Raw genomic sequence first — 72,089 nt, 5'->3', positions numbered from 1 at the left:
GAACAAAATTAGCTTGTTTACTGAATCGGTCAATTACCACCCACATGATAGCTTTCCCTCCAGACAGAGGCAAATCCATGATGAAATCCATGGACACATGAGTCCACGGTCTTTCTGAAATTGGCAATGGAGCTAATTTCCCGGCAGGCTGGTTATGACAGATTTTAGTGTGTGTGTAAACTTTACAAGTTGATACAAAATCTTTAATAGCATTAGTCATGGATGCCCACCAAAAAAAATCTATCTATAGTTTTCTGGGTAGCGGTGACCCCATGATGACCACTAAAGACAGAATCATGAAGCTCTTGCAACAGATGTAATCTTAAGTACACAGGCATAAGTAATTTGGACGCTGGAGTAGCGGAAAGAGCCAATGACTGGACTTTACAGATCTCCTCTTCCAACTCCAAGAATTCCATTTAAGCCACAATACCGTGAGGAAGAATGCAGGACAGAGGTTCTGCAGGAGAAACTGAATTTATTAAATAGCATCTGGCGACCAAACCTTAAGCTCTGCCCCCTTATGTGTGAGGTCAATAAGAAGCTTATCGATCTGCAAAAAACTCCTAAATAATTTTTTAAAGTAATTGGCAAATCCAAGAAATTGTTGCAATGCTTTAAAGTCATGAGGTTGAACCCCATCAATTATGGCCTGAAAAGGAAGGCATAATATTCCAGCAAGACAACGACCAATAGTATACATCGAGATTGGCAAAGAAATGGTTCAATGACAATGAGGTGCTGGATTGGCCCTCACAGTCCCCAGACCTCAACCCAATCGAACACTTGTGAGTAGAGTTGAAGAAAAAGATGTATACATACCCAAGTGAGTTGACCAGTACTCACCAACTTTGGGACCGTGTAGAAGAGACTTAGGAACAGATTTCAGTCGAGACATGCCTGAGTCTGAGAGCATGACCAGAAGAATTCAGTGTTTAAGACTAAAACTGGATTTGCAAAATAGTAACAAAATAATACAAATTTAAATTTAGATTTTTAGGAGTAAAACAGTAACTGTTACGCACGTGGTTGTGCAACCACTGTGAAATTGGAAGGAGGAAGACCGGACTGTGGGTACCTGTGCCAGACCAGATCCAGAACTGCTGAGGATGCGTCCCATGTTGCCCGGGGGAAGGCAAGAAGGCCCGGACAGGTTCCCTGACCTGGAAGCTGGGGGCGTGGTTATAAGTAAAAGTGTGCTCAGTGTCGGGCAGTTTCCCGCTGGCTGTGACAGAGGCAAGATGCATGCGCTGTGACAGCAGCAAGGCTGAGCAGCCAGGCCGCAATGACACACAGCCAATCTGATGCTGGGACGTTGCCGGAACCCACCATAGTAATAAGAAAAGAGCCAGAAGCCCTCTTCAGCTAAGCACCACACACCAGCCTAAGAGCCAGGGCAAAGTTCAGGACTGTTTGTTGCTGTAATCGTCGTCAGACCATGGTCTGCAGGACCTTTTTGGAGAAGCATCATGCCAGCTGTTGTTGGCGCTTCAGTCCTGGTGGGAACAGGCAGCGCGCAGCACAGTGGGAGAAGTGCAGCACACCCGGTGGCAGAAAGAGAGCGAGGTGCCGTGTGCTTCATGACCGTGAGTACATGTGGAAGACAAGGTGGTGGTGGTGGCTAAGTGACGAAGCATTATCCGCTATCCAACCAACAACCGTTTCACACTGCTCTGGCTTCAATAGTGGTGTGCTGCAGTCCCCTAGAAACTGGGACAGGAAGGTCGAGCAAGAAGATGTGGGTCTTTGTTGTTGCCCACTTTCACCTTCCCCACGGCCTTGTCCTCTGGAAGCACCATCAGCATCACGTCCACTTCCCCGTCCCTTGCCCCTTGCCTTAACCATTTTAAATGGACTACTGCATTATTTCAAATGTTCAACACAAATGTTTTTATTAGTAGCGAAACAATATGTGATCAGTATGCCTGCAAATCTACGATTTTTCAACCCAAACACCAGGAAGGCCTCAGCCTGACCTAACAGACTGTATTCAATTTTTGTTTTTTGTTTTTTTTAAAGTTAATTTATGCAAAATAGTGCCAATCAGATGTGTAATATCATTAGATGTGTCTCTGGTCACGGGAGTAAGCAGGCCTGTTTAATTAATTGCATGTTTGTTGCCAGCATTAATAACCTGTGCTGGATATCCCCATTAAGAAATCTCCTTTTTAAGTTAGTCGCTTTTGCCTCAAACTCCCTTAAGGATGAATAGTTTCTCTTGAGCCTCAGGAATTGTCCATTATGGATCCCTTTCCTGAGACTTGGTGGATGGTGGCTGTTTGTTACTATCGGTTTCAGATACATCAAAGTGTTGACGTAGACCTCCTCACCCCTCGAAATGATAATGTCCAGGAACGCGATCCTGTTCCCACCTACTTCACATGTAAATTTCAGGCCAATACTATTCACATTCAAATATGATAAAAATTCTTCAAAGGAATCTTTATCTCCTGACCACAGAACGAGGATGTCATCAATGTACCACCCCCAGAATTGCATCCGGGGGCATCATGTGACATCCCTGTCCCAGAAAACAATGGCTTCCTCCCACCAGTCCAGGAGAAAATTGGCATAAGTGAGGGGCACAGGGGTTCCCCATTGCAGTGCCCCTGAGCTGGTGGTAGAATCTGCCATTGAAAAAAAAAATTAAGGCCAAGGACACGTTATTAAATCCAAAAATGAACCTATTGTGTTTTCCTAAGTGTGTTCCTCTCATACTTAAATAGTATGTAACTGCTTTAATGCCCTAATCATGTGATATACAGTACGGACCAAAAGTTTGGACACACTTTCTCATTTAAAGATGTTTCTGTATTTTCATGACTATGAAAATTGTAAATTCACACTGAAGGCATCAAAACTATGAATTTACACATGTGGAATTATATACTTAAGAAAAAAGTGTGAAACAACTGAAAATATGTCTTATATTCTAGGTTCTTCAAAGTAGCCACCTTCTGCTTTGATGACTGCTTTGCATACTCTTGGCATTCTCTTGATGAGCTTCAAGAGGTAGTCACCGGAAATGGTCTTCCAACAATCTTGAAAGAGTTCCCAGAGATGCTTAACACTTGTTGGCCCTATTGCCTTCACTCTGCGGTCCAGCTCACCCCAAACCATCTCTTTAAAGAGAAGGTGTGTCCAAACTTTTGGTCTGCACTGTACTACTGTACAATGATTCCACATCAATGGACGCAAGGATAGTCCCAGGTTCAAGTTGAATATCCTCCAACTTGATCAACAGGTCGGTGGTGTCCCTAATGTGAGAAGGTAGGGCTGTTACGAAGGGGCGGAGGATTGTGTCCAAATATATGCACAAATTTTGCCTAAGAGAATCTATACGAGACACAATTGGGCCATCTTTTTGCAGATTAAAAACTTTATGCACTTTTGGTAACAAATAGAAAGTATCCAGTGTGTGATGTAATGTAAGCATGAAGTCAAACTCATTTCTAGAGATAAGGCAACAATTGCGAGCTTTAATAAGAATGGTTTCCAGGGTGGTGGTGACTGAATAGTGGGGTGTAGGGTCCACTCTCAAAATCTCATAAATCATTGTATCTGAAAATACAAGAGCACATCTTAAGATATTTTTCTGCATCCAGAATTTCCACATTCTCCCCCTTGTCTGAGGGTTTAATAACAATAATATGGTTGTTCTCTAAAGAGCGCAATGCTTCTAATTGACACATTAGGCTCCGATAACTTATGACTGCGGTTAATCCTTCTAGACTCATTCGTCACTAATTTTGAAAAATATCTATGCTGCTGTAATCGCCAGATGGTGGCAGACGAGTGGTCTTAGCCTTAAAGGGAACCTGTCACCCCGTTTTTTCAGATTGAGATAAAAATACTGTTAAATAGGGCCTGCACTGAGCGTTACAACAGTGTATGTAGTGTACCCTGATTCCCCACCTATGCTGCGAAATACATTACCAAAGTCGCCGTTTTCGCCTGTCAATCAGGCTGGTCAGGTCAGGTGGGCGTGGTGACATCGCTGTTTCTTCCCCAGCTTTCCGTTGGTGGCGTAGTGGTGTGCGCATGTCCAAGTGCCGAATCCACTGCGCGCACGTGAAGAAACAGCGCGCGATCTGCGCTATTACCCTTGTCATCGGTGGGGGCTGCCATCTTCCTGGGGCCGCGCGTGCGCAGATGGAGTGCTCTGCTGCACGGGGCTTCAGGAAAATGGCCGCTGGATGCCGCGCGTGCGCAGATGAAAATGGCTTCAGGAAAATGGCCGCCGCGATCTCCATCTGCGCACGCGCGGCATCCCGCGGCCATTTTCCTGAAGCCCCGTGCAGCAGAGCACTCCATCTGCGCACACACGGCCCCAGGAAGATGGCCGCCACCACCGATGACAAGGGTAATAGCGCAGATCGCGCGCTGTTTCTTCACGTGCGCGCAGTGGATTCGGCACTTGGACATGCGCACACCACTACGCCACCAACGGAAAGCTGGGGAAGAAACAGCGATGTCACCACGCCCACCTGACCTGACCAGCCTGATTGACAGGCAAAAACGGCGACTTTGGTAATGTATTTCGCAGCATAGGTGGGGAATCAGGGTACACTACATACACTATTGTAACGCACAGCGCAGGCCCTATTTAACAGTATTTTTATCTCAATCTGAAAAAACGGGGTGACAGGTTCCCTTTAAGTTCTGAGAAGGGACCCTCACCTAGCCGCCTACTGCCCTCCTCTGAGAGTCCAGCAAGGAGTATAACTTCTGCTAATGAGTCCAGGAGGATGCCAAGCTGTTGTCATTTTTGTTTGTCATTATTTAGAAATAATTTTTTCCATTTCGGTTTCCTCAAAATAGATTGATATCCTTAAACCACACAAAGGAGTCAAATTTTGTCGTCGGTACAAAGGATAGTCCAGATGCCAACACTGAAATGTCATTTTGTGACAAAGCATATGCTCTCAAGTCAATAACTTGGTGGTTTTCCAAGTTACATTGATCATTATTTGTCGATTTGGTTTGTAGGTAGGGAATAAGGGAGCATTTCCCTGTTCTCTAAAAAAGATCCTAAGGATGTAAAGGATGTAGATTAATAAGGTGCGGGTGGTGTGACCCTGCCATTTTCTTGTCGACCTCTTTTTAAGGTATCCTCTACCACTTCCTATCTCTTTTGGTTTTGTCATGGTTGCTTTAGATTCAGTGTCTGATATCTCAATGTGCGATAAGGAGATGTCACCTATATGACTGGGGTTATTCCCTGCAAAGGAGTATGATCTCTTATCCTTAAAGGGACACTGTCACCTGAATTTGGAGGGAACAATCTTCAGCCATGGAGGCGGGGTTTTTGATTCACCCTTTCCTTACCCGCTGGCTGCATGCTGGCTGCAATATTGGATTGAAGTTCATTCTCTGTCCTCCATAGTACACGCCTGCGCAAGGCAAGATTGCACCTTGTGCAGGCATGTACTACGGAGGACAGAGAATGAACTTCAATCCAATATTGCAGCCAGCATGCAGCCAGCGGGTAAGGAAAGGGTGAATCAAAAACACAAAAACCCCGCCTCCATGGCTGAAGATTGTTCCCTCCAAATTCAGGTGACAGTGTCCCTTTAAAGCTAAGCAGATATCTAACAAAATGTTTGTGTTTTCTATCCTTGAACTCAATTTGATATTTCTCAATAGCAGTCTTGAGAGTGGCCTCCCTATTATTGAAATCAGGATTCGTCTTATATTTATGGGCCTCCTCTATAAGTTCTTGTAATCTTTTTAAGTGTTTTCCAAGGTGATCCTCTCCTTCTTCAAAAGAATATTCACAAAGTGAATAGACGATTGGATGGACTCCTTCTCCCACTTCAGTGGCAGGGAGTTGGACCTAGTCCTAAGGGAAGGGGTTATATGAATTCGTAAACCCCTGGGTAAAATGTTTTGTTTGATATAATGTTCAAGAGATTGAACCTCCAATCATGACTTAACGTTGTTCTTATATGCTATAAGTAACTCAGAGAAGATAGATTTCAGTGTTGGTTTATCCGTTATAATGTTATCAATGTTCCTTTTGGAAAAACCTATCTAAGCGGCACTCAGCCACTTATTAGTGTTCACCGGTCTTTACAGAAAACTAGCCATAACAGTCAAGAGAAAAACCAATAGAATAAACAAGGTATGATTAGACTTAAACCAAACAAAAACAAGACCTATAAAAATTAGCTTTTATTTTATAAGTTTAAAAAGCTCACACATTAAAAACATATAGGTGAGTAAATCAGGCCAGGGTCATAAATAGTCCCATGTAAGGACAAAATTAGTAAATCCAGGAAATAATGGTAGGGACCCTACAAGGGGTTCCCTCACCAAGCCAACGCCAACACCAAATTAAAGTGCTTAAGGGCAACAAAAATCTCTGAACCTGATAGGTAACTAACACTGTAGCCTTCATATGCCTATATCTCAGTGGGTGCCAAAATTACACATTTCTCAAACTAAAGTGTACACTGCATAATATAGAAATCCTAAAAGATATATTGAAAAGATAGGATAACTCTTTATTTGTAGCTGAATATAGCAACACAGCCTATCCCAACTAGATAGAAAATAATACCTAGAATAGTATAGAACCAGACATAGGTCATAGTGGGAATGTCTCGACCTGCTGGCTCATCCTTGATCCTTCTGGACAATTTCTCCCAGTAGGTGGCTACCAGTGCCTTGTTGTTCCAGCCAAGTTCAGAAGCCAGGGTGCGGATCCCGACGGTGTATTGACCTACGGACAGACTAGCCTGGCACAGTCTGAGGAGGGATGCAGCAGCAGAGGTAGCTCGGCCCGGGTTGTCAAATACCTTGCGAAACGCCTCCAGAAAAGCCCTCAGATCCGAAATGATAGGATGGGGTTATACACAGCCAGGGACTGGCCATCTGGCAATTCTGGCAAATGTCAGAAGGGCCTGACTGATCGTGGGCCGCCTGTCTGCTACGTTATTAACAGAATTGGTGTTCTCAAGACACCCATACTGTTAAGAGTTGCGTAGGAGCACAAAGTCTCTGACTCCGTGACTTACCCCAGCAGGCCACGGGAATCATTAGAAATATTGGTCATGTAGTAAATCTTGCTTTCCTCCATCCAGGGTAATATTAATAATATATTCCATCTGGTGCTTGGGGGACGGACAGCATGGGCCTGTGTGATTTCAGATGTCAGGGCTGAATATCACTCCAGTCCGTACCTGTACACAGCTCAGCATTACGAGCTCTGCTAGATCTGCGGCAGAGATAACTGTGATTCTGCTGAACCCAGTAAACCAAGTAATACATTGTTGGAATAAGGATCTCTGTCCCTACATCAAGGTGCTATGAAATTACATAGTCAAAATGTGCTGACAGATTGTCTTTCATAAAGTGTTTAAAATTAATGGATATTCCATGTAAGAATAGTGCTTTCACACAAAATTGAAGATTTCTCTATAATAATATTATACCATATAATGTCACCACTGTGTTTGTTCCTAGCCATCGGTACAATTTATTTTCATTGTCAACATACTAATACAATTTTTCCCTTCTGTTTCTAGTTGTTTCTTGAAAAAGAAATCACTGATGCAATCGTGTAAAAAAAACAGATTCACAATGTGTAACAGTACAGACCTAGTAAAAGCATTGTACTGCCAGAATTTTATGTACAGAACTAGGTCAATTAAAACAATGTAACAATAGATGCTAAAGAAAAATGATCAATGAGCGGTTCGTGCTCATTCAGCAAACGCATAAAAGGTAAATCTGCAGTATTTGGAAGAAAACGCAACTTAGAAACAAAATTTATATTACAGTAAGGAATTGAACTGGAAGCTAAGCAGGACCCAACAGACCACTGTGTCCCAGATGCTGGACTGACTAACGCGTCTCTCACAGCTGCCCGCAGATATATTGTCAGATCCTATTGTTTTTACCAGTACAGAGTCTGATGCCCATCCAGGGTCTTCTATGCTGAATTTTTACTGGTGATTTGTATTTTTATTCAGAGCTAAGTATTTCTTCATAACCAGACAAAACAAACAAAAATTACCCAGAGGGAAAGTAATGAATTAGCAAATACTGCCAATTCTACTCACAATCATGGCAGTGTAGAAGTGCAAACCCACAAATCAAGTAATGCTCGCTGGGCCAGAAGGGACATGTGCCATTAGCACTGTTAAATGAAGTGCCACTTTGGAATCATTTCAAGGCTAGGGCTAGTATGTATGTAGTATGTATGTAGCATACATGTAGTATGTAGTATGTATGTAGGGGTTTTTTTGTTTTTTTTTTACATTCAACACATTAGCTGGATGATGGGACTACTACTGTCCCATCATTGGCTAATGTGTCAATCACTACCATTGTAGCAGGCATAGCCTGATGGGACTTGTAGTCCCATCGGACTATGCCTGCACACAAACACAAAGACCTCGGGCAGGCCGAACAGACACCCGAGAGGCCCGTACAGACCCCCGGGACGCCACACAGACCCCCGACAGGCCGCACAGACCCCCGAGAGGCTCGTACAGATTCTCGGCAGGCCCCACAGACCCCCGAGAGGCCCATGCAGACCCCCGGCAGGCCGCACAGACCCCCGGCAGGCTGCATAGATTCCTGGCAGGCCGCACAGGCCCCCGGCAGCCCGCACAGACCCACGAGAGGCCCGTACAGACCCCCGTGAGGCCCACACAGACCCCCGGCAGCCCGCACAGACACGCAGTCTCCACCCACGCACGGCCCACACTCTTCCTCCCTCCGGAACAGGATGTACAAGGACAGAAAGGGCTTATTTTAATTCCAATATTTTTGTCCCATAGACTTGCAATGGTTTCCGGTATCGGTATCGGCGATATCAAATATTTTTTGGATATCGGCCGATACAATCCGATACCAATATTTCCCGATATCGGAAGGTATCGCTCAACACTATTCGTTGCACATCTGTCCCTGGTCCGAGCTGTGCTCCATCTGTCCTGGTCCATTGAACTTTCTTGTGCTCCACATTGGGCTTTGCAGGTGGCCTTGCAATGTGCTTCCATGTGATTAACTGCCTCAGCCTATTTAAGAGCTAAGACACACATCTGGGCCATGGTATTGAATTTGTCGCTAGACTTGCAATTTATCTGTGCACAGTAACCTGGCAGTGGGCTGCAGGTTTTCTTCTGCAGACCAGTGGCTTCCAGTGCCTCTTCCTACTTGTCTGTGGTTTCTAGTAACTCCGAAGTTCTGTCAGCTATGTGTACCCGGTTCTTCTGGACCTCTTCTCTAGGTCCGCCTGTGGTTTTCAGGACATCATCTTGGCTGTGTGCGGCTCCATGGGTGCTCACTTTCCTATTACTCTGGAGTGTTATTTTACTACCTGTCTGCAATTTCCAGCATTGCACTCCACCTGGCTGCTTGCGATTTCCTAACATCCTCCGCCTGCCAGCAGTTTCCTGCACTCCACCTGCCTGCCTACGGTTTCCTGATGTCCTCAGCTTGCCTGCGGTTTCCTGATGTCCGCCGCGTGCTTGCCTGCGGTTTCCAGCATTCCGCGTTTCTACCCACAGTTTCTATTCCCTCTACTCACCAACCTGCTGTAATGATGCCTGTGGCCCATGTCCCCACCTGGACCTTGGCCTTAAAAGATCTACTTCACCCAGTGAGCCCCTTGAACTTCTCGCAACAGACTTTTACTTATGGGTCTCTCCCTATGCACACACAATCTTGGTGAGTGGGGCTAGAAGACGCCAGTAGGGACATACATGGTGACTAGTGATCTGCGTCACATCGTCCCAAGCCAGCATTTCAAGTCTATTTTCTAAGAAATGTTGCAGCATTTCATTAAGTAAGTGCAAGTTTATAATGCATGAACAATGCAAAAAATAAGGTAAATATTACTAATTAATATTAATTATTAATATTAATTATATTAAGTGAGAATTAGGGTACCGTCACACTATACGATTTACCTACGATCACGACCAGCGATACGACCTGGCCGTGATCATTGGTAAGTCGTAGTGTGGTCGCTGGAGAGCTGTCACACAGACAGCTCTCCAGCGACCAACGATGCCGAGGTCCCCGGGTAACCAGGGTAAACATCGGGTTACTAAGCGCAGGGCCGCGCTTAGTAACCCGATGTTTACCCTGGTTACCAGCGTAAAAAAAAACAAACAGCACATACTTACATTCCGGTGTCTGTCCCTTGCCGTCTGCTTCCCGCACTCACTGACTGCCGGCCGTAAAGTGAAAGCACAGTACAGCGGTGACGCGTCACCGCTGTGCTCTGCTTTCAGTTTACGGCCGGCAGTCACAGTGCGGGAAGCAGACGGCAAGGGACCTGACGGACACCGGAATGTAAGTATGTGCTGTTTGTTTTTTTTTACATTTACGCTGGTAACCAGTGTAAACATCGGGTTACTAAGCGCGGTCCTGCGCTTAGTAACCCTATGTTTACCCTGGTTACAAGCGAACGCATCGCTAGATCGCATCGCTAGATCGCTAGATCGGTGTCACACACACCGATCTAGCGATGACAGCGGGAGATCCAGCGACGAAAGAAAGTTCCAAACGATCTGCTACGATGTACGATTCTCAGCAGGATCCCTGATCGCTGCTGCGTGTCAGACACAGCGATATCGTAACGATATCGCTGGAACGTCACGAATCGTACCGTCGTAGCGATCGAAATGGCACTGTGTGACGGTACCCTAAGATGTGAGAATAAAATGTAACCTTCCACCATAAATACCATGCTGATATAACAGATGATACTAAAAGTGTTTCGCCAACATACATTGTTACAATGCAATCACTGAGTGCTGTGAGGAAAGTGGCACTGCCTGCAGCCAGAGGACTTTAGTTTGTTATATCTGAGGCACATGCACCATGCTGATCAATTTCAGAATGGAATAGTAATAAACCTAGTGGAAACACTTTTCAAAATCATATTGAGATCTGATATTTTCCCAACCCCTGTATCACATTCTACTAAATGTACTCTTTGGCATACTACTTTATCTTATATTATGAGATTCAAGCTAAAAACCAAAACTAGAAACCAAAAGCTTAGTCAAAGAATCAGAGAATTAAAGGTTTATACCTAAAAAGAAAGAATATGGCATAACCAGAAAAATTATGGCATAGGGTTGCTCCTCTAAGAACTTCATCAAAAGGCATAGTAAAGGTCCCATGACTACAATCACTAAAGCAACTTGTCCTCCAGAATAAAACGGAAAGATCACTACCACATTTTTTTTAAGTTTATTAAAAACTATAAGAGTGAAGTGGGGTACAGGGATGAGGTGCTGGGGGCCAGAACTGAGTTTTCTTTGTTCTGAAACCCCTCTTCTAAACAGGAGTCAGACATGTGTAGGGTGTTGTTCTGTGGAGTTCGTGCTTTACTTACTTTTCGTTAGGGAGTTCTTGTTAACTCCAAGCCCATGGGACCGGATACGGCTACAGACAAGACAGGAGACCTGTAGTCCGGTTCAACAGGTTCAGCTTTACTGTGCAATTCGGTTACACAAGGCTGCAGAATACAGATTGAGACAGAGTCCCTTTTTTGTTCCCTATGTCCTGTGTACTATCAGTCCTTGTCTTCTTTATGTCCGACCTGCCCCTGACTCAACCTTAACTGATGATACCAGGGACCTTCTATCCGACAGTACAGCTTCCCTGAGGCCCACCATCCTTCCCTTTCGCTGCAACCCAGCTGATGTCTTCCTCTCAGGGGAGATAGAGACATGACAATGCCTCTTCTGGGCCGCCCTAGCCCCAAAACTGCCCCGGCGTCCTCACGACCCTTTAGATGTGCCCTCATACTGTATAAAAGTATCAAAAAACTAACAAAAGGACTCCCAATACTAGTAAACAAAATATATATGTATATACATAAAACAAGGAAATATACTTATATATATATAAAAGGTCACAAAAGGATAAATCAGATAAAAAGCCTTTATTTATAATAGTATGGCAACATTAGCACAAAAGTGCATGTGCTTGGGGAATAAATACACACAGGTGTACAGGTAAAATATACGATAAAAAATATGTATATAGAAACAGTCCCACAATCTGATTATAAGCGCATGTATATAAAAAAATTATTATGTGCATACAAGGGAGATAGTGTTGCACGTGCAAAAAAGTGCTGAATCTTAGTATAATAAAAAATAAATAAATAAATGGTGTGCAAATGTGTCCTCAATAAAACAGTGTACAAGTAAGTGTAACCATAAGTTTATGTGCAAAGTTGCGTATGAAGAGATAAAAAATATATAATAGAACACATCATAAAACACAATTCACATTAACTCTCCGATGCAACAACTTCTTCAATCACCCCCTCCCCCCACAACAGTAAGCACAGCCACCTCCTAATTTCATTTTATGGGGAAAGCCACAAGTCCAAAGCGACAGGAGTCACAAATCCATGTACTCATTCTAAGCACGAGACCCACACCTACAATGCATTTATGAAATGTCCTGCAAATATGAAATACATTTTTATGATGCAAATACCCCACAATTTAGTTTATGAGAAAAAATACCTCATACCTCATCTAAACCAGGATCACATGTGATTCAAGTTGATATTATCAATCTTTTGAAGTGTTTTACTTTGTTATGAAGTAAGTAGAAAAGGAGGCACCCCTCTACACTGTTTGTCTTCTCAGATATTTACCAACCCCAACATTCTCCTGTCTCCTCAAACATAAACCCACCCACCCCTATACTGTTGTCTCCTCACACATTTAGCCCCTCCCCTCATTCATTTAACGGCTCACACACCCCCAAATAGAGAATTCCGGTGTCTTCTATTTCGATGGAGCGCTTACTTTGCTGCCATCCACCTGCTAGATGATGCAGTTGTGACATCAGAAGCGCGATCAGCTAGCCTGATCATGATCACACTGCTGAAATTGCCCTGTCCCGAAAGTGCCAGCAGTTAGGGCTTCAATTGTACTCAAGCATGAAAGAGACAAGAATATAATTGAAAGCTGGGAGCCATTGTGCTACATTTTCCTAAGTCAGCTTGACAGCCGGCTCAGAAAACAGTCGTCTTTCACTCCAGGGAAGGACGCAAAATTCCGCATCCAGCAACCTGATGGCACTCCCCTGCCTGCTCCACCTGGGACTAATATATCAGTAAAACAGAGTTTTTATTATCCAAGCAGAAACATGAAGCTTGTCCAGATTGTGGTGATAAACTGAACCCTGTGATAGTGAGTTGCCCAGCCAGGGCAATGGGGTACTCGGTACCGGGTCTGTTCTCAAGGGGGATGTCATGATGACCGCGACCCGGTCCATGGCTCTGGGGCTCAACGTTAAAGGGGAACGGTCTTTAAAGTGGAAAATGTTCAAAGTCTGTCGTGACGCCACCTGTGGTGTTCGGTCAGTAGTGGGACCGATGCTGCATTGGAGGGGTCACCCGGGGGATGTTATTGCAGCACTGATGGTATGCTTCCCACAGGTGAAGTGGGGTCCCCAGGGGTCCTAAGGTTTGTGGCAAGGTGGTGAATGCCGATGAATAAGTGGAGGACACAAGTTGTAAGTCTTTACCTGGTTTACTGTAGTTGGCAGGCCACAGTCCAGGGTAAAAGGCATGGGTGATGGTGGTCTGGCTGGCTCAGAGGCAATGGAGGGTTGTTGTGAATTCTGTGGTCAAGCTCCCTCCTGTGGTCATGAGTGGTACTTCGGCTGGTTCTGTGTATGAGCTTCCTCTGGTGGATGTGAGTGGGGGTGCGGCTTCTGAGTTTCCTTCCTCAGGTGACGGGGTTAAGTCGTTAGGTGCTGCTCTATTTAACTCCACCTAGTTCTTTGTTCCTGGCCTCCAGTCAATGTTCCAGTATTGGTCTTGCTTTCTCCTGGATCGTTCTTGTGGCCTGTCTGACCTGCATAAGCTAAGCTCTGCTTGTGTTATTTTTGTTTGCTATTTTTTCTGTCTAGCTTGCTATATTGGTTTGTCTTGCTGGCTGGAAGCTCTGGGACGCAGAGGAAGCACCTCCGTACCGTTAGTCGGTGCGGAGGGTCTTTTTGCACCCTCTGCGTGGTTGTTAATAGGTTTTTGTGCTGACCACAAAGCTATCTTTCCTGTCCTCGGTCTATTTAGTAAGTCGGGCCTCACTTTGCTAAAATCTATTTCATCTCTGTGTTTGTGTTTTCATCTTTGCTCACAGTCATTATATGTGGGGGGCTGCCTTTTCCTTTGGGGAATTTCTCTGAGGCAAGGTAGGCTTATTTTTCTATCTTCAGGGCTAGCTAGGTTCTCAGGCTGTGCCGAGTTGCATAGGGAGCGTTTGGAGCAATCCACGGCTACCTCTAGTGTGGTGTGATAGGATTAAGGATTGCGGTCAGCAACGTTCCCACGTCTCAGAGCTCGTCCTATGTGATTAGCAACTATCAGGTCATTTTCTGTGCTCGTAACCACCAGGTCCATTGTGGTTCTGAATCACCTGTTCATAACAGTACTGGAGGCCCAAAGTACTAATGCTTCTCAATAGAGGGAAAAGAGAAGTTCTGAGACCTTTTTTTTCTTCTTTGCACTGTGTTTGTGTTTTTTTTTCCCCTTTACATCAGGGTGGTTCAGAACACAGGTGTAGACATGGACATTCAAGGTCTGTCCTCTTTGATGGATAATCTTGCTATAAGTGTACAAAACATTCAAGATTTAGTGGTTCAGAATCCTATGTTAGAACCTAAAATTCCTATTCCTGAGTTGTTTTTTGGTGATAGATCTAAGTTTCTAAATTTCAAGAATAATTGTAAACTATTTCTGGCTTTGAAACCTCGCTCCTCTGGTGACCCAGTTCAACAAGTAAAGATCATTATTTCTTTATTATGTGGTGATCCTCAAGACTGGGCATTTTCCCTTGCGCCAGGAGATCCTGCATTATGTGATATTGATGCGTTTTTTCTGGCGCTCGGGTTGCTTTATGATGAACCTAATTCAGTGGATCAGGCAGAGAAAATCTTGCTGGCTCTGTGTCAGGGTCAGGATGAGGTAGAGTTATATTGTCAGAAATTTAGGAAGTGGTCTGTGCTCACTCAATGGAATGAATGTGCTCTGGCAGCAATTTTCAGAAAGGGTCTCTCTGAAGCCCTTAAGGATGTCATGGTGGGATTTCCTATGCCTGCTGGTCTGAATGAGTCTATGTCTTTGGCTATTCAGATCGATCGACGCTTGGCTTGCGTGAGCGTAAAACTGTGCACCATTTGGCGGTATTACCTGAGCATAAACCTGAGCCTATGCAATGTAATAGGACTTTGACCAGAGCTGAACGGCAAGAACACAGACGACGGAATGGGCTGTGTTTTTACTGTGGTGATTCCACTCATGCTATCTCTGATTGTCCTAAGTGCATTAAGCGTTTCGCTAGGTCTGCCACCATTGGTACGGTACAGTCGAAATTTCTTTTGTCCGTCACTTTGATCTGCTCTTTGTCATCCTTTTCTGTCATGGCATTTGTCGATTCAGGCGCTGCCCTGAATTTGATGGACTTGGAGTTTGCTAGGCGCTGTGGGTTTTTCTTGGAGCCCTTGCAGCATCCTATTCCATTGAGAGGAATTGATGCCACGCCTTTCGCCAAGAATAAGCCTCAGTATTGGACCCAACTGACCATGTGCATGGCTCCTGCGCATCAGGAGGATATTCGCTTTTTGGTGTTGCAGAATCTGCATGATGTGGTCATGTTGGGGTTGCCATGGCTACAAGTCCATAACCCAGTATTGGATTGGAAATCAATGTCTGTGTCCAGCTGGGGTTGTCAGGGGGTACATGGTAATGTTCCAATTCTGTCTATTTCATCATCCACCCCTTCTGAGGTCCCAGAGTTCTTGTCAGATTACCGGGATGTATTTGATGAGCCCAAGTCCAGTGCCCTACCTCCGCATAGGGATTGCGATTGTGCTATCGATTTGATTCCTGGTAGTAAGTTTCCTAAAGGTCGACTGTTTAATTTGTCTGTACCTGAGCACGCTGCTATGCGGAGTTACGTAAAGGAATCCTTGGAGAAGGGTCATATTCGCCCCTCGTCGTCGCCATTGGGGGCAGGGTTCTTTTTTGTGGCCAAGGATGGTTCGTTGAGACCTTGTATTGATTACCGCCTTCTAAATAAAATCACGGTCAAATTTCAGTACCCCTTGCCGCTGCTATCTGATTCGTTTGCTCGGATTAAGGGGGCTAGTTGGTTCACCAAGATAGATCTTCGTGGTGCGTATAATCTTGTGCGTATTAAACAGGGCGATGAATGGAAAACAGCATTTAATACGCCCGAGGGCCATTTTGAGTACCTGGTTATGCCATTCGGGCTTTCTAATGCTCCATCAGTGTTTCAGTCCTTTATGCATGACATCTTCCGAGAGTACCTGGATAAATTCCTGATTGTATACTTGGATGATATTTTGGTCTTCTCGGATGATTGGGAGTCTCACGTGAAGCAGGTCAGAATGGTGTTTCAGGTCCTGCGTGCGAATTCTTTGTTTGTGAAGGGGTCAAAGTGTCTCTTTGGTGTTCAGAAGGTTTCATTTTTGGGTTTCATTTTTTTCCCCTTCTACTATCGAGATGGACCCTGTTAAGGTTCGGGCCATTTATGATTGGACTCAGCCGACATCTCTGAAGAGTCTGCAAAAGTTCCTGGGCTTTGCTAATTTTTATCGTCGCTTCATCAATAATTTTTCTAGTATTGCTAAACCGTTGACTGATTTAACCAAGAAGGGTGCTGATGTGGTCAATTGGTCTTCTGCTGCTGTGGAAGCTTTTCAAGAGTTGAAGCGTCGTTTTTCTTCTGCCCCTGTGTTGTGCCAACCAGATGTTTCGCTCCCGTTCCAGGTCGAGGTTGATGCTTCTGAGATTGGAGCAGGGGCTGTTTTGTCGCAAAGAAGTTCTGATGGCTCGGTGATGAAACCATGCGCCTTCTTTTCCAGGAAGTTTTCGCCTGCTGAGCGTAATTATGATGTTGGCAATCGAGAGTTGCTGGCCATGAAGTGGGCATTCGAGGAGTGGCGTCATTGGCTTGAAGGAGCTAAGCATCGTGTGGTGGTCTTGACTGATCACAAGAACTTGACTTATCTCGAGTCTGCCAAACGGTTGAATCCTAGACAGGCTCGTTGGTCGCTGTTTTTCTCCCGTTTTGACTTTGTGGTTTCGTACCTTCCGGGCTCTAAAAATGTGAAGGCGGATGCCGTGTCTAGGAGTTTTGTGCCCGACTCTCCGGGTTTGCCTGAGCCGGCGGGTATTCTCAAAGAGGGGGTAATTTTGTCTGCCATCTCCCCTGATTTGCGGCGGGTGCTGCAAAAATTTCAGGCTAATAGACCTGACCGTTGCCCAGCGGAGAAACTGTTTGTTCCTGATAAATGGACGAGTAGAGTTATCTCCAAGGTTCATCGTTCGGTGTTGGCTGGTCATCCTGGAATCTTTGGTACCAGAGATTTGGTGGCTAGATCCTTTTGGTGGCCGTCTCTGTCACGGGATGTGCGTTCGTTTGTGCAGTCCTGTGGGATTTGTGCTCGGGCTAAGCCCTGCTGTTCTCGTGCCAGTGGGTTGCTTTTGCCCTTGCCAGTCCCGAAGAGGCCCTGGACACATAACTCTATGGATATTATTTCGGATCTCCCCGTCTCTCAAAAAATGTCAGTCATTTGGGTGGTTTGTGATCGCTTCTCTAAGATGGTCCATTTGGTACCCTTGTCTAAATTGCCTTCCTCCTCTGATTTGGTGCCATTGTTCTTCCAGCATGTGGTTCGTTTACATGGCATTCCGGAGAACATCGTTTCTGACAGAGGTTCCCAGTTTGTTTCGAGGTTTTGGCGAGCTTTTTGTGCTAGGATGGGCATTGATTTGTCTTTTTCCTCGGCTTTCCATCCTCAGACAAATGGCCATACTGAACGAACCAATCAGACCATGGAAACATATCTGAGATGTTTTGTTTCTGCTGATCAGGATGATTGGGTGTCCTTTTTGCCTTTGGCTGAGTTCGCCCTTTATAATCGGGCCAGCTCGGCTACTTTGGTTTCGCCATTTTTCTGCAATTCTGGTTTCCATCCTCGTTTCTCGTCAGGGCAGGTTGAGTCTTCTGACTATCCTGGTGTGGATACTGTGGTGGATAGGTTGCAGCAGATTTGGACTTATGTAGTGGACAATTTGACATTGTCTCAGGAGAAGGCTCAACGTTTCGCTAACCGCAGGCGCTGTGTGGGTCCCCGACTTCGTGTTGGGGATTTGGTTTGGTTGTCATCTCGTTATATTCCTATGAACGTTTCCTCTCCTAAGTTTAAGCCTCGTTTCATTGGTCCGTATAGGATTTCTGAGGTTCTTAATCCTGTGTCTTTTCGTTTGACCCTTCCAGCTTCATTTTCCATCCATAACGTATTCCATAGGTCATTGTTGCGGAGATACGTGGCACCTGTGGTTCCATCCGTTGATCCTCCTGCCCCGGTTTTGGTTGAGGGGGAGTTGGAGTATATAGTGGAGAAGATTTTGGATTCTCGTATTTCGAGACGGAAACTCCAGTACCTGGTTAAGTGGAAGGGTTATGGTCAGGAAGATAATTCCTGGGTCTTTGCCTCTGATGTTCATGCTGCCGATCTGGTTCGTGCCTTTCATTTGGCTCATCCTAGTCGACCTGGGGGCTCTGGTGAGGGTTCGGTGACCCCTCCTCAAGGGGGGGGTACAGTTGTGAATTCTGTGGTCAAGCTCCCTCCTGTGGTCATGAGTGGTACTTCGGCTGGTTCTGTCTATGAGCTTCCTCTGGTGGATGTGAGTGGGGGTGCGACTTCTGAGTTTCCTTCCTCAGGTGACGGGGTTAAGTCGTTAGGTGCTGCTCTATTTAACTCCACCTAGTTCTTTGTTCCTGGCCTCCAGTCAATGTTCCAGTATTGGTCTTGCTTTCTCCTGGATCGTTCTTGTGGCCTGTCTGCCCTGCATAAACTAAGTTCTGCTTGTGTTATTTTTGTTTGCTATTTTTTCTGTCTAGCTTGCTATATTGGTTTGTCTTGCTGGCTGGAAGCTCTGGGACGCAGAGGAAGCACCTCCGTACCGTTAGTCGGTGCGGAGGGTCTTTTTGCACCCTCTGCGTGGTTGTTAATAGGTTTTTGTGCTGACCGCAAAGCTATCTTTCCTGTCCTCGGTCTATTTAGTAAGTCGGGCCTCACTTTGCTAAAATCTATTTCATCTCTGTGTTTGTGTTTTCATCTTTGCTCACAGTCATTCTATGTTGGGGGCTGCCTTTTCCTTTGGGGAATTTCTCTGAGGCAAGGTAGGCTTATTTTTCTATCTTCAGGGCTAGCTAGTTTCTCAGGCTGTGCCGAGTTGCATAGGGAGCGTTAGGAGCAATCCACGGCTACCTCTAGTGTGGTGTGATAGGATTAGGGATTGCGGTCAGCAGAGTTCCCACGTCTCAGAGCTCGTCCTATGTGATTAGCAACTATCAGGTCATTTTCTGTGCTCGTAACCACCAGGTCCATTGTGGTTCTGAATCACCTGTTCATAACAGAGGGTTTCCTTGTTCCAGTAGAGGTCCGTGAGCCTTTCCAACTAGCTCTTGATGTATATGAAGTCCCTGCTGCCTGAAGCTTTCTGCACAGCCCTCTTATTCCTCCTGTCCTGAGACAGGTACCTGCATGATTGGCAGTTTGAGCCTTTTTACAGGGACTCTATCATGCCCCGGGCTCCTCAGGTGCTGCTGCGTCTCAGGTGTGGTGTGGGCAATGTCTGCATGATCTTATGCCCTCCGGTTCTGCCAAGTTTCGTACAGTTCCACTAAGGCCCCGGGCTCCTGGTACCTGGCTTCTGCGCTATGGCTCTGAAGGTGCCCGGTCATAGTTTTCCTCTGAGCCCTGTTCCTCTCCTTTGCTCCTTCCCTGCGGCTCCTCCACATGCAACCCCTCAGGTCTTCCTCCTTCCAGAGGCTGCCGCTCCCTCGTCGCTACCAGGCCTCTCTGTCTGCACTCAGTTCCAGACTTCCTTCTACTTCAGTGTCTCTCCCAGACTAAACTAGCTCCTCCTCCAGGTCAGGATACATATAGCTTAGGGAAGCTCCCCTGAATCCGGGTCCTGAGCTCCCCCTCCTGGCCTATATTCAGAATATGTTGCATGTATGTGCCTTACCTGGTGAAGAGAACTCCATTGCCTCTGAGCATGATATCTGTTATGATCTGGTGGTTTAGGAACAACATGAGACAAGCTCTGAAGGAGGTGGTATCTGTACTGACCGCAGACCCTGAACCTAGCAGCGCAACTAGAAATAGCCGTGGGGGTACCTGACGCTCCCTAGACCCCTCGGCACAGCCTAAGATCTAACTTCCCCTAAAGATGGAAACAGGAAACCTATCTTGCCTCAGAGAAAATCCCCAAAGGAAAGATAGCCCCCCACAAATATTGACGGTGAGAGGAGGGGAAAATAACATACGCAGAGATGAAATCAGATTTTAGCATAGGAGGCCAGTCTAGCTTGATAGATAGGACAGGAAAGGATACTGTGCGGTCAGTATAAAAACTACAAAACAATCCACACAGAGTTTACAAAATCTCCACACCTGACTAAAGGTGTGGAGGGTAAATCTGCTTCCCAGAGCTACCAGCTAACAGAAAAAATCCATAATGACAAGCTGGACAAAAATAGAATGCACAGAACAATAAGTCCACAACATGTGGAATGAAAAGAGCAAAGTCAGAACTTATCTTAGCAGAACTGGTCAGGAAACCAGGAGAATCCAAGCAGAGATGTGAATCCAGCCGGAAAACATTGACAAGTGGCATAGGCTGAGGACTAGAGCCAGGTTAAATAGCAGAGCCAGGAGAGACGATTAGTGAAAGCAGCTGCTAAAGCTAAACTCAAGGAGCAGCAGTTCCACTCAAAACCACCAGAGGGGGCCCAAGAACGGAATTCACAACAGATATCACCTTCTCCAAAGGAAAAGCAACATCACTGCAGCAACTGGTCACCTGAGGTGCTGCAATAGCAAAACCAAAACAATTGGAAGATGGACCGGGATCTGAAAACTCATATTTAAAAGGGGATTAGAGCGCAGTTTTGTCTTAGAACTTTTTAAAAACTTTCGGAATCAAAACAATTGGTGAAAAGCTATATGCCAGATTGAAATTCCATTGCAGATTTCAGGCATCCACTGATGTGGGAAAGTCTCTATAATTTAGAAAGAAGGATAAGTACTTGTCACAAAAAGGTCTATTTGAGGGCGATCCCACCTCAATACTAACTGGTGAATGGTCTTTCAACACAGTGACCATTCTCCCAGATCCAGAGGGTTTCGGATTGCTAGCAGGTGCCAGAGGTTAAAGAAATTAAAACTCATGTAATGGGACCATCTTCCTTGCTGAAATAGCTTAGCAGAATGTGGATTCAGAATCTAGAGAACCCACTTTCACAGGTTCCGGGACCATTATATAGAGTACTTTACTTAGGTTGGGAAAATAATCCTCATTTCAAAGGAGGACTGGTTTTTGTTCCAGTTGGAAAGGAGGAAGTTTTTAAGTGGCAATGTATGAATTAGTTCTATGGCAGATATGCAGAACATTAGAAGAATGTAATGCTGTTTGCAGGGAATGCAGGGCAAGAGTTAGAAGAGCTAAAGCCAGTAATGAAGTAAGGCTTGCAAGGGAGACTAAAAGCAGCAAAAAAGGATTTGGGGTATGTCAAAAGCAAAAGAAAAGTCAAAGATGCTATATGATTTTTACAGGATGAAAAGGGTGAAGTGGTCAAAACTGATGTTAAGAAGGCTGGACTTTTAAATTCCTATTTTGCATCTCTTTTCTGTATGAAAGCAAATGCAACATCAACTGATCTTCACAGTGCCATCGAAGGTATAAAAGAATACACTCTATCTATAAACAGAGAGATGGTCAGGGAACACTTAGCTAATTTAAATGAATTTAAGTCTCCTGGTCCAGATGAATTACATTCTAAGGTACTGAAACATGTTCAACAGGGAGGCACGTCACTCCGTGTAAAAATAGGTGCCCAGATAGGATACCACTCCTTATTTGATTAAGAACAAAGATCTGGCACTCTTTTAGATGCGAAGAATTAGTGTTTGTTCAAATGAAGCAATCCCAAAAAATTAGTGTGTAATGTTTTGATCACATAACTTGGACATTCATCAGGCAGATTGCTACAAGTTGTTTAGCTTCAATGTAAGGCAGCGCTGTATGAGCAGTGGGAGTCCTCCCTGTAGAGAGCCAATGTCCCTATCTTCAAAAAAGGTAAGAAGATGGAGCCAGGAAATTACAGGACAGTGAGCCTTACTTCTATACCCGGAAAGACATTTGAACAAATTATTAAACAGCATGTATGTAAGTACTTGGATAAGAATCCAGTAATTAACCAGAACCAGCATGGGTTTGTAGCAAACAAGTTATGCCAGACTAATCTAATTTTCATCTATGAGGAATCACTGACTGTGTACATCGGGGAAGTGCAGTAGATATAGTTTATCTCAACTTCAGCAAAGCATTTGATAAAGTATCTCATACTATCCTTATTGAAAAAATGACCAAGTATGGGATTGACAAGGCTACAGTTAGGTGGATTCATAACTGGCTCAGTGATCGTACTCAAAGAGTGGTAATAAATGGTTTCATTTTCAATAGGAAAAGTATTTCAATTGGGGTATCACAAGGCTCTATCCTGGCCCCAGTGTTGTTCAACATTTTTAAAAATTATCTAGATAAGGGGTCTGAAGATAAACTAATCAAATTTGCAGACGATGCAAAGCTGGGAGAATAGCTAAAGCTTTAGTCACACTAAACGACTTACCAACGATCACGACCAGCGATACGACCTGGCCGTGATCGTTGGTAAGTCGTTCTGTGGTCGCTGGGGAGCTGCCAGACAGCTCTCTCCAGCGACCAACGATCAGGGGAACGACTTCGGCATCGTTGAAACTGTCTTCAACGATGCCGAAGTCCCCCTGCAGCACCCGTGTAACCAGGGTAAACATCGGGTTACTAAGTGCAGGGCCGCGCTTTGTAACCCGATATTTACCCTGGTTACCATTGTAAAAGTAAAAAAAAAAAACACTACATACTCACATTCTGATGTCTGTCACGTCCCCCGCCGGCGTCCACAGGGTTAAAACTGCTTTCGGCAAGAGCGCTGCTAATGCACGCGCTGCTGCCGAGAGTTTCCCTGCACTGACTATGTCAGCGCTGGCAGTAACAGCGGTGCTCTGCTTTACAGCCGGCGCTGACACAGTGGACGGCGGGGGACATGACAGACATCAGAATGTGAGTATGTAGTGTTTTGTTTTTTACTTTTATAATGGTAACCAGGGTAAATATCAGGTTACTAAGCACGGTCCTGCGCTTAGTAACCCGATATTTACCCTGGTTACAAGTGAACACATCGCTGGATCGGCGTCACACACGCCGATCCAGCGATGACAGCAGGTGATCAGCGACCAAAAAATGGTCCTGATCATTCCCCAACGACCAACGATCTCCCAGCAGGGGCCTGATCGTTGGTCGCTGTCACACATAACGAGATCGTTAGCGGGATCGTTGCTACGTCACCAAAAGCGTGACGTTGCAACGATATCATTAACTATATCGTTATGTGTGACGGTACCTTAACACTAGAGAAGACAGAGAAGGGATTTGGAAGGATCTAGATAAGCTTGAACAATGGTCAGCGACTAATAGAATGGTATTTAAAAGGGAGAAATGCAAGATTCTACATCTGGGTAAGAAAACAAAATTTACATCTATAGAATGGGAGGAATAAAATAAAGCAACAGCAAGTGTAAAAAAGACTTGGGTAAATATTAATAGATCACAGAGTGCACATGAGTCAACAGTGTGATGCAGCAGCAAAAAAGGCAAACAGTTCTAGGATGTATTAAGAGAAGCATAGATTTTAGATCACATGAAGTAATTATCTTCCTCTTGGTCAGATCTCATCTGGAATACTGTGTCCAGTTCTGGACACCACATTTTAAAAAATACATTGAAAAACTGGAGGAAATTCAGAGAAGAGCTACCAGGACGGTGAGGGGACTGCAAAGTATGTCATACGAGGAACGGATAAAGGATCTGGGAATGTTTAGCTTGCAAAAAAGAAGGCTAAGAAGAGACTTAATAGCTGTCTACAAATTTCTGAAGGGATGTCACAGTGTAGAGGGATCATCATTATTCTCATTTCCACATGGAAACACGAGAAGAAATGGAATGAAACTGAAAGGGAGAAGATAAACATTAAATTTTAGAAAAAAAAAACTTTTTGACAGTGACGATAATCAATGAATGGGACAGGCTGCCACGCCAGGTGGTGAGTTCTCCTTCAATGGAAGTCTTGAAATAGAGGCTGGACATACATCTGTCTGAGATGGTTTAGTAAACCCTGCATTGAGCAGGGGGTTGAACATAATGACGCTTGAGGTCCCTTCCAACTCTAACATTTTATGACTCTGACATCATGCAGTCCACAAATGACATTGCATTTCAAATTGAAGAGGAGTGAAATAGAAGAAAATTGTCGTCTCATTTTATAGGGACAAAATTTGAGGCTCTGGAAGAAAAGAGGTCAGTTTCTGGGAGCCCAAAAGAGATTTGAAAAAGACATTCTGTCTGGAGAGAGTTCCTGATTTCTCCCATGTGATTACCCAGCTCAAGTTCTTAAGAAGAATGTCTTCCAAACAACTGGTCTCTGGAATGGGTGATGATAAGGATGTTGTCCAAGTTTGGAATAATGATTATAAAGTTTTGCTTCAGTTTGGATACAACTTCCGCAATGACCTTTTCAAGGACCCAATTGGTTTACTGTATCTAAATTGATAATGGCAAGTCTGGCTGTCTACCTGAAGAGCAAACTGAAGAAATTGTTGAGATTGAGAATGAACAGAAAGATATTAGACAACCTTTTAAGTCTAAGGTTGACATCACGAAAACTTTCCTTATTAATTTTACTGCTGATTTGACTGTATCCATCTTGAACTTCCTGTAAAATACACTACAAATTTGTTTAGAATTTTAAAGTTTATAATCTTGAGGAATTTTCCATTTGGTTTCTTTACCAGTATTTTTTTTTATTAATGATACTGACATTTTTCCTGTTTCCTTACCAGTACAGGACATGTGGCAGTCAAATGAATGAAATCTTGAACTCAATCTAGAAGGAAAGTATAATTATTTGAATACTATACTGTGATGACACAAAGTATATATGATCATTTTCTTTTGATGACTTTTATTATTTACTCCCATTGACTCACATTCGCTGGAATAAGTTGACCCCTTAAATCCGTTCTAAGGTAGGTACCCCTTTACATAAGTATGACCTCTTATTTATCTGCCAACTCATTTGTCTGGCTCAGTCAATCTCTGGCTTTAGAAGTCACAGAGAAAGCACACACAAGTAACCACTGAGGCAAGTGGCTTACTGAAGCAGTCAGAATGTCATCATATACATTTTAAAAAGTTGGCAACCCATGGACAACCCCTTTTGTCGCTAATATATCTAGCAAAGAAGAAAAAATGAAAGTACGCTTGCCTCTTGGGCAGGCACAGCTCTTTGGTGATAGGATCCAACAATCATGTGAAATGACAAAAGATTGCAAGAGGAACACAGCACTCTGAGTGGAGCACTTCCACATAAAAGACATTGGAAGTGGTTGTTCACTACTGAACAACTACTGGGCAACCCTGCAGAGCAGACCACTAGAGCAGTGCCTGATTTTGGTGTTTGTTATTTCGCTATCTTAAGACAATCATTCCTGTTGCAGATTTCTAAAACTTTTTAAAATACCTCAAAAAAGGGCATAGGCCACACACTGAAAGATAACTATCACAGAGAAGCATTATTAGGGCCAATAAAGCCTTTCAAATCCAACCAAGGACAGCATCTGCAAGGAGTTAATATGTTCTTCCTATGGGTTTTCTCCTGGCACTCTGGATTCCTCCCACACTACAAAAGACATACTGATAGGGAATTTAGACTGTGAGCCTCAAAATCAATGGGGGGGTTGGGGTAGTGACGTGATGAAGATGTCTATAAAGTGCTGAGGAATTAATGGTGCTACATGGTAAAATATGAATAAATGAATACATAGTTGGTGACAAGGCACCAAACAAGGGTCAGTGTGGCATTCAGAGTGGTGATTGAGGAGGCCCCAAAATTGGTTAGAAAGGGACAACCTTCGTGCCTTATGATCCACCACATGCTGGCCCTCATTGAACTTTTTCCTCACTTAGCAGTCACCAAAAACAGTCAATGAGAACCCGTACTGTATAAGTTGGGTCTGGAGTTATCAAAAAAGCTAATTGAAGGCTAGCTTGTGGTGGGTCACAATGCATTACCAAGAGCAAAGATGGTAATAAAAACCAACAAAGGTTGGGACCATGGGGTGATGGATTAGGGAGTCACTTGGTGGTTGGTGTATTAGGTATATAGTGGTGTCATCTTGTTCCCATTGTGCATGCTCCAATATTATGACATTATTTTGCCATGATGCCAGTGCATTCACGTAACTCCACAGTCCGTGCACATCGTCGAAAGCGCATGGACATGTACCTCATAATACAGTACGCCAATAACACACATGACCTCTGAGATTGCCGAACACCTCAATGCTAGCTGCTATGAGTCAAACGGAGCATATCCTAATGTGAAATTAGCTCTTGTGACCCTTCCTTATACATTGTAAGCTTGTGAGCAGGGCCCTCACTCATTTTGTAACTATTCAACTATGTCTTACATTGTCTTTATTGTTTGTACATGTCCCCACTTAAATGGAAAGTACTGTGGAATATGTTGGCGCTATTTAAATAAAATTCTTATTATTCTTATTATTATTCCTCACATGAAGCTCCACTGGGCCTCTACTGAAGACATCTTCACTGGGAAACACTGCATCTGCAGTGACCCACTTGACAATGAGAGCCCTATCTAGGACTTCCAAACCAGATCACACCACCGCAAGACAAACTTAAAAGCGAGAAAAAAAGAATTCGGCCAGGAGATTCGTATCGGCGCCTCTCTGAGAGGCGGTCTTTAAACCTCTCTGTATTTTCTCCTGTCTAATCAGGAGAAAGTAATCTAAGGTGTGCTGTCAGTAATACAATTCATGCACGAAATACAATGATGAATGTTGGGATTGAAATGGTTTGAAAGAAGGGGGCCATAAACCTAAGACCCATACATTATTTATCTACATTACGGTGGTTTATAATGTGTCATTTTCCTCCTGGTTTTGAAGTTGATTTTGCACAAATCTATCAAATGTCACTTCCTGATGGTGAAATGTATTGTTCCAATCAGCTGTGCACAAAATAAATGGGAATATTATAAAGGTAAAAGTTTTGGGTAAATAAAGGAAGAAGTCAAAGTATCTGGATAGAAAATTAAATGCAATGCATAAGGAAATTAAAACCAATGTGCAGAAACAGGAGTCAGTGTTTATGACAGGACCAGCCAAACCTTTGAACACACCCATTCATGCAATGGTTTTTCTTGTTCTTATGTAAAACAATGAAGATATATGGAAATAAGGAGTAAAGAAACACATGTAAAGTAAACCAGAATATGTGTTAAATCTTCTATTTCTCAAAGTATCTCCCTTTTACTCTGATGACAGCTTTTTACACTATCTTGGAATTCACTCAAACAGCTTAGTCGGGTAGTCACCTGGAACGGCTTCCACTAAACATGTATTCCTCATCAAGAGTTCATTTGTGGAATTAGCAACATTCATAAAGTGTTTGCGACCATCAGGTGTAAATTGCAGAGGCTGTGTTGGTACCCAGTTCAATATAATGCTGAGCCCTAGTCCATAACTGTTCTAAGAAATGACAGTCAATCAATATTTTAAGATATGAAATTTAGTCAATCTGGAAAATTGCTAAAACCTTGAAGGTATCCTAAATGGCAGTCATGAAATCCATGAATCGTTGTGATGAAATTGTCTCTTATGAAGACAAGCCCAGGAAAGGAAGACAAAAAATATCTTCTGTTGCAGATGATCAGTTCATCAGAGCTACCAGACTCAGAAAAAAACAAATTAACAGCAACTCAGATAACAGCCCTTATAAATGATGCACATATAAAGAGAAAGAAAAGTGAGAAGACACACATAGTTAATGCCTAGCAGAGTGTCTGCAAGTGAACACCATCATCTGCTGGGCAAAGATGATAGAGAAAGTGAAAGCAGAGAGAATGACATTAGCAGGAACTCAATGGTGAAGTGCATGTTCCCTCAGGGAAGGGATTAGACAAGATACTAGGTCATGTGATAGCTGTGGCATAGTTAGTAATTATAAAAGGCCCAGGAGGGCAGTGAAGGGGGGGGGGAGCTGGTGCCCGAAACTGTAACAGGACGGACATGCAGTACAGCTACACAAGATCAGAACCAGATAAAGGAATGGAAAGATCAGATTCGAGTGAGGATCTGAGGGAGACCAGACTCAAGTGAACACCAGAGAAAGACCTGACCCGAGTGAAGACCCAAGAGAGACCAAACCTGAGCAAAAACTTAAGAGAGACCAGAGCTCAGAGACCTGAGCCGAGTGAGCAGAGTCATAGCCGAGAGAGATACAACTTTGCCGCAATGGAGGGACTTTTGTGTGAGTCATTGCTTCCAGTGTAGACATATGGTACAAACTGGGGACCAGGACCATGTTTCCGGGAACGAAGGCAGCCAGGGTGACAAGTGGGCCGTGTAATTCACCAACCTGGGACGACCTAGCAGATAGTATCGTTGACCCTCGTTAGGGCCTGTGTGACATTTTGTGTTGCCTAGAGAGTGACGACGGTGACGGGCTCAGTAGTGACCATGATGATTTGTGGATTGGGGTATTAGAACTAACACATCACTGGCAATAACAGTTATTTAATGGTAATAATAGAACGATAGTGTATAAATAGTATTGTGCCAATATTCTGTTCTTCTGAATTACTGTATTCATTCCTCTTGTAACTTAACTTTCACCGTCTGCCCTAACCTCTGTTAAGGTGCAACCCTTTGATTGTGTTAATCATTATAAATAGTTGTTAGTTTAAGTACCACTATCTCCTCATTGTCTGAACTGTTGCATCCACATATCTCAAAGTAGCAGACACATCTCAACATCAACTTTTCAGTGTGGACTGTGAGAAGCAGACCTTCATAGTTGAATTTTTGCAAAGAAGTCATCACGGAGGACAGCAAACAAGAAGAAGAAAGTTGTTTGGACCAAGCAACACACATTAGATGAGTGACAATATACAATGGCATGTGAAAGTTTGGACACCCCTGGTCAAAATTATTGTTATTGTGAACAGTTAAGCAAGTTGAAGATGAAATGATCTCTAAAAGGCCTAAAGTTAAAGATAACATATATTTTTTTTGTATTACAAATACAAAGGAAATGTGTCATCTTTACCTTTAGGCCTTTTAGAGATCATTTTATCTTCATCTTGCTTAACTGTTCACAATAACAGAAATTTTGACCAGGGGTGCCCAAACTTTTACATGACACTGTAAGCTCTGTTCTGATGAGTTCAAATTTCAGATTGTTCATACCAACCACCATGTCTTTTTGAGGTGCACAAGGGTGAATGGATGGTTTCTACATGTGAGGTGCCCACCGTAAAGTATGGAGGAGGCATGATGGTATGTTTGTGCTTAGCTGCTGACACTGTTGGTGACTTATTCCAAATTCCAATCACACTTAGCTGACATGTCCATCACAACTAGTGATGAGCGAATATACTCGTTACTCGAGAGTTCCCGAGCATGTAACGAGTATATTTGCTCATCACTAATCACAACAATTTACAGCGACAATCTATCCAATCTGGTTTTCACTTAGTAGGACAATCATTTGTGTTGGAACAGGACAATAACCCAAAACATATCTCCAGACTATGTAAGGGCTATGTGACCAAGAGGGAGAGAAATGGAGTCCGGGTCAGATGGTTTGGGATGAGGAGGACCGCAGAGTGAATGCAAGCCAGTCAGCAAGTGCTCAGCACCCCTGGAAACGTTTTCAAGATTGTTGGAAAGCGATAACAGGTGACTACTTCATGAAGCTTTAAGTATGTTTCACAAGATTAGAATGTCCAACTATTAAAAAAAAATCATGTTTTATAAGTCATATCTGTCATTTATGTATTTTCAACAAACTAAAAAAAAAAAAACAGACATTCTCTATTCTTGTTGAATCCATTTCTGCATATATTTGCAGAAACAATAAAGAAAAATTGTCTCTCTCATTGTCCACTAATCACATTTTCATAAAACTAAAGCATTTCACGAATATCACAAGTTTCAGAGCTCCATCTATGGCTTGATTTGGTCTTAGGATTGCTTCCTGTTATCTACTTAGCAGCTGCTAATTTTCAGAACATAATGAAAGATAATCCCAAATACACCACGTACAAGCCTGACATCCTACCCTGTGGCAAATAATAGATGAGACATGAAAAGAAATTAAGTATTGAAATATCCAGTTATACCTAATCTAACTACAATCTTTCAAAATTTGAGTACAGCAAATCACTGTTTAGATTTATAGTCTTTATTTTCCATTTGCGGTATTGTAACTTGCCCTACAGAAACTTACTGCAATTAAGAGGTGTCAACAGATGTTACAACATGGATGGATGAATTGATTAATATTACCAGTAGACACATGTGCTTCAAACAGGAATACCGTAAACATCAGGTTTTTGCAGGTGGGAAGACTTTGCAGCTAATGTACCTAAGGGTCTTGGTAAAACAGAGATTATTACCTAGAACATCAAGCTGGGTCAGTGTAAGTAGATAGATTCAAGGAAGTAAATTTGTACTTTTCTCCAAGTGAATGAAAAGGGCAAGCTCCGCCATGCTCAGGGACAGTTGTGATTGGAGGGAGGCAGCAGTTATCCAGGCCTGTATGTGCAAAGTGTAACTAATCAGAGTCCTCTAGTGGTGATACTGGTGCTGATGCTGAACCATCATAATAACAGTCCTTCCAAGGGCTAAGAATCATGTGCTTTGCTGTTTGTATCAGATACATTCTTCATTTAGCCTAGGGACAATTGTTGAAACAGAGTGGCAGAATACAGTCTCTAGGCTTAGGGCTGATTCTGACAGCTGACACCAGACACTCAGTGCCAGGAGCGGTCACGCACCACTCCCGGCACTTTAACTCCCTAAATGCTGCAATCAAACTCGATCCCAGCATTCCAAGAGCAGGCAGAGGGAAGACAGCCTATCTGCCCATGGATCAGAGACCCTGCGAAGTCATCGCAGGGGTCCCGATCATTGCTATGGTGATCCGATGTAGCAAAGTTGCTAGATCATGCGCAGTACATGATCAGTAACTTTGTCAGAGCAGAGCTGACTGTTTGCATAGCATAGGGATGCTGCTACATCCCGATGCTATATAACCGATCAGACTGCAAAAAATGAAAGTCCCATAGTGGGACAAAGTAAAAAGTGAAAGTTCAAAAGAGTTTAAAAAGTTGTAAAAATATAGAAAAAAATAAAAAAAATAGTTGCCGATAAGTCAGGTTGTTGTTGAGTCACCAAGTCAGGAAGACCAGGGTGCGGCAGTGGAAGAAGAGGTGGTGGATGAGGAAGTGACCTACCCAACATGAAAAGCTGGCATGCAAAACGAAGCCAGCAGAGCAAGGCCAGGGATCGGCAGCACCGAAACAGGCAGGAAGAGGCAGTGAGGTGAGCAGATGGAGAAGGCTGGCCACTGTTCCACAGAGCACAGACACGCATGAATTTCTCCATCAAAGAGTTAAGTGTTCCAAGTCTGGGACTTTTTAAAGAGAGTTCTGAGACATAGTGAGAACTGGAGCTGAAAGGAAAAGCAAGGCAGTACAGACGGGCAGGTCACTCACCATGTGGCAGCTTATAGCATGGACAGATACCCTCAGATCTGGGGCAAAATGGCTGAGGGAATCGCAAGCGAAGTAAATCTGGACAGGGAGGACACTGATGAACTGTATGATACAGTCCGTCCTGGGCACGTGCTGTGTGACAGGGAGAAGAGTACAGGGAAAGAGGAAGAAGTGTGCATAATGGAACCTGTTAATGATGCTGTAATGAATATGGATGTGCTGTGTCCTGAAGCCAGTTAAGGCTAGTTTCACACTAGCATTTATTCGGGCTGTGGAGGGATGCGGACTTCCTCTGGGAAGCCCCGCCCACTGCCACGCCTTTTCGTTCAGCTCCGCCTACGTCTGCATGCAGCGTGCGTACCCTATCTTTAACATTGGGTACGCAGGCCATGCCGCTGTATGCGGATACCGCCGCATATGTTGTTTTGATGGTGCGGCATCTGCATGAAAACGCAACATGTTGCATTCAGTGCAGGTCATCGCACCGTCAAAACGATGCATGCGACAGCATCCGCATACAGTGGCATGGCCTGCGTATCCAATGTTAAAGATAGGGTGCGCACGCCGCATGCAGCCATGGGCGGAGCTGAACGAAGAGGCTCGACAGTGGGCGGGGCTTCATGGAGGAAGTCCGCATCCCTCCGCAGCCCGGATAAACTCTAGTATGAAATTAGCCTTAGTTGTTCAGTTAACAGTTGCAATGGACTGTGTCTCAATTCATGTGAAACCGATTACAGAAAGTTTCCAGCAACGCATAGAAGACCTGATGGCACGGTGAGAAAAAACAAAGGTATGCAGAGTAATGAGAACTGTATTCATGTGATGGGAGACCAGGGCACAACTACACAAATGCTCTCGGCCATGACTGCGGCCCGGGCCCACCCTCACAGACGGTATGGATGAGCGGCGCCAGTCTAGGAGGTATCAAATTATTTTAATTTTTTTATCTCTTTCCCCCTTTAATACAAGGTTGCCAGAGGTGTACAAACCCTTTAAACTATAATTAACATGTCAGAAGGATACTTACAGGAATTAAAGATCTCTTCAATGAATAATTACAATATTAATGGACATGTTAAAGCACCACAACCAGCAGTTTTGTTATGGTGGTGCTTCTAATGTAAGATCCTTGAATCTAGTCTGATGCTTATCTGCCACTGTCTTCATTTTCTATTAGTGCCGCTCCGGTAGTTTGTGACCTGATGGATCTCTTCAGTGTTTGCTGGAGCGAGCAGGAGGTCACAACTCAATGTAAGTCTATGGGAATGTTTCCATGGTCCGGAATGGCAGCACTTTGGACGCAGCAGATACCCGCTCCATCCAAAGCGCTGCCGGCATCTGTACGCATGGTGATTCCGCATGTATTCATTGAACACATACGGAATCACTGCACCCTATACATTGGACTGTGTAATTTACTTTGCGGAGACTGAGCGTCTCCGCAAGATAAATAGACATGCTGGGGTCTAGAAAGACGCGCCGCATGTGCATCCATGCAGATCTGCCACTTGCATCTTTGAACACATAGTGGAGACGGGATTTCATAAAATCCCATCCACTACGCTGTAACATCTGGCCACTGCGGATTGGATGCTGTGGCTGTATGCAGCGTCCTATCCGCAGCGTTTCCTGACCGTGGAAACATAGCCTATAAGAGCCTCGTTCTGGCTCTCGGAGATTTGCATTGAGAGCTTGTAACATAATTTCTGACTTCTGGACAGTCAGAAGATGCGGTCACCAGATGGTCCCACAGGACCGGAGCAGTGCCGAAAAAAGATGTATATGGCAGGAGAAAGTACAGTATAAGACTATGGTCAGGAACGTTAGATCAGAAGCACAACTCCAGTGCTGAAAAAAAACACAGAGTGTTGCTTTAATATGCTGAAGTAAAGAGCTGATAGACGAGGAAATATAGTGCAGCAAAACAGAGCAAATATAGCAAAATGCTGTGATCTCTGATTACGGATTAGGCAAGGACTAACTAATAAAAAAAACTTGTATTAGGTAATGGTCATGTTCTAAATAAACCTGAAAACACATTCACTGGAAACAGAACTTCGTTTCTGGAAAAAAGATGTGATGTGCTCCATAGAAGTGAAATCAGTGACCACTATTAATAGGACAGACGGGCAACAGTAAGGAATACATTTACTTAGGGCACCGTAGCCATCTGCTTGCTTGCATCAACAAGCAACATTTCATGCACTATTCTACGTGCCGCTCTCTAATTGGAGCTCATTCTGGTGAATATTACATAGAGCAGGCCGAGAACAACAGGATAACCACATAAGCAATCAATTACATTTATGTTATCAATACCATCATGATGTTCCGTGTTTCATCCTTTATTCCTCCTGCTGTGTATATTTAAAGTGGACTCAAGAACGATCAAGACGAATGATATTTAATAATTACAGCAGCATGTATAAGAAAATGCAGTTGTCACAAGCAAAGACAGTTTTGTAGAAAATGTGTCCCTGGGCAGTTGGTAGGGCCCTCTGATTAGACTGTTTTCATGCTCTATTTCAAAAGCTGGAAAAATAAAATAATTCAACATACACTGTCAAACAATATTCAGAATCAGTGTCTAAATAAACTACCATTTAGTTGGTAACAAACATCATATTATATGAGTATGCAAAAGCTTCAGGCTTATGTTGTGCAGGGACAACAGATGACAATTGTTAAAGTTTGTAAATACAGTCATGGACAAAAATTTTGAGAATGAGACAAATATTAATTTTTCCAAAGTCTACTGCTTCATTTTTTCTAATGGCAATTTGCATATACTCCTGAATGTCAGAGTGATCAGCTTAACAGCAATTACTGTACTTGCAAAGTCAATATTTGCCCCGAAAATGAACTTTAACCCCCAAAACACATTTCAACATCATTGCAGTCCTGCCTTAAAAGGAGCAGCTAACATCGTTTTAGTGATTGATCCATTAACACAAGTGTGGGTGTTGATGAGGACAGGGCTGGTGATCAATCAGTCATGATTAAGTAAGAATGACATCACTGGACACTTTAAAAGGAGGCTGGTGCTTGGTATCATTGTTTCTCTTCAGTTAACCATGGTTATCTCTAAAGAAACACGTGCAGCCATCATTGCACTGCACAAAAATGGCCTAACAGGGAAGAGTATCGCAGCTACAAAGATTGCACCTCAGTCAACAATCTATCGCATCATCAAGAACTTCAAGGAGAGAGCTTCCATTGTTGTCAAAATGGCTCCAGGGCGCACAAGAAAGACCAGCAAGCGCCAGGACCATATCTTAAAACTGTTTCAGCTGCGGGATCGGACTACCAGCAGTGCCGAGCTTGCTCAGGAATGGCAGCAGGCTGATGTGAGTGCTTCTGCACGCACAGTGAGGCGGAGACTCTGAGCAAGGTCTGGTTTCAAGGAGGGCAGCAAAGAAGCCACTTCTCTCCAGAAAAAACATCAGGGACCGACTGATATTCTGCAAAAGGTACAGGGAGTGGACTGCTGAGGACTGGGGCAAAGTCATTTTCTCTGATGAATTCCCTTTTCGATTGTTTGGGACATCTGGAAAACAGCTTATTCAGAGAAGAAGAGGTGAGCGCTACCACCAGTCTTGTCTGATGCCAACTGTAAAGCATCCTGAAACCATTCATGTGTGGGGTTGCTTCTCAGCCAAGGGAATCGGCTCACTCACAGTCTTGCCTAAAAACACAGCCATGAATAAAGAATGGTACCAGAATGTCATCCAAGAGCAACTTCTCCCAACCGTCCAAGAGCAGTTTGGCGCCCAACAATGCCTTTTCCAGCATGATGGAGCACCTTGCCATAAAGCAAAGGTGATAACTAAATGGCTCATGGAACAAAACATAGAGATTTTGGGTCCATGGCCTGGAAACTCCCCAGATCTTAATCCCATTGAGAACTTGTGGTCAATCATCAAGAGACGGGTGGACAAACAAAAAACAAATTCTGGCAAAATGCAAGCATTGATTATGCAAGAATGGGCTGCTATCAGTCAGGATTTGGTCTAGAAGTTGATTGAGAGCATGCCAGGGAGAATTGCAGAGGTCTTGAAGAAAAAGGGTCAACACTGCAAATATTGACTTGCTGCATTAACTCATTCTAACTGTCAATATAACCTATTGGTACTCATAATATGATTGCAATTATATTTCTGTATGTGATATAAACATCAGACAGACACTAATAAAAACCAGAGGGCAGCAGATCATGTGAAAATATAATTTTGGTGTCATTCTCAAAAATTTTGGCCATGACTGTACTATATTGTATGACTTCTGTGGTTTCTTAGTTTCATTTTCTCTTCCTTTAATCCTCCAGAATGAGATGATACAGATAATACTGTAGTTTCTGTATATCCCAAGTAAAACAGTTTATTCTCTCACATTGTCTGAGTCCTGATGATTCTGCTGAAAGCTGACATCCGCAACATATGTAATGCTTAAAGTATCACTTGAGTATTTTTGTATGCAGAACTGCTGAGCTCTGTTATTGGGTGCAGAGCTGTTATTGTGACATCAGCAATATACACAGTGTTCCAAATTATTATGCAAATTGGATTTAAGTGTTATAAACATTTAATTGTTTTGTTTTTCAAATAAACTCGTGAATGTTATTGTGTCTCAGGGCTCAATGGATCACTGAAATCAATCTTAAACATATGCGATTATTAGTTTTCCAGGTGATTCTAATTAAAGGAAAACTACTTAAAAATGATGTTCCACATTATTAAGCAGGCCGCAGGTTTCAAGCAATATGGGAAATAAAAAGGATCTCTCTGCTGCTCAAAAGCGTTAAATAGTGCAGTGCCTTGGACAAGGTATGAAAAAATTTGATATTTCACGAAAACTTAAGAGTGATCATCATACTGTGAAGAGATTTGTGACTGAAACAGAGCACAGACAGAGTTCATGCAGATAAAGGCATAATGAGGAAGGTTTCTGCCAGACAAATTCATTGGATTAAGAGAGCAGCTGCCAAAATACCATTACAAAGCAGCAAACAGTTATTTGACACTGCTGGTGCCTCTGGAGTCCCTCGAACCTCAAGGTGTAGGATCCTTCAAAGGCTTGCTGTGGTGCATAAACCTACTATTCGGCCACCCCTAAACAGTGTTCACAAGCAGAAATGGTTGCAGTGGGCCCAGACATACATGAAGACTAATTTTCAAACAGTCTTGTTTACTGATGAGTGTCGAGCAACCTTGGATGGTCCAGATGGATGGTTGGTGGATGGCCACCATGTCCCAACAAGGCTGCGACGTCAGCAAGGAGGTGGAGGAGTCATGTTTTGGGCCGGAATCATGGGGAAACAGCTGGTGGGGCCCTTTAAGGTTCCTGAAGGTGTGAAAATGACCTCTGCAAAGTATATATTGTTTCTGACTGACAACTTTCTTCCATGGTCTAAAAAGCAGAAACGTGCCTTCAGGAGCAAAATCATCTTCATGCATGACAATGCACCATCTCATGCTGCAAAGAATACCTCTGAGTCATTGGCTGCTATCGGCATAACGGGAGATAAACTCATGGTGTTGCCACCATCTTCCCTTGACCTCAACCCTATAGAGAACCTTTGGAGTATCATCAAACAAAAGATCTATGAGGGTGGGAGGCAGTTCACATCAAAACAGCAGCTTTGGGAGGCTATTCTGACTTCATGCAAAGAAATTCAAGCAGAAACTCTCCAAAAACTCACAAGTTCAATGGATGCAAGAATTGTGAAGGTGATATCATAGAAGGGTTCCTATGTTAACATGTAACTTGGCCTGTTAGGATCAGAGGCGTAGCTAGGGTTTTGGTTCGGGGGGGGGGCGAAACTTCCGAGTGGGCCCTTAAACAGGTAACCTTGATTACAACTCGGTGACGTGCCCTAATACTGGAGGAGAATCTCAGCAGATGACTGCGTTATTACTAAAGATAATCTCTATATAAAGACCAATATGGATATTACCACCATATGGTCAGGGGTAAATACCAGCCCTGCAGAACATATAAGAGATCACTGCACAGATCTGTTACTGATAATGACTTACCGCTGACGTTCTTTATGATGGAATCGTTTATTTTTCCCGTCTTTTCCATCTGGCCCAGACCGACATGACAGCTTATTCCAGCTACAACTCGTCTGCAGAGATTACAACAAAGACACATTTCACTTCTCACATTCCAGCCATCACCATCTATTCCCAACCTGCACAAACCCCTCATTCTGCTGATACCTCAATACTGAGCCGCTGCTGTCGTATGTGTCCCTATTACTGCCCCTGATACTCCAATACTGAGCTGCTGCTGCCGTATGTGTCCCTATTACTGCACCTGATACCCCAATACTGAGCGGCTGCTGCCGCATGTGTCCCTATTACTTCACCTGATACCCGAATACTGAGCCGCTGCTGCCGTATGTGTCCCTATTACTGCACCTGATACCCCAATACTGAGCCGCTGCTGCCGTATGTCACCCTATTACCGCCTCTGATACCCCAATACTGAGCCACTGCTGCCGTATGTGTCCCCATTACTCCACCTGATACCCCAATACTGAGCCGCTGCTGCCATATGTGACCCTATTACTGCACCTGATACCCCAATGCTGAGCTGCTGCTGCCGTATGTGTCCCTATTACTGCACCTGATACCCCAATACTGAGCCGCTACTGCCGTATGTGTCCCTATTACTGCACCTGATACCCCAATACTGAGCCGCTGCTGCCGCATGTGACCCTATTACTGCACCTGATACCCCAATACTGAGCCGCTGCTGCCATATGTGTCCCTATTACTCCACCTGATACCCCAATACTGAGCCGCTGCTGCCGTATGTGTCCCTATTACTGCACCTGATACCCCAATACTGAGCCGCTGCTGCCGTATGTGTCCCTATTACTGCACCTGCTGTGTGGTTCTCTGTGCCCTCTAAATTCTAAAGCACCCCTCCGTAATATAATAATGCCGGGTGCAAGTGCCCTAGAAAACAGTACCTATATTTTGCCCCCTAGAAAGTAATATTGCCCTGTGTGCCCCTTTGATAGCCACAGTAACCTGAGTTTCCCTAAAACAATAAGTGCCCACTTTACATTTAATAAAGTCCCGAGTCTCCCCCTGTACAGCTCCCCTATACACAGCATGATGCTCTCTTATACACAGTATAGTACCACCCACACAGTATATTGACTCCTTAGTAGCCCCCAAACTGTTTGATGACTCCAACAATGTATAATGACCTTCACACTGTAATCTCCATACTGTATGATGGCCCCCTAGATAGCCTCCATATACAGTAGCATAATGCACCACATAGTCCACAATATAGTATAATGCACCCCCCATAGGCAGACTCTATAGCATAAGGCAGCCCACATAGGCAGACACTGTAATAAGGCAGTACCCCCATAGGCAGACTCTGTAGTATAAGGCAGCATCCCCATAGGCAGACCCGGTAATAAGGCAGCACCCCCATAGGCAGAACCTGTAATAAGGCGGCAGACCCTGTAATAAGGCAGCACCCCCATAGTCAGACTCTGTAATAAGGCAGCACCCCCATAGACAGACCCTGTAATAAGGCAGCACCCCTATAGGCAGACCCTGTAATAAGGCAGCACCCCCATAGTCAGACCCTGTAATAATGCAGCCCCCATAGTCAGGCCCTGTAATGATGCAGCACCCCCATAGGCAGACCCTGTAATAAGGCAGCTCCCATAGTCAGACCCTCTAATAATGCAGCCCCCATAGTCAGACCCTGTAATAATGCAGCCCCCATAGGCAGACCCTGTAATTAGGCGGCAGATCCCCATAGTCCGACCCTGTAATAAGGCAGCAGCCCCCATAGTCAGACCCTGACTATGTGCTGTGTGCGCTGTGTGCTGTTATGTGATGTGTGCTGTTATGTGCTACAGTTACAGTAGCGTAGCTCCTCGTGGGCACTCTCTGCCCCCCCGGTAGCTACGCTTCTGGTTAGGATGTTTTGGAGTTAAATAGCTTTTTTGTTCAGTGAATGTGACCTCCTAATGCTGCAAATTCCACAAATGAGCATTTTCAGTTCTTTAAAACATATCAAATGTTTAGAAATTCTACTGTACCTAATAATTTGGAGCAGTGTATTTTGAGTTTTTATTCATTTTGGAGATTATACTGTTATCATTGGGAGGTTTCTTCAATAAAATTTGATGTATAATCTAACGGGTGATGACTTTTATTAGAAAAAATCCGAGAAAAATATAATTTGCATAATAATTTGGAACATGGTGGAGGCGATAACTGACACTGGAAATAATGGTGCAGACTGAGTGTTGGACCCAGGGAGGGTGAGTAAAGCTGAACATGTTTTTTTTAAAAACAAACTGCATCTGAGGTTCAGGGGTTTTCCAAAGCCAATCTCTGTACTATCACACAACTTGACCTCCTGTGATCGATAATAATGTGTTGAGTAACATAGTAACATAGTAACATAGTTAGCAAGGCCAAAAAAAGACATTTGTCCATCCAGTTCAGCCTATATTCCATCAGAATGAATCCCCAGATCTACGTCTTTCTAAAGAACCTATTAACAGTAAGATACAATATTGTTCTGCTCCAGGAAGACATCCAGGCCTCTCTTGAACCCCTCCACTGAGTTCGCCATCACCACCTCCTCAGGCAAGCAATTCCAGATTCTCACTGCCCTAACAGTAAAGAATCCTCTTCTATGTTTTTCTCTCCTCCAGACGCAGAGAATGCCCCCTTGTGACCGTCACCTTCCTTGGTATAAACAGATCCTCAGAGAGATATTTGTATTGTCCCCTTATATACTTATGCATGGGTATTAGATCGCCCCTCAGTTGTCTTTTTTTCTAGACTAAAGTAGAGTAGGCAATCTCTAAATCATTTTATTGAAAAAAATATTTTGCATTACGCAAGAGACAACTCCAAAGTGCTGGCGATTAGGTATCTACTTTCTGGGCCCCAGAGACAGCTTACAGGAAGTGTGGTGGGTTTCATTCTCTATAATCACACTCTGCTGTCTATCAGTCTATCAAACTGTATATATGGGCAGGCTTTACAGTAGTTAGTTATGGGCAGGCAAACTATAAACAGTGGTAGATAAAAAACACGTGTTGGGAAGTGAGAGAAAAGCATACCCGGCACCTATAGTGCTGGCAGAAAACTGAGGAAAAGAAACTGACCACTCAAAAAAAGTGGCAAATTACAGATAATGAGAATTTGAACAGTGCCTGGATATACACTATTACACTGGTATGGGTGCCTAAACCAGTTTAAACTTTTAGCAAGGTTAGAGCAGTAAGTCCAGGTTTTTCTACTGCATTCTCATTTTAGTTTGCATCTTAATGCACCTATATTTATGCAATACAGATTATTCATTATTGTTCGTGTGCTGTACACTTCTTATGTCGGTGTACATGTTTTATCGATGAAACGGTCGTTATCACCATTACTTGTAATGGAATATATGCTGAACGGCTGGTCACTGAGACAGAAAGTCAACTGATTACCAAGCAACCCAAACTACAAAAGTAGAGGAACACATTTATTTTCCCAAGTTCTACAATGTTAATTACACAATATGACTGTGCCGGTAAAATATTCCCGCTAAACAAAGAATATTTTTAATTTTGAATATATCTGTCTGAGTGATCAGAAGACAGTGCAGCGATGAAAGATGGAAGTTAAAGCTGAAAATATATAACGACATGTCGGGAATCGTCAGGGAGGGACTTTGATGTGGGAGAAAAAAACACCCGTTAATGAATATTAATGTCCTCCATATTCCCACAACTGCAGATAATTGCACACAGCCTCATTGGTGCCACTGGATATTGGTCGGGTCAGGAAGCTTTTGATCTTGGCTGAGAACTTCATTTTCATGAGGATTTGTTCTCAGCTGCCGGTTGTGCGCTAAGTCTTCTCAGTACGGAGTATGGTAATATGGACAAGTTCAAAGCTGTTACACGAGTGTGTCGGGGCCAGCTCCCATGTTGTTTTAAGATTTCTGCTGCGTCTTTTAGAATTCAGTTAATGCCTGAAGGATCTAATAAAAATTAGATATTACAATGCCCGGATAGGTTTTTCACTGCGGCAATGAAAATCTAAATCTATAAAGTACTTGTACCCTCAGCCAAATATTATTTTTAGTATATTCATCTTGCAAACATATGTGTGATACATTTTATAGACTGTGCTGTGCAAAAGTTCTAGGCAGTTGTGGACAAACTGCTGCCAAGCGAGTGCGTTCTAATGTAGAAGCGTTTATTTTTTTTTACGATTAATGGAAATGTACAAAAGAGAATTTTAAGTCATATCAATATTTTGGGTGACTGCACTTTGCTTTTACAAGAGTATCAATTCTTCTACATACACTTGCAAGCAGTTGTTGAAGGAACTCAGCAGTTCCCAACATCTTGGAGAACTAACCACAGATCTTCTGAGGATGTAGGCTTTCATAGATCCTTCTGACTCTTCCTTGTAATCCTACACAGACTTGATGATGTTAGATCATGGCTCTTTGTGGGACATAGCATCACTTCTAGGAATCCTTTCTCTTTCGGCTGAAGATATTTCTTAATGACACTCTCTGTATATTTGGGGTTGTAGTCCAGCTGCAGAATCAAATTAGATGTCTCCCTGATGGTATTGCATGATGGATATGTATCTGCAGAGAAAAAAGGAAAAGGTTCCAGCTTCTGTTAACATTTTCAGAGTAATCATTATTCCATCAAAAAACAATTAAACAAATATGGTGGACAGGAACAGGAGCAAGCGACGCGTTTCGAACACGGGTGTTCTTTATCAAGCTTGATGCAATTGCTGCAGATGAGTGGTCCGCTCGGGGTTCCGTGCACGCTGGACTCCTACAAACTTCAATGGTGAAATGACATTATCATTTTCTGTTTTCTGCATAAGTACCTGCCTGTACACTGTGTGCAAAATTACCAGACAAGTGACTATTTTGACCATATCATTATTTTTTTGCAGGTTTTCCAACTCCAAGCTGTATAATCCTAAATAATTATTGGATGAAGCAGATCAGGTGATGTGTATTCGTGTAATGAGGAGGGTGATGCCTAAGGATAAATCACACTTTATCAAGGTGTGCAGTGTTATTAGGCAATTTGTTTTCATCAGGAAAAATGGGCCAAAAAAAGGTTTGTCTGACTCGAAGAATTAAAAAATTGTTACAAGTCTTACATAGTGATAAAGTAGTCTTGAAATTGCTAAGACATTGGGGGGTAATCAAAGAACCATTAAACCTTTTGTTGTAAATAGTCAACAGGGTAAAAAAAATGAGTTGAAAAAAAGCCGCACATTAACTGCCACAGATTTGAGAAGAATCTAATTTGAAGTGACCATGAAGCCATAATCCTCCTGTGCTGAACTGCAACTTCCATCGAGGCCCAGAAGTACAAGGTGTTCAATGCTCAGAGACATGGCCGAAGTGAGGGAGACTGAAACCTGACCACCCTGAGCAAGACACAGGCGCGGAAACGTTAATATTGTATCAAGATATATTTGAAGACAGATTTTTCAAAAGTTTTATAGAATGATGAGATGACAGTGACTATTGATAGACCAGATGGATGGACCCATGGCTGGATCAGTAATGGGCACAGACTTCCACTTTGATGCCAGCAAGCTGGAGGTGGGGTACTAATATGGGCTGATGTGATGCCTGGTCGCCGCTCGTTTAAAAAGGGTGGTATGTGTTGGATTGTAAAGGTACCTTCACACTGAGCGACTTTAGAACGATAACGATAGCGATCCGTGACGTTGCAGCGTCCTGGATAGCGATATCATTGTGTTTGACACGCAGCAGCGATCAGGATCCTGCTGTGACATCGCTGGTCGGAGCTAGAAGGCCAGAACTTTATTTCGTCGCTGGATCACCCGCTGACATCGCTGAATCGGTGTGTGTGACGCCGATTCAGCGATGTCTTCACTGGTAACCAGGGTAAACATTGGGTTACTAAGCGCAGGGCCACGCTTAGTAACCCGATATTTACCCTGGTTACCATTGTAAATGTAAAAAAAAAAAAACACTACATACATCAGTGGAGCGCTGTGACCCTCGGTTTTCCCATTCAGGAAGTAGCAACCATCCTGAGCAACCCTGGAAAAAGAAAAGACTAAATCTGCACGTTTAATTATGATTGCAAATAAGTAGACTTTTTAAAAGTTTTGTTTAACCTAGCCAAGTTTCCGTTAACCGTTCAGTTATTTGTTTCAAAGAACTGCAGAATCATGAACTAAGCATGATCAAGACTTTCTTGTATATAGTTGGTACATCTTAAGGTGCTTTCTACTGGTTTTACATAAAACTCTTAAAGGAACCGTTTCAAATGATGCCTTAAAGTTCATATTTGTTTACAGAGACCTGAAGCAAAATCAGTTGGCGTGGCAGAACACGGGGTCTGGATACACACCCTGTAGCCCGCCTAAGGCCTACGTTGGGGGTTGATAACGGGTCCCTCGCTTCGTTGCTGCTGTTGAAAAGTTATTGACTTGAATATCGTTTTGCACCTTTAATTGCACTACCTCCGTAAAGAATGTTGACCTTGTTGCACTTTGAAAAAGTGATAGTGTTTAAGGATTCAGTGAAAGACATAAATAGTGTTTCATATGCAAGATAGTTAAAGTATGCAGATAGCATTGAATATTAAAGTTAGATTTTTCAGATAATATTAAATTTTATAGCGAGATATAGTGAATGAAAATAGTCTTAAAAAGATAGTATACCCGTAAGGGTAGGAGCCGTTACATAGTCTTGAGAAGTTATTTACCTTATCGTAAATATGTTTGCAACGTTAAAGAATTAATTCCTCCCAGAAAGGGAAGCTTAAGCTATGTTAATTTACCTGTTTAATCTGTTATCAAGCATATCAAAATGTTGCATGTCTTTTAATACCTGTCAATTGTTGTTTTCGTTTTCCTAGTCCAGGAGTACTGGATTTAACGGGGGGGGTGACGCCCCAGGGTCTTGGTCATCACAGTGGCATCGCTTTCCCCTTGGGGACAGTGATGGCATGCTTGGAAGCGATGAAGGATAACTTTCACCAGGTAATCACTTACATACAACACATTTATACTCCAGACCAGAAGGGGGAGCGCTGAACCCGGATTAAGGGGAAATTCCCTTATATATTCTGGCTGGAGAGGAAGTTAGGGAGGATTCTGTCAGAGGACAGAGAAGAAAGCAGACAGGCATAGAGTGTCAGAAGGTCTGAAGGGGCCGAATAGCTGGAATTGCTACAGCTCCTGGAGAAAGAGAACAGACGGAACGAACAGTTTGTAGAAAGAGTGCAAGAGAGAGAAAGCACAGGAGAATAATACCAGTGGAGCAGAGCAGTGACTTGGCTACCTCCCTGGCTGGTGCAGATTCCAGTAGCCGGAAGACCGAGGCTGTGCTGAACTCTAATGTGACATAGCTGAAACCGTCAGGACAGCTGGATTGTAAATCACCTGTCCGCCTTTATACCCAGGAGACACAGTGATAAATATAGGGCCTGGGTCGTGATAGAGACCCTATAAAAAGGCCTGCTTCACCTTTCATATGCGTGGTGTCTTAATCTATATGGAGGATAGAGAGGAACTGTGAGGACCTTATCAGAAGCCATAGGCAGTAAGGGACTACAACACCACCGCGCTTTGGGGAAGGCTTTTACCTCTACCTAGTCAGAGGACTCTGGATTCGCTTCAAAGCTGGCCAGACCCTGCCTGTACCTGTTGTTTGGTGCCCTGGACTGCAGTTGCCTGAAGCTACAGTAAACCAGGTAAAGAAACTGCAAACTCGTGTCCTCGTTCTTCACTGCACTTATCACCATCTTCACCTATACATCGGGAGCTCTGGAGACCTACTTCACCTGTGGGAAGTTATACCATCTAGCTGCCATAACATCACCCCAGAGGACCCCTTTAAGCAGCGTCGGTCCTTACTGACTGAATACCACAGGTGGCATCACAAACTCAAACTTTATTCAATTCCCTTTTACATGGGCGCCCAGGGCCACGGACCAGGTCACTGCCATGACACATCCCCCTTAAGTCCGGCACCGAGCACCCCATGGCCCTGGTGGGCGACTCACTGATATTATTACAAGTGAGCTTGTTGAACCTGCTGCCAGTTTTTAAAATATACTATATTCAAGCAGTGGTACAGGAAAAAGTATGTGTCTTTCAAGGAAACCATCAATTTTATGCAGGACAATGCTCCATTTCATGTATCAAAGTCTCCACTGCTTGGCTGCCAGTAATGGCCTTAAAGATGAAAGAATAATGACATGCCCCTTCGTCACTGGACGTAAACCTTTTGAGAACTTGTGGGCCCTTCTTAAAGTGAACCTGTCAGCAGTTTTGGCTGCTGTAAGATACAGCCACCGCCTTTATTATACTCACCCGGTGGGCGGTCCGGTCCGATGGGTGTCACAGGTCTGGTTCCGGCACCTCCCATCTTCTTGCGATGCCGCCCTCCTGTTGCTTCATCGCTCCCCGGCATCATGCTCCTGCGCAGGCGCACATATCTGCCCTGGGAAGGTCAGAGAGGGCCAGCGCCTGCACACTGCAGTACTTTGCTCTGCCCTCAACAGACCCCATATGCTGGTGCGGTTGGCCCTGGGTTCCTCCTAATGCAGGACAATGCCAGACCTCATGTGGCTGGAGTGTGTCAGCAGTTCCTGCAAGATGAAGGCATTGAAGCTATGGACTGGCCCGCCCGTTCCCCTGACCTGAATCCGATTGAACACATCTGGGACATCATGTCTCGCACCATCCACCAATGTCACGTTGCACCACAGACTGTCCAGGAGTTGGCAGATGCTTTAGTCAAGGTCTGGGAGGAGATCCTCTGGAGACCATCCGCAGCCTCATCAGGAGCATGCCCAGGCATTGTAGGGAGGTCATACAGGCACTTGGAGGCCACACACACTACTGAGCATCATTTCCTTGTCTTGAGGCATTTCCACTGAGATTGGATCAGCCTGTAACTTCATTTTCCATTTTGATTTTGAGCATCGTTCCAACTCCAGACCTCAGTAGGATATTAGTTGTGATTTATGTTGATCATTTTTAGGTTTTATTGTTCTCAACACATTCCACTATGTAATGAATAAAGATTTACAACTGGAATATTTCATTCAGTGATATCTAGGATGTCATATTTTAGTGTTCCCTTTATTTTTTTGAGCAGTGTATATAGATATATTTTTGTACATTTTGACACACTTAAGTGCGGATTACATGCGGTTGTGATGCATTTCCGCCGCAGAAAGGCACTAAAAACACATGTACACGTTTTTTACCTGCAGGAATTTCTGCACCTAATGCAAGTCTATGGGGAAATTCCTCACAGAAAACTCAGCGCATCCGCAAGAAAAATTCACATGCTGCAGATTTGAAAAAATCCACCGCAGGTGAGTTTGTGCTGCCTTAAAGAGAAGCACAGTGGGAAGGAGATTTTCAGAAATCCCATCCACTTTGCCAGAACTGTAAGATGCTGTCCTTTTGACACAGCAAAAACATGCAGCATCAAAACACACCAAAAGCTCATCGCGGGAACGTAGTCTAAGGGTTATGGTATATTTGAGGAGCTTGAGTTACTCCAGATGCAATGATACCAAACGTGTATGTGGCGCCCCAGGGTCCTGGTCGTCACAGTGGCATTGCTTTCCTCTCGGGGAGAGTGATGCTACATTCAAAGGCAAGGAAGGATAACTGCATCCAGGTACCACAAACAGGCAACACATTCACACTTCAGGCCACAAGGGGGAGCTTTTGATCCTATTTACTAGGTGACTCCCCATATATATATAACTGGTAGTCTGTAGGGAAAGTTAGAAAGTTCCAAACATCCATCTGAGGAGGACAGAGGGTCAACGGAGCTGTGCATGCCCCCTGAGCTGCAGCTCCCAGAAAGAGACATTTAGAAAGCAGAATTGATTGCAGTGAGTGTGCAGGTGAGGAAGCACAGGAGAGGATACCAGAAGGGGACCAGCCCCGAGCAGGCTGCCTCCTTCTGAGGCGCAGAAACACTGGTGGCCGGAACACCGAGGTTGTGAGGACCTCCACGGCTTACATCAGAGACCGGCAGGACAGCTAATTGCACGTTACCTGTCCACACCGACACCCAGGAGGCATGGTGACACCCCACAGAGCCGGGTCATCTAAGAGATCCTATACACAGGCTCAACTCACCAGTCATACGGGTTTTGTCCTATCCTAACCAGGCGACAGAGAGAGAGAGATAACATCTGTGAAGACCTTATGTGAAGCTTAGCAGTAAGGGACTACACCACCACAGCACAAAGGAAGGCTTCTATTCTCCACCTGGGTAAGGGGACTCCGGACTTGCCTCTGAACCGGCCGGACTCTGCCTGCCCTGTGATCTGGTGCCCTGGACTGTGACTGCTGATACCAATAGTAAACAAGGTCCTCGTTCTTCTCTGCATCTCTCACCATACCACCATCTACACACCGGGAGCCCTGGGGATAAACTTCACCTGTGGGAAGATATACCATCTAGCTGCCATAACATCCCTTCAGTGAACCCCTTAAAGCAGCGTCGGTCACCCTGACCGAATACCACAGGTGGCATCACGAACATAAACTTTATCCCTTTAAAGACCTTCCCCTTTTACATGAGCGCCCAGGGCTACTGACCGGGTTGCAGCCACCGTGACATCCCCCTGTGAACCGCAGGACCCGGTACCGAGTACCCCTATTTGATTTCTTTAATTTTTACAATTTTGTTTCCTTTTTTTGTCCCCCTATTGGTCCTGTACAGTAATCATGCCCTCCTGCCCCCCACGCTTGCTCCTTAAAATTAATAATGTATGTTCCCAATTAGGGCCCTCATCCTGTTATAATGTCCTCTGTCCTGACTCCCATCTTGTATGAATATCGACCATTCTTGTAATATTGTCCCTCATCCTTCAATAATGTTTCCCATACTGTTATAATGTCCCCTTACCTGTCCCGCATCCTTTAATAATGGTCCCTTTTCTGTAATTATGTCTTTTGTCTTGGCTCTTTTCTTTAATATTGTCACTTGTCCAGTAATAATATTTCCAATTCTGTAATAATGCCCCCCATTCAATCCCCTTTCTTTTATAATGCCCCCCATCCTGGCTATTGCATTGTAATAATGTCACCCATCCTAGCCCTTTTCATTAATAATGGCTCCCATCCTATAAAAATGTCACCTGTCCTGGCCCCATCCTGTAACAATGTCCTTCAGTCTGGCCCCTATCCTGCAACAATGTGTCCTATTCTGTAATAATTTCTCCCATTCTATCCCCGTTCTTTAATAATGTCCCTCATCCTGGTCCCCATGCTGTAATAATGACCCCTATCCTGACCACCATCCTGCTGCTCTTCGCATACACATTTAAAAAAAATTATTCTTCTCACCTGTCTCCATTTCCACAATCAGCAACGTCCTCTTCCTTCTCCATAGCCAGAGCATTGCGACGAGGATGAGCACTGCAGTGACGTCATGCGACGGATGCACTGATGTCGGCAGACAGCCTCTGATAGCTGGTGGCTTGCATAGTTAGCTGGGTGCAGGGATCCGGTGGCTCTCTGCACTGCAAGATAGTTCAACTAGATATGTGTCCAGGGACAATCATTGAGCTGAAATAGGCGATTGGTTTCAGTGGAACCACTTCCTCCCCTGGCACAATCACAGTTGTAGAAGGTATGTTATATCTCTGGTCTCCAGTGCTCTGAGGACTGCATGTTTGAGACCCATGGTCTGTCTATACTATATGGTATTTGTGTTGGTATATGTGTGGATACGAAAATGTATGGTAATATATGGGGCAGAATGGAGTTGCCCAACAATTAATAATTAGCTAAAATAAATTATAACATTTACTTTTAGTTGGATTCATTTTCAAATATGACAAAAAATTGCATTGCTTTTACATACTGCTTTTAGTGCCACCAAGTCTTCTTACAATTCCCTTGCAAGAGATCCACCTAATGAGTCCAGTGTTGATGGTCACTAATGTCACCACTAGTGATGAGCGAGTATACTCGTTGCTCAAGATTTCCCGAGCATGCTCGGGGGTCTCCGAGTATTTGTAAGTGCTCAGAGATTTAGTTTTTCTTGCCGCAGCTGAATGATTTACATCTGTTAGCCAGCTTAAAGGGCACCTGTCACCTGAATTTGTCGGGACTGGTTTTGGGTCATATGGGGGGAGTTTTCGGGTGTTTGATTCACCCTTTCCTTACCCGCTAGCTGCATGCTGGTCAAAATATTGGATTGAAGTTCATTCTCTCTCCTCCGTAGTACACGCCTGCGCAAGGTAAGATTGCCCAAAACCAGTACCACCAAATTCAGGTGACAGGTTCCCTTTAAGTACATGTGGGGGTTGCCTGGTTGCTAGGGAATCCCCACATGTAGTCAAGCTGGCTAACAGATGTAAATCATTCAGCTGCGGCGATGAAAACAATCTCCGAGCAAATACTCGGAGGACACCCGAGCATGTTCGGGAAATCTCGAGTAACGAGTATACTGGCTCATCACTAGTCACCACCCATGTTCTTTTGTGAGTAGCTGCCATCAATATGAATCAGTGAAGTGAGGAAGCTTCTTACCGAAAATACTAAATACTCCAGGTTTTAAGAAGGAGTTAGAGAACAACGGGGAGCGACATGATGAGAATGTAACAAATATCTAAGCTCAGGAGACACTAAAAATAATTCCAGTTTAAAAATTATTAATTTTTGTGTAACAAATAAATGATATTTAATTGTGGGGAAAGTTCTTCTGCTTTAGACTACATGACTAATAAAGTGTTATAGCAATGAGAATAACGTTTCACCCAGATTTTGACCTCTTATACTAATTTTGTAGAAATGCCAAACATCCTCATACGAATTGGATAAATGGATATGCTGGCTTGGCCTTTCATATCCTAAAATCCCAAGGTAATATCCTGAGTTTCCTTTGCTTCTGGCTTGACAACATTTTATGCTATGGTGGAATTTATTTTATGTTTTACAATACCATTTACAAAACCCCTATCCCATATTCAGCTGCTGAATTCTGATAAAACTCCTCATGCCAAGTAAGATGGTCTTCATTATCCCACTTATTTTTATTTACCTTGGTGGCATTAATAATCAGGGATTTACATCCATAAACACATAACTGAAAATCTTCCATTGGTGCTAAAATATATTGGTATATTTATCTTGCACAGACAAAAAGGGTACAAAGGATATTACCTACTGAAAGCCATGACTGTGGGGGGCACGGGGAAACAGGCAAACAACTTGAAAGGGTTGTAAAACACTTTATGATCATTCCTGTCCATGCTTCTAGATACGGTAAAGTAACACCTCTCATAATCAACTGACCCCGACCATTTCATTTGAGGAAACGTTTTTAGATGGTCAATTTATCTATGTCTGTGAGGGGTTACAATTTGGTATTTTTTATTGTGTTTATATGACCATGGGTGTAGTTAATTGGGGTGATGAGGTAATAGGAGCTCATGGCTGGGTGGTAACTATAATGGGTGTATGGTTTGGAGGCTAATACAGTTGAAGACCAGTGATAGTTGAAGGCCCTGTTAGGGATTTTGCATTTGGGCATATGAGCTTGTGATAGTTGGAGGCCCTGTTGGACATTTGACATTTGGGCTCAAGAGCTTCAAGATACACCAGTGGTCTCTGAGCCATAATGAATGAAGGGGACCAAAACCTCCTCTGCCACATCTAAAAACTTGAGTATTATAAATGAAACTTGGGCAGTGGGACCCCTTTAAAAATCATGAATTGAGGTCATAGAGCATCACATTACAATGCTGACTTTATAAGTAAGACCCCCATTCACATTACATAAAAGTCAGCCCAGCCATCATGTGTAAGGGGTCCTCCTGCAATATATGATGTGTGGGGAAATAAGGATCCAGTTATTGGAAATCAAAGGTTGATCCTTTTGTTCAGCGCAGAGATAAGCTGCTGCCGATCCGAAAACTCCTGTGGATGAGGGAGTCGGAAGAGATAGCTGTCAGCTGAATGATCCAGCGGTCGACAGCTATATATCTACATCATGTGTTATAAGAGTTTAGTTAATGACGCATCAGGTTCACAGTGGTGATATACAGTGAGGAAAAAAAGTATTTAGTCAGCCACCAATTGTGCAAGTTCTCCCACTTATAAAGATGAGAGAGGCCTGTAATTTATATCATAGGTAGACCACAACTATGAGAGTCAAAATGAGAAAGCAAATCCAGAAAATCACCTTGTCTGATTTGGCAAGATTTATTTTGCATATTATGGTGGAAAATAAATATTTGGTTATTAACCCCTTCATGACCTTGGGATTTTCCACTTTTCCGTGTTCGTTTTTCGCTCCCCTCCTTCCCAGAGCCATAACTTTTTTATTTTTCTGTCAATTTGGCCATGTGAGGGCTTATTTTTTGCGGGACGAGTTGTACTTTTGAACGACATTGGTTTTACCATGTCGTGTACTAGAAAACAGGAAAAAAATTCAAAGTGCAGTGAAATTGCAAAAAAAGTGCAGTCCCACACTTGTTTTTTGTTTGGCTTTTTTGCTAGGTTCACTAAATGCTAAAACTGACCTGCCATTATGATTCTCCAGGTCACTACGAGTTCATAGACACCTAACATGTCTAGGTTATTTTTTACCTAAGTGGTGAAAAAAAATTCCAAACTTTGCTAAAAAAAAAAATTGCGCCATTTTCCGATACTCGTAGCGTCTCCATTTTTCATGATCTGAGGTCGGTTGAGGGCTTATTTTTTGCGTGCCGAGATGGCGTTTTTAATTATTCCAATTCGGTGCAGATACGTTCATTTGATCGCCCGTTATTGCATTTTACGCCGTTTAGCGATCAGGTTAATGCTTCTTTTTCATTGATAGATCGGGCGATTCTGAACGCGGTGATACCAAATATGTGTAGGTTTGATTTTTTTTTTATGGATTTATTTTGATTGGGGCGAAAGAGAGGTGATTTAAACTTTTATATTTTTTTTATTTTTTTCACATTTTTTTTAACTTTTTTTTTTTTACTTTTGCCATGCTTCAATAGCCTCCATGGGAGGCTAGAAGCAGGCACAACCCGATCGCCTCTGCTACATAGCAGCGATCTTATGTTCGCTGCTATGTAGCAGAAAAGCAGGTGTGCTGTGAGCGCCGACCACAGGGTGGCGCTCACAGCCACCGGCGATCAGTAACCATAGAGGTCTCAAGGACCTCTATGGTTACAATGGAGAAGCATCGCTGACCCCGATCATGTGACGGGGGTTGGCGATGCACTCATATCCGGATGCAGTAGTTAAATGCCGCTGTCTGCGTTTGACAGCGGCATTTAACTAGTTAATAGCGGCGGGTGAATCGCGATTTCACCCGCCGCTATTGCGGGCACATGTCAGCTGTTCAAAACAGCTGACATGTCCCGGCTTTGATGTGGGCTCACCGCGGAGCCCTGCATCAAAGCAAGGGAGCTGACATCGGACGTACTATCCCGTCCGAGGTCAGTAAGGGGTTAACAAAAGTTCATCTCAATATTTTGTTATAAAGTATATCCTTTATTGGCAATGACAGAGGTCAAACGTTTTCTGTAAGTCTTCACAAGCTTGGCACACACTGTTGGTGGTATATTGGCCCATTCCTCCATGCAGATCTCCTCTAGAGCAGTGATGTTTTGGGCCTGTCGCTGGGCAACACTGACTTTCAACTCCTTCCAAATGATTTCTATGGGTTTGAGATCTGGAGACTGGCTAGGCCACTCCAGGACCTTCATAAGCTTCTTACGAAGCCACTCCTACATTGCCCTGGCGGTGTGCTTGGGATCATTATCATGCTGAAAGACCCATCCATGTTTTATCTTCAATGCCATTGCTGATGGAAGGAGGTTTGCACTCAAAATCTCACGATACATGGCCCCATTCATTCTTTCATGTTCACGGATCAGTCGTCCTGGACCCTTTGCAGAGAAACATCCCAAAATCAGGATGTTCCCATTCCCATGCTTCACAGTAGGTATGGTGTTCTTTGGATGCAACTCAGCATTCTGCCTCCTCCAAACCCAATGAGTTTTGTTTCTACCAAACAGTTCTACTTTGGTTTCATCAGACCATATAACATTCTCCCAATACTCTTATGGCTTAAGCAAGAGGACACGTCTGGCACTGCAGGATCTGAGTCCCTGGCGGCGTAGTGTGTTACTGATGGTATCCTTTGTTACGGTGGTCCCAGGTCCATGCAGTTCATTCACTAGGTCCCCCCATGTGGTTCTGGGATTTTTGCTCACCGTTCTTGTGATCATTTTGACCCCATGAGGTGAGATCTAGTGTGAAGCCACAGATCGAGGGAGATTATCAGTGGTCTTGTATGTCTTCCATTTTTCTTATTATTGCTCCCACAGTTGATTTAATCACACCAAGCTGATCGCCTATTGGAGATTCAGTCTTCCCAGCCTGGTGCAGGGCTACAATTTTGTTCCTGGTGTCCTTTGACAGCTCTTTGGTCTTCACCATAGTAGAGTTTGGAGTGTGACTGTTTGAGGTTGTGGACAGGTGTCTTTTATACTGATAAGTTCAAACAGGTGCCATTACTACAGGTAATGAGTGGAGGCAGAGAAGCCTCTTAAAGAAGAAGTTACATATCTGTGAGAGCCAGAAATCTTGCATGTTTTTAGGTGACCGAATACTTATTTTCCACCATATTTTGCAAAATAAATCTTGCCAAATCAGATAAGGCGATTTTCTGGATTTGTTTTCTCATTTTGACTCTGATAGTTGTGGTCTACCTATGATGTCAATTAAAGGCCTCACTCATCTTTTTAAGTGGGGAACTTGCACAATTGGTGGCTGACTAAATACATTTTTCCCCACTGTATACTGATCAGGAGATTGTGAAGGAGCTAATTAAACTGGTACCGAAGACTCGAACTGTACAAGTGGCTGAAAGTACATATTGGTGTTTTTATATCATTTCTTGCTTGGATGTGGATGAACAACCACTCGAAGAGCTCAGTTCATGTTAAACCCTTATAACAGCTTTTGTGATCATTGTTTTACAATCTCTAGAAATAAAATAGATCAACTAAATGATACTTTTGTCTCACTAAAGGCATACAATAGCATCTGCCTCTGTCAAAGAACTCAGTTACCTGTTTGGAGCTTCTTCAGATGTACGAGCATCTCTGATAATAGAGATAATCATAGCTTCAGAAGTGCCTCAATGTTGGATACATTCATTCAGGGCCAAGCACTAAATCTACAATCAAGAGAAAAGAAAGAATGAAAATATCTTAAGGTGCTCAGCTGTTGTGGATTGTTACTGCTATCTAAGATAAGCTTTGGCAAGGTAGTCAGGTTGCACATGCAGTCCTACGTGTGAGCATTACTATACTGATAAATGGTTTGCTGACAAAGATTTAGTATACTTTTTATTTTACTCTATTCAGTGATTTACAGTGAACTCTGAATGCACACTCCTAGAGGGCATCAATGAATAGGATAGTTACTTGTGAACTAGATTGTCTATCTGACCCCTCGTAAAAGCAGCCGTAAAAAAGCACGTTGGGGGCATAGGCAGGTGACCTCCCCCTTCTCTTATACATGGGTAAGGAAAGCATTACACTTTTGAGACTGCATAACATGCACTTCTATACTAGAACCCTGCGAAGCTTCTCTGTGAACAATTTATGCACCCAATTGGTTAGAATTACTATCTTCTACTTATCTCTTATATACCACATTGCACTTGTCTCTTTAACCCTTTTTTGGAATTGTGAACATCATCTACATATTTACATACCAAAGTCCTGAATTTCCTATTCAGGTGATTGACATATTATTGCACCTGAATTTCGCTGGATATATACTTCTGATGCAATAGCTACCTTATTTGTTTGGACCCATAAATAATAATGTATTTATCATATGCCAAAGTTTTTGAACTTCCAATTTTGTGATAATAATATGTTTTTTGCACTTTTCTTTTTTTGGCATAATTCTGTCTAGTTGATGTTTTACATCCCCTATACTGGCTCAGGATGCTTATCTGTGCCTAGTATTTGCGATCTCCCTATATGTAGTACAGACCAAAAGTTTGGACACGCCTTCTCATTTAAAGATTTTTCTGTATTTTCATGACTATGAAAATTGTACATTCACACTGAAGGCATCAAAACTATGAATTAACACATGTGGAATTATATACTTAACAAAAAAGTGTGAACCAACTGAAATTATGTCTTATATTCTATGTTCTTCAAAGCAGCCACCTTTTGATTTGATGACTGCTTTGCACACTCTTGGCATTCTCTTGATGAGTTTCAAGAGGTAGTCACCGGGAATGGTTTTCACTTCACAGGTGTGCCCTGTCAGGTTTAGTAAGTGGGATTTCTTGCCTTATAAATGGTGTTGGACCCTCAGTTGTGTTGTGCTGAAGTCTGGTGGATAAACAGCTGATAGTCCTACTGAAAAGACTGTTAGAATTTGTATTATGGCAAGAAAAAAGCAGCTAAGTAAAGAAAAACAAGTGGCCATCATTACTTTAAGAAATGAAGGTCAGACAGTCCCAAAAATTGGAAAAACTTTGAAAGTGTCCCCATGTGTAGTGCTAAAAACCATCAAGCGCTACAAAGAAACTGGCTCACATGAGGACCGCCCCAGGAAAGGAAGACCAAGAGTCACCTTTACTTCTGAGGATAAGTTTATACGAGTCACCAGCCTCAGAAATCGCAGGGTAACTGCAGCTCAGATTAGAGACCAGGTCAATGCCACACAGAGTTCTAGCAGCAGACACATCTCTACAACAATTGTTAAGAGGAGACTTTGTGCAGCAGGCCTTCATGGTAAAATAGCTGCTAGGAAACCACTGCTAAGGACAGGCAACAAGCAGAAGAGACTTCTTTGGGCTAAAGAACACAAGGAATGGTCATTAGACCACTGGAAATCTGTGCTTTGGTCTGATGAGTCCAAATTTGAGATCTTTGGTTCCAACCACTGTGTCTTTGTGCGACGCAGAAAAGGTGAACGGATGGACTCTACATGCCTGGTTCCCACTGTAAAGAATGGAGGAGGAGGTGTGATGGTGTGGGGGTGCTTTGCTGGTGACACTGTTGGGGATTTATTCAAAATTGAAGGCATACTGAATCAGCATGGCTACCACAGCATCTTGCAGCGGCATGCTATTCCATCCGGTTTGCGTTTAGTTGGACCATCATTTATTTTTCAACTGGACAATGACCCCTAACACACCTCCAGGCTGTGTAAGGGCTATTTGCCCTAGAAGGACAGTGATGGGGTGCTACGCCAGATGACCTGGCCTCCACAGTCACCAGACCTGAACCCAATCAAGATGGTTTGGGGTGGACCGCAGAGTGAAGGCAAAAGGGCCAACAAGTGCTAAGCATCTCTGGGAACTCCTTCAAGATTGTTGGAAGACCATTCCTGGTGACTACCTCTTGAAGCTCATCAAGAGAATGCCAAGAGTGTGCAAAGCAGTCATCAAAGCAAAAGGTGGTTACTTTGAGGAACCTAGACTGTAAGACATAATTTCAGTTGTATCACACTTTTTTGTTAAGTATATAATTCCACATGTGTTAGTTCATTGTTTTGATGCCTTCAGTGTGAATGTACAATTTTCATAGTCATGAATATACAGAAAAATCTTTAAATGAGAAGGTGTGTCCAAACTTTTGGTCTGTACTGTAGGTGTGGGGACAGTCCTGCTCGATATTTACTTGTATTGTTATTTTGTTTGACCTCACAGTGGTCCATTTCTGTCATTTTTAAATATTTTAACAGGTATTAATAAAGTATTTTTGTTTTTATATATTCTCATATCATCATTTTGGTGAGGGTAGTTTACTCCATTCCTTCTTTTCTTTATTTCAATTTGTATTGGAGTGGGAGTACATCACTATTATTATCACAATACTCTGTAGGGGAACTCTATATCAGAAGGTTATGTTCTCAGACTAGTTTAGAACATACGGTACTTAGCTATCAAGGATATCGTATAGCATATCTACATTACATACATAACCATTAAGAGCAAATGATCATGGCTAGGCCTGTGTGATGCCGTAGCGGCAGCTTTAACTTGCTGTTATTACCAGTCATCATTATGTGAATGGTAGGCCACCGGTGAGCATTGCTGCTATAAGAAGAAGCTTAACAATTTTGGCTAATACTGAGGATCAAGATTTGGTGGTTGTACATACTTAGCAGTTTGAAACAGTCTTTTAACACAGTAAACTGAACAGTTTAGTACACTGTGGTAGTAAAATGGATGGTAGACCTGGGTCACATTTCAAGGATGGCTCAGCTACCTGATCTGGTTGGTCTCTCATGAGTAGCCACTTATACAGTGCTCATCCTCTAGCCTGCCCAAATCATGCTATCACTGTATATACAACAACATGTCCCTATTATAATAAAATACTTTATACATATTGAAAAGCATAGCCATGGATTGCTGTATACAGATATTTGCAAGCAATGTGTGACAATAGCAAGGCGAAGAAGACAGGGAGTCTATGGTCAAAAGTCAGGAGGGTATGTCATAAACAGAGGGGTGAGGCAAAGCCATAGTGAGGTCACAGTCCCGTGTAAGAATTCCAAGACGGTAGAAGATCAAGACAAAAGGGCTAGGCAAACGTATAGTCAAAGGCAAATCCAAGGTCAGTCAACAAAGATTAAAATATCAAAACTAAAAGCACAGAGCAGAGCTACAACTAGCATTGATAAGAAGCAGACAGCCAACTAAATAGTCTGGGAATCATTCTGAACAGGAGGCACCTATAGGAAATCCAGCATGCCACGGCACTGATTGGGTGACCAGACTGTCACTCACCACACTTCCAGCTCACCATGCCCATGCTTCAGATGGGATTGCTGAGCTGCCACTCGCCAAACAGAGGAGGAATCATGACACAATGCATGCCGGACGATCTAGATGCCCAAAACATAACTCATGCTACATTCATGATATTGTAAATCAGGCTGAAAGTCTTCTGATAAACTCCATACATGCGAAAATACTTCAGAAAAATAATACTGGAGCCTTTTACCCACCTGAACTTGCTCCAGGGCCAGTATTTGCATATTCTTCCTAGAAAGCCAATTCCCTCTGTCCTAGTGCGTATCAGGTTACTATGGTAACACAGCATGCATCTCTGATGTAATCATCCAAAGGATTTAGCGTCGGCTCAGGTGGATGTGCACTACTTGAGTATTTAAGCAGCAATTGCACCCTACAACCACGAGCTTTCCAAAACTATATTTTCAATTCACATTTAGCTCTTCTGTAGCCAGGTACCTGATTTTCTAATCATCAGGGATTAGGGATTAGTGGACACATGGAAGTTCAGGTTCTGATACCCGACCCAAACCTTATTCGAAAGTTCGCTTTGGGTACAAACTGTACCCGAACTTGAACCAGAACCTGACTGAAGATAGAAAAATCTCTCTCAACTTCACCCGGAACTCTAAACATTGCAACGGACTTCCGAGAGAAGTCCATGTTCGACGTTTAGCGCCGGACACTAACTGTCGGCTGGAACCCCAAACTTATAAGTTCCGGTTCGCTCATTTCTAATCCATACATCTAGCTCTCCTACGACAAGGTGACTATCTACTTAGTTTTGATGTTCATGAGTTCTACCTGCGTATTCAGCTCAGCTACAAAATGCCTGATCGCATACTCAACTTGGCTTTTTTCAGTGCTATCTTTATATGCAGACCCCACTCCACATCCAGCGCACCTGAGTTTTGTGAGAAAATATTTCATATAACCAGTTTATTTATTATTTAAACCTCTGCTCTTCCTGGGATTCTCAGTTTCAGTATCCGTGATTGACATGGATGGCTGTCAGTCACAGATAGGACCGCCCAATGGACTGAGAATCCCAGAAAGAGCAGAAGTTTAAATGATGAAAACGCAGGTTATACGGAATCTTTTCTCACACTCAACTTTGCTGCCTCACAGTTCCTGCCCACCCACTTGTCTCTGAACCTAGGTGCTGCCCGCACACTCAGCTCAGCTGTATTTAGAACTTCCAGATCCATTTGCCATCCTATATATCCAGCTCTACTGGTTTTTGCTGCTTCACATACTATCTAGCTGGTTAACCTTTGCTGCATCAACATCTTCACGCGCTAAACTACGATTTAGACCTACCTCACCAGGTGAGCCTTAAGACAAACATTTTAGATATTAATATAGCTCATTTGTGGATTAGAAAAGAAAAACCTTTGAAACCTGATGCATGGTCTGTATAACTCTGCCCATACCACTCATTGCAGTGATTTTATCAAAACTACAGCCAGAGCAAAGTACTGCAGTGCGCAGGCGCCGGACCTCTCTGAACTTTCCCGGCGCCTGCGCACTGCAGTACTTTGCTCTGCCCTCAACAGGACAGACAAAGTACGCCTGTGCCGAAGCCGCAGTGTGAATACAAGAAGAGGACGTCATCATAAGAAGATGGGAGGCCCCGAACCGTACCGCGACACCCATCGGACCAGACCGCAGAGGGAACGCCCCTGGGTGAGTATAATCTAACCTCTTTTTATCATCTTTCAGGTTACATCAGGGGCTTATCTACAGCATTACAGAATGTCTGATGCCTGTGGGCTTAGCTCATTTTGATTTTGGGGGTGACAGGTTCCCTTTAAGTCACAGGACGCTGCTCATGCCATTATACAGTTTAACTGAAGCATTTGGTTTTCAGGAGTACAAGAATGGCTGCATCTTGTATATGCACCCATATCATAGTAATGATTATAGTCCTATCTCCTAGGCTGCAGTATTCCAGCAGGTAAATTCTTCGCCTCGCAAGCTGTATGTGACAAGATGCTGGGAGTTGTAGTTTCACCACACCTGGCTGACCACAAATTAGCATGTGGCTGCGTTACAGACTCTGTTCTGTATATTACATATTATATATTGATCACTTGGATATTTCTTCTCCTGCTCTTCTCCTGCTCTCCCATTTCGCAGTGTAAATTGCTGCATCTGGCAGCTTGTGACTTATCACTCGTGTTCTCTCCTGCGTTATTTGCATTCCTTCCTAAATTGGATTTTTCATCAGAAGAATATTGCCTGATAGAGCAATGCTAACTCATTATCGTCCCATTCTGCTGACCTGCATGTTCAGAGGCTTTTTTCTACCTCAGTGTTGATTCATGTAAAAATCAATACAGGACATGAGCCATATAGTGCTGCTAGAAGGGGACTCCATGTTCCCAGCTCAAAGGTCGAAGTGTAATAGTAGCAAAGAGTTAAAAGTTACAGAAGTTCACTAGATCCTTCCCAGGAATGAGACCATGTGCCCCACCTCTGAGCACAGCCAATGGCAGCTGGCGGGAAATCAGACAGACACAGAGCAGGCATAGGTTGGACTTCTCTGCTCTGATAATGTTTATCATAAAGCAAATAGGAACATGGTGTATGAGAGATAGCAGGTCCTGGCCCTGGCAGTGCGGGCACAGGCTCTGTGCAGAAGAGCGGGCACCAGCACTGTGCAGAAGGGTGGGCTCATGCCCTGTGCTGAAGAGTGGGCACCAGCACTGTGCAGAAGAGTGGGCACATCCTCTCTACAGAAGAGTTGGCACCAGCACTGTACAGAAGAGCGGGCACATGGGCTGTGCAGAAGAGCGGGCACATGCCCTGTGCAGAAGAGCAGGCACCAGCACTGTGCAGAAGAGTGGGCACCAGCACTGTGCAGAAGAGCGGGCACATGCCCTGTGCAGAAGAGCGGGCACATGCCCTGTGCAGAAGAGTGGGCACCAACACTGTGCAGAAGAGTGGGCACCAGCACTGTGCAGAAGAACGGGCACATGCCCTGTGCAGAAGAACAGGCACCAGCACTGTGCAGAAGAGTGGGCACCAGCACTGTGCAGAAGAACGGGCACGTGCCCTGTGCAGAAGAGCGGGCACCAGCACTGTGCAGAAGAGCGGGCACATGCCCTGTGCAGAAGAACAGGCACGTGCTCTGTGCAGAAGAGCACGGGAACATGCACTGTGCAGAAGAGCATTTTTTTATGGACAGGTCAAAAAAGTGCCCTATTTTTGCGGCTTGTCCTGGAATTTCTTGACTTTTGGCAACCCTGATCTGTTCACGGACTGTGAAATACAACCATCTGAACCGAGACTCGGATCAAAAACGGACATCTCTGTTTTTGAAGTAAAATGGTCCACAAAGAAACACAGACGTGTGAACAGCACCATAGACTTTAATGTGTACATGAAAATCATGGATAGCACATTATTTTCTTTGCAGGCACTCAGTCTGCAAAAAAAAAAAAACACATACATGTGAGCAGCCACATAGACTATGATGGGTATGTGGGCTAGTCATAAAAAAAAACATAGTCATAGAACATATATGAAAATTGCCAGTGTGAATGAGGCCTTGGCAGAGTTCAGACGACGTATGTTCCAATACCTGGACTGACCCCGGGCCTCCCAACCCGAGCCTTATAGGTCTCTATGAGACTGTGGGTTTGGGTCGTGTGACCGGCGGTCAGTCCGGCTTTTGCAGTCCGTATACAGACTGTGAATTACGCCGTCTGGACCCAGCACTGAGTGTAGAGCAGGGGGCACAACTTATGGATCTCACGCTGGTGGCAATCTACAATTTAGGGTTCTCAGTCTGATTTTTTTTTTTTCTTGTTCCTGGACAGTTCATCATGTCAGGGCATGCTGGAAATTGTGGTTTTACACCAGCTTGAGGGCTGTAGGGCAAATCATTACCCCAGGAAGGTATAATGTGGGAATGTGGTGCTGCTTCCCTCTTTTTTTTAGCTGAGAACCAAAGCAGGAGCCCATGTGACTTGCCAATAGAACTGCAGGGCACTTATTCCAGTCAGTGGATGTAATGGATGTCGATTGACACAATTTGTACTGAAGGAATCTGTTGGTAATAATAAGACAGACATAGAGTTTGTGGCTCAACAACTGTTCTTACATCGCCATCTAGTGTGACAATGCAGTATAACATTACTGGCCGATTAGACTTTGTGTCATGAGGCAGTCACAGTAATATTATACAGGTCCTTCTCAAAAAATTAGCATATAGTGTTAAATTTCATTATTTACCATAATGTAATGATTACAATTAAACTTTCATATATTATAGATTCATTATCCACCAACTGAAATTTGTCAGGTCTTTTATTGTTTTAATACTGATGATTTTGGCATACAACTCCTGATAACCCAAAAAACCTGTCTCAATAAATTAGCATATTTCACCCATCCAATCAAATAAAAGTGTTTTTTAATAACAAACAAAAAAACCATCAAATAATAATGTTCAGTTATGCACTCAATACTTGGTCGGGAATCCTTTGGCAGAAATGACTGCTTCAATGCGGCGTGGCATGGAGGCAATCAGCCTGTGACACTGCTGAGATGTTATGGAGGCCCAGGATGCTTCAATAGCGGCCTTAAGCTCATCCAGAGTGTTGGGTCTTGCGTCTCTCAACTTTCTCTTCACAATATCCCACAGATTCTCTATGGGGTTCAGGTCAGGAGAGTTGGCAGGCCAATTGAGCACAGTAATAGCATGGTCAGTAAACCATTTACCAGTGGTTTTGGCACTGTGAGCAGGTGCCAGGTCGTGCTGAAAAATGAAATCTTCATCTCCATAAAGCATTTCAGCCGATGGAAGCATGAAGTGCTCCAAAATCTCCTGATAGCTAGCTGCATTGATCCTGCCCTTGATGAAACACAGTGGACCAACACCAGCAGCTGACATGGCACCCCACACCATCACTGACTGTGGGTACTTGACACTTTAGAAAGTATAATATCTGATAATCCAAATTAGTATTAAACCAAGAAAAACAAAGAAAACTAATCTATCCAATAAACTTTATTAAACAAAATAAGGATAAAAGACTGACACAACACCCAGACCCCTCTAAATGGGGGTGGGTCAATTAAAAAACCTGGCCCAAAAAAGTTTATAAAGGGCAAAGGGTTTCAGGCGTTATACTTTAGCATTAGGGATTGGTACGGTCAGACCGTTTGTCTTTACTGGTGAATCACTACCTGGTGTTTTTTCTCTTTTTTTGGTCCCGAGTTTGGTTAGGCCATGTATTGGGTGTTGTTTGTGGTATAGTATCTTTATACATGTAGAGGGACTTATAGGGCCTTAAGGGTGAGTCGACGGTGAGCGGGGGCGCCATATTGCGTCCAAGAGGGTGCCAACCTCCGCAGGCAGGCAGGGAATATTTGTAGGGACGTGTAGGGTTTTTGCTATCGGCCCCGTTGTCCCTCCCACCCTTTGCCCTTTATAAACTTTTTTGGGCCAGGTTTTTTAATTGACCCACCCCCATTTAGAGGGGTCTGGGTGTTGTGTCAGTCTTTTATCCTTATTTTGTTTAATAAAGTTTATTGGATAGATTAGTTTTCTTTGTTTTTCTTGGTTTAATACTAATTTGGATTATCAGATATTATACTTTCTACTGTTTTTTGACTACTATGGCTGGTTTTCTATCAGGGCCTATCTGTTCTGAATCATGGGTGAGTGAGGCGGATCGGGTGTTTTCAGTTGACTCAGGCTACACGGGTACCGACTCGAGCCCATCCATATACTCCACATTTAAAGAACTTACTGGATGCTATAAAAAATATTTGAAATCTTTATGGGAAACAAAAGCTTTGGAGAATTATATTAAGAACAACATTGTACCAAAGGGATTGCGTGTAAATATATCTCCATCACCGAGAGTAAGCAACCCCGTCCTTTTGAAGGCCTGGCGGGAAGAGTCCATAGCCTCATCTGTTAGGTTCATGAAATTACTGCTAGAGGAAGAAAAAAAGATTCTAGAAACCACATCTAAACAACTGAATGAATTAATAGAGAAGACACTACTGTTTAAATCTGATCCTGAGTTTAATAAAAAGGAGAGTAATCTACAGATCTCAGTAGAACGTTATCAAAACCAACTTAAGAATCGTAAACATACACAATTCATACGAGACTCAGAAGAGTTTAAAACTAATAGTGCGTATAATTTCTCAGGAGGCGTAGATATCGCCTCTGAAATTTCTTCCTCTGAGGCAGAGGGTTCAGACACAGAGAGGCCGGGAGGATTTTGGAGACAAAGAGGTAGAGGTGGGCCTTCATCATATAGGGGAAAAGGAAAATGGCAGAAACAAAGAGGATATACGGGCAGATATCAAGGAGGCAGAGGTCGGGAGCAGGGCTTCATGGGCCAAGGGAATGTAACCACGGGCTTTGGGGCACCTACGAGACCTTTAGTCCCAATGCCATCATCTTCCTCATTATCCACCTCTACACACTCTTCGTCTTTTTTAGAGCAGAGGGCCCCAACGGGGTACGAGTTGAGGAAACGAATGTAATGAATATATATGATGAGAACCAAATCATAAATCTCAGTAGCCATATGTTATCACCTGGTGAAATTAGTGTGCTAAGAAAGGGACTTACATTTGTTCCTACAACATGGTACAATACATTCACTTGGGTGAAGGATTTAAATCTCTACTGTCGTAAATTAAAATGGAAGAAGTTTTTTACTTTGCATAACAAACAACAATGTTTAGAATTGGGTATATCAGAAGAGGACCTGGAGGGGCTTAATGTTCTGACGGGCCTTCTGGAGGACAGTGAGAGGGAGAGAGGACTAGGTCCACAGACTGACCTAAAATTAAAAAGCAATCGTATGCCTCCCCCAGGTGATTACACGAATATTGACATTTTTTTGAGAGTGGTCGAGGATGACCTTAAAAAAATAGGCCGACTGAATGGGGATACATCACCAAATTTGAATAGTGAGGAATGGGAGGCCTTGGAGAAACTAGAGAAGAATGACCAGATCATTGTCAAATCATCTGATAAAGGTGGCAATTTGGTCATCCTCGACCACCAGAGATATGTGGGAATGTGTAGATCTATCCTTGATGACAGGGAGACATATGGTGTACTTGAGAATGACCCTACGGATAGGTTTATTGGGTCATTAATGACTATCTTAGACATTGGTCTACGTGACAAATTGATTTCCTACAACGAGTATAAGTTTTTGGTTCCTCGTACCCCGACAATCCCTACTTTTTATGCCCTCCCAAAGGTCCATAAGGGTCTCTCCCCCTTAAAAGGCCGCCCCATAGTTTCAGGTGTTGGTTCATTGAGCCAGAATGTTGGCATTTATATCGATAACATCTTACGTCCATTTGTAACATCATTACCCTCATACGTGCGTGATACATCGGACCTGCTCCAAAAAGTAGACGGTGTGGTGGTCGAACAGGGGACCATTTTGGGTTCAATAGATGTCGAGGCTTTAAATAGCAGCATTCCTCACAGTATGGGCCTGAAGGCATTGGAGTACTATCTAAGGACAAGAGCCGTCTTTTTTGAGAAACACAGTAAATTTGTAGTAGAGTTGATGGAGTTTGTCCTAACCCACAACTACTTCCTGTTTAACGGTAAGTACTTCCACCAGCTCAGGGGGACCGCGATGGGTTGCTCTTGTGCACCCTCGTATGCAAATCTCCTCCTGGGCTGGTGGGAGGAAACCGTAGTGTTCTCTGAGGTAGAAGAATGGTGGACTGACAAGATATTGGCTTGGTATCGATACATAGACGATGTCTTGGTCATGTGGAATGGTACAGCAAATGAGTTTAACAGCTTTGTACAAGGGTTGAATGATAATTGCTTTGGGTTAAAGTTTACATCTGAGAATGATGAACATGAATTAGCGTTCTTGGATGTTAAAATTACCATTAATGCCAGTGGTACATTGGATACAAGGCTATTTCGTAAACCGACATCTAGTAACGCCCTGCTTCGGTGGGAGAGTCATCACCCAGTTCCCCTGAAAAGGGGGATCCCTCGGGGACAATATTTAAGAGTAAGAAGGAACTGCTCTGACCCTGCTATCTTTAGGACACAAGCATACGATCTGAGGGAGAGGTTCCGTGAGCGTGGGTATCCGGATGAGGTCTTAGACCCGGCCTTTAGGAATGCTATGAGTAGAGAGAGACATACGCTCCTACAGACACATAGAGAACTAGAGGCAGAGAATACCCCTAGGATTATTGGAACCTATGACAACCAAACGAACCGGGTATTTAGTGTCCTTAAAAAGCATTGGGGGATCTTACAGCTGGATGAAACCCTGGCGGATATCATCCCAAATAGACCCCAGATTACCTTCCGCAGAGGACGGTCTTTGAAAGATCGGCTCGTACACAGCCACTATAAGAGACCGAAACAAGAGGGAACTTGGCTTGATAGACGCATCAATGGTACGTTCAGATGTGGTAACTGTTCGTTCTGTGATTATGTAACACCATGTAAGAGCTTTAAGAGTGCACAGAATGGGAGAAACTTCTTCTGTAGAGACTTTGCTAATTGCAAAACCATTGGTGTGGTCTATATGGCTACGTGTACATGCCCGAAGAATTATATAGGGAAGACCAAAAGGGAGTTGAGAAGGAGGATCGGGGAACACTTGGGAGATATCAAAAATAACAGAGATACCCCCGTAGCACGGCATGTTTGGGAGGTACACCAGGGTGACAGCAAGACTCTCTCATTATGTGTTCTGGAAGTAATAAAACAGAATGGTAGGAGAGGTGATTGGGATAGGGTCATCCTGCAAAAGGAAACACAATGGATATTTAGGATGGATTCAGTAGCCCCAGGAGGACTTAACGAGCGGCTTACTTTTGGTTGTTTTGTGTGAATTGTTTTCGTCAGGTTTGTCTTCGCTCCCCTTTTCCCCTGATTTAAAATAATACAGCGCTGCAGACCTAGTAGATGGCCTGCAGGAATGTTCATAAGAGTATAGGAATGTGGTGCACAATGTGCATACTCTTTATCATCTACGTTTAATGGACTTAGGGTAGTGTGGTTGCGGGTTTTTGGTCTCTGCTGACTATAGTTCACCGCATACTTATACATGTACACTATATATTGAGTGTATTTTTCAGAATTTAAATATCATATGGAGGTGATATATGCATAAAAATACATCTATATGTATTGTTATTTTTATACAATTAGTGTACATGGTTAACAAACTATTTGTATGTGGTGCTTTTATAAGTTATACATGGAAACCACGTGTTGTGTGGTGGGTAGTACAGCATCACATGCCAATATTTTTTGTAAACGCCATATCTTCTTTTTTTTTTTTTTTTTTCTTAAGTACATGTAAGGGCCGCCAGGTTTTAAGGGATTGCCAATAGGTGTCCATAATATTATACTTGGGCCATGTGTATGTGACGGTGCAGCTGTGATTACATGTAAGGGGTCCTTTAAATATAACCAATGGCGCAATCACTACGCTTCTAGGGCGCAAAATGTGCCAGCTATAATGTTTAACATGTGTGGTTTAATGTCCCTGTGTAACCCCGGTATAGTTGTCCTCCGTTGCTGTGGCTCCAGTATGGGTGTCCCTTATACAGCTGGGTGGGTATGAATATCGCACCCAGCTGTATGCAAAGGTGTTTATGGCATTATTTACATTAGCCTTAAGTCGGCGTCGATGCGCTTTTGCTGTTTGTCCAGGGATGAGATGCCGGACAGAAACATTGCGCCCAGGCACATGCGCTGTTGGAGCGGGGTGGACATGAATATGAACATGAATATTTTTTTTTTTTTTTAAGCGGCGAACACAGGTGGTAATTAGCCCCTTAACCCTTTGTCCCTATTGGGGAGGGGGGGAGGAGACTATTTAATGGCGTTTTAGTCAGTGTTTCCTTGACCTGCAACCAGGCACAACATGTATCTCTGATGTGATCTATTCACACAGTATCTCTTTTTCCCATATGCCTCCTGAGGAACCACATCATGGGGGGGAAACGCGTAGAGGCGAGACCTGAACACAGATAAGTGTTTCAGGCCTTTTAAGTTTATATGTTTTTCACCAGTTGTGTGTTTTTTTTTTTTTTTTGTTTTTTTTTTTTTTTTTCCCCGCAACCATTGTATTTGCATACGAGTACTTTACCAATTGCGATCATAATATAGTTGTATTCGTTAAGCTGTTATATACATCTTTCCTATTGCCGTGCAAGCATTGGTTTAAGTATTGTTGCTATTTGCTTTATCTTTAGGGTCTGACCGAGCTATAGGGACCTATTTATCTGGGTCACTAGTATAGCCCCTAAGGCACCACCCGTATTTAGTATCCCGATATATCTTCTTTTAGGGATTCATCCAGGGTTAATAGGGGCAGCCGCCGAGGAGCGGGGGCGCCATGTGCGTTCAAGAGGGTGCCAACCTCCGCTGACAGGTAGGGAGACTCGGTTAGGGACTCCTTAGGGTGTATTAGCCTTAGTTTCAGGCGTTATACTTTAGCATTAGGGATTGGTACGGTCAGACCGTTTGTCTTTACTGGTGAATCACTACCTGGTGTTTTTTCTCTTTTTTTGGTCCCGAGTTTGGTTAGGCCATGTATTGGGTGTTGTTTGTGGTATAGTATCTTTATACATGTAGAGGGACTTATAGGGCCTTAAGGGTGAGTCGACGGTGAGCGGGGGCGCCATATTGCGTCCAAGAGGGTGCCAACCTCCGCAGGCAGGCAGGGAATATTTGTAGGGACGTGTAGGGTTTTTGCTATCGGCCCCGTTGTCCCTCCCACCCTTTGCCCTTTATAAACTTTTTTGGGCCAGGTTTTTTAATTGACCCACCCCCATTTAGAGGGGTCTGGGTGTTGTGTCAGTCTTTTATCCTTATTTTGTTTAATAAAGTTTATTGGATAGATTAGTTTTCTTTGTTTTTCGTACTTGACACTTTACTTCAGGCATTTTGGCATTTCCTTCTCCCCAGTCTTCCTCCAGACTCTGGCACCTTGATTTCCGAATGACGTGCAAAATTTGCTTTCATCAGAAAAAAGTACTTGGGACCACTTAGCAACAGTCCAGTGCTGCTTCTCTGTAGCCCAGGTCAGGCGCCTCTGCCGCTGTTTATGGTTCAAAAGTGGCTTTACCTGGGGAATGCGGCACCTGTAGCCCATTTCCTGCACACGCCTGTGCACGGTGGCTCTGGATGTTTCCACACCAGACTCAGTCCACTGCTTCCTCAGGTTCCCCAAGGTCTGGAATCGGTCCTTCTCCACAATCTTCCTCAGGGTCCGGTCTCCTCTTCTCGTTGTACAGCGTTTTCTGCCACATTGTTTCCTTCCAACAGACTTACCATTGAGGTGCCTTGATACAGCACTCTGGGAACAGCCTATTTGTTGAGAAATTTCTTTCTGGGTCTTACCCTCTTGCTTGAGGGTGTCAATGATGGCCTTCTTGACATCTGTCAGGTCGCAAGTCTTACCCATGATGGGGGTTTTGAGTAATGAACCAGGCAGGGAGTTTATAAAAGCCTCAGGTATCTTTTGCATGTGTTTAGAGTTAATTAGTTGATTCAGAAGATTAGGGTAATAGGTCGTTTAGAGAACCTTTTCTTGATATGCTAATTTATTGAGACAGGTTTTTTGGGTTATCAGGAGTTGTATGCCAAAATCATCAGTATTAAAACAATAAAAGACCTGACAAATTTCAGTTGGTGGATAATGAATCTATAATACATGAAAGTTTAATTGTAATCATTACATTATGGTAAATAATGAAATTTAACACTATATGCTAATTTTTTGAGAAGGACCTGTAGGTTACTTTCACCGTAGCACAACCTAAACATTTCTCTGAAGGGAAAAAAAGATTTTTTTTTAAACCCAAATTAATGCCCCTTCTGTAGAATGTGTTGATTTGTGCTGGGCCGGGGACTCTACTGTGTTGAAGGCTGCAAATCATGCAGCAACCAATAGAACCAATTGCGGTGCAGACACAGTGGTCCCATTCATGTGTGCACCCTCACAAGTGACATGTAAGTGGGGTAGGCTGTGGCACAGGGTAGCCCCTCATAGACACACACCAACACGATAGGACAAACCGCAAAGTTTAGAGTCGCCTTGATGCACCCAGACCTGGAAGAAGCACATATACAACACCCATGAGCACAATGAATTCACCTGTCTCGAAACCCAACCCAGGATCATTTCCCATATTTCACACCTAGATCACAACTGTCAAAATTGGTGAGGGTCTGGCAGGTGGAAGTTATACAGACTTCCCAGTTTCTTACTATGACGGCGTCCCTAATTCACATGGGGTCCTTACCTTCCAGCCAGGCTCTCTCCACCATTACTAAACTTTCCTTTCTTCCCTTTCATATTCCTTCTACCGGACGCATTTCGTGACCTTCAACAGCACATATCGCTTGTTCTATTCCTGGCTATGGGCATTCCTATGATCTGATGCATGGCCTTTGCCATTATGAAGCTTTGACTCTCCTTTGCTGTTGCCTGGACATCTCTGGTTTCCGTGGACATAACTACTATAGTAGCAGGCACATCAGCAGCAAACCAACCAACGAGGACTTTCTCCATAACTAAATATGTGATTATTCTAGCAATCTTTCCACCTGCTGCGTTTACCAGTTAAAGCAAAGTGGATGTGACGTTATGAAAACCGGTGACTCCTGTGTAGCGATGGCAGTATCAAAGGACTGCAGCCCATCAGCCAGGTCGGTAATCTGTGACCCATGAATGGAAGACCTGCGACTCTCCCCACATTCCCGATTCTTCTTTTCATTAGCCGACTTTGTGTGTGCGTCACACCGCCATGTCTGGTTAATCGAAAAGAGACAAGTGTACCTGGAGGTAAGAAAATTCACAGGCTTCCCATCCAGTGGTCACAGATCACTGACCTGACCTGGTACAGGAGTCCTGCAAACTGGTTTTTCTACTTCTACTGGTTTTACCTTCAAAGAGGCTATTGAGCTAGGCGTTTTTGGTTGTACTTTTTCCCAATAACCTTCTGTGGGGAGTTTGAAAAAAAACACATGAAAAAAAGCCTGCACCAATAACGCATCCAAAAAAACTTTAAAAAATGCAGCAAAAAAAACAATAATCAGAACAGATTGCTATTGCAAATTTTGGTGCGGACTAGTGACGAGCGAGTATACTCGTTGCTCGGGTTTCCCCAAGCACACTCGGGTGGTCTCCGAGTATTTGTAACTGCTTGGAGATTTGTGGTGCCCCAGGGTCCTGGTCGTCACAGTAGCATTGCTTCCCTTATGAGGAAGGTGATGTTATGCTTGAAGGCAAGAAGGGATAACTGTAACCAGGTAACACAAGCATGCAACACATTCACACTCCAGGCTACCAAGGGGAGCCTATTTACTAGGTGACTCCCCATATATATATGGTAGTCTGTAGGGAAAGTTAGACAGTTCTTGCCAGGAAACAGACTGGATCAGTCTGAGGCAGAAGAGGGTTTACGGAGCTGCGTAGCCGCAGTGCAGTAGCT

The 72,089-nt window shown here is 43.6% G+C and overlaps 1 long non-coding RNA gene across 1 annotated transcript; it reads right to left on the bottom strand.

Moving 5' to 3' along the window:
- Positions 1 to 41,284: 41,284 nt before the first annotated feature.
- Positions 41,285 to 60,950, bottom strand: LOC138657632 (uncharacterized). The gene is made up of 3 exons (XR_011317102.1): positions 60,918 to 60,950; positions 54,904 to 55,010; positions 41,285 to 42,419 (listed from the first exon to the last, which is right to left on the bottom strand). It is a non-coding gene; the product is annotated as an uncharacterized lncRNA (long non-coding RNA).
- Positions 60,951 to 72,089: the final 11,139 nt, after the last annotated feature.

Source organism: Ranitomeya imitator, chromosome 1 (genome assembly GCF_032444005.1).
Source record: "Ranitomeya imitator isolate aRanImi1 chromosome 1, aRanImi1.pri, whole genome shotgun sequence".
NCBI classification, from domain to species: Eukaryota; Metazoa; Chordata; class Amphibia; order Anura; family Dendrobatidae; genus Ranitomeya; species Ranitomeya imitator.
Note: the sequence above shows the minus strand (reverse complement) of the source record. Positions and strands in the feature narration are given on the sequence as shown.